The sequence below is a fragment of the Hoplias malabaricus genome, chromosome 11 (assembly GCF_029633855.1).
Source record: "Hoplias malabaricus isolate fHopMal1 chromosome 11, fHopMal1.hap1, whole genome shotgun sequence".
NCBI lineage: Eukaryota > Metazoa > Chordata > Actinopteri > Characiformes > Erythrinidae > Hoplias > Hoplias malabaricus.
The window spans coordinates 30,023,949-30,096,037 of NC_089810.1; the positions used below are offsets into that span (position 1 = coordinate 30,023,949).

General features: G+C 40.2%; 1 protein-coding gene across 1 annotated transcript; it reads left to right on the forward strand.

Moving 5' to 3' along the window:
* The first annotated feature begins 769 nt into the window (after positions 1 to 769).
* LOC136709778 (tyrosine-protein kinase CSK) lies at positions 770 to 46,244 on the forward strand. Its single transcript, XM_066685275.1, has 13 exons — positions 770 to 939; positions 27,405 to 27,493; positions 28,066 to 28,179; positions 28,603 to 28,715; positions 36,096 to 36,315; positions 39,666 to 39,759; positions 39,996 to 40,061; positions 40,326 to 40,425; positions 40,652 to 40,742; positions 41,816 to 41,889; positions 42,281 to 42,476; positions 43,026 to 43,112; positions 43,974 to 46,244. Exons 2-13 carry the CDS (start codon positions 27,479 to 27,481, stop codon positions 44,154 to 44,156), a joined length of 1,353 nt encoding a protein of 450 aa, XP_066541372.1. The 5' UTR covers positions 770 to 939; positions 27,405 to 27,478; the 3' UTR covers positions 44,157 to 46,244.
* The last annotated feature ends 25,845 nt before the right edge of the window (positions 46,245 to 72,089 follow it).

Below are 72,089 nucleotides of genomic sequence, written 5' to 3' on the forward strand. Positions count from 1 at the left end.
TTTATTGCTCCCTTTTATCCTGTTCTTCACTGTTCTTCACTGGACCCGCACAAGACCTCCACCACATAATAGGTATAATTTGGTATCTGGATCATTCACAACACTGTAGTGAAACTGATGTCGTGGTGGTAGTGTTTTTCATGTACTTTGCTAGTATGAGTGGATCAGACAGCAGCTACTGCTAGAGGTTTTAAAGTCCTTTGTGTCACGGCTGCACCAAACAAAAATATCCAGGCAATAGTGTCCTGGGTCTACTGATGAACGACTAGACAAATTGTGCAGAGACTTTACATCTGACTTTACATCTTCAAGGTGGATCAAAATGGTGGGTGTATCTAACAATGTGGACAGTGAGTGGACTCAGTTCTGGGTCCCCAATCATGGAACTGGGTGGATCCTCATTACACCAGAGAATATATAGTGATGGAAAACATTAGACCCCACCCCAGCGAACACATTGCATTGAGGTGGTGGTCACTTGTTTGGTGTTGCCTCAACAAAGTGGGTGTGTCTAAGAGAGTGGAAAGTGTCTAACAGTGTGGACAGTGAGTGGACTCATTTCTTGGCCCCAAATTATGGAATTGTGTGGAAACTCATTACACCAGAGAACACATTTCAAATGCTGAAATGTATTAGACCCCTCTAGCCAACGCTTCTTAATTGAGTTGGTGGCCTACTGGTGCTGCTTCAACTGCTTCAACTGCTCAAACTGAATATGCGCGATTGCGCATGCGCCAAAGAAATCCCACTGACATGTTGGAGGGTTTGCGCATGCGCGCTGAGCGCCGCAGCGGAGCGGAGACCATTTCCTCTGTGTGCGGGGCCTTTGCGGCGGAGTCAGTGCCTTGTTTCGGGTTCTTTAGTCTGTGGATGTTTCACTGGACGCGGAGCGGTGTTTTAAAACCATTTTAGAGGCTCTTCCCGACGACATTCCAAGCGGTGAGTTACGCGCGTTTGTTTTTTTTTTAGTTGAGAGAGAACGGGGTTCTCATTCGCCAGCGTCCTGCGGGAATTTTCCCTTCCACCTTAAATGGGAAGCAGTTATGTTCTTGCGCCTGAGGCTCCAGAATGTAGCTGCTGCCCATTTAAGGTGGAACCTTAATTTTCAATTAGAAGCCAACGCGACTCTTAATTACAGCTGTAGGTGTGCGTATTTTTTTTACATTGTATTTTACAGTTAATTAAAGAGAGCTTTATTAATGAACGGAGTTTATTTAATCACATAAGTTTAACTTTATCGTGTTTTTGTTTTATTAGCTTGCTATGGTTAACGTTGGCTAACATCCACATCCCTCCTCTTTCTGATAAAACATACTAAAATGGATATTCGTCTGCCGTTTAGAAAAATCCAGAAAAACTGCATTTCTTTGTCTTTATCTGTTTTTTAGCCACAGAAAAATCTTCACAATCCATTTTCTAATCTGATAAATACAAGTATGTGCAGATAATGCATTATTTTCCTTAGGTCTGAGCAACAAAGCTGATAAAGATGTGCATTAAACTTGATAGAACAGCACTACTTGCTTTGCTGGTGAATGGGTGAACGTGGTGTGCAGATTTGGACACACTCGAGGCGTGGCTGGCTTCACAGGATTCACAGCAGCATAATCTTATTTTGATCAATGCAAAAAAAGAAACCCCACAAAGCTGTTTTTTAGTTAGGTCTTCAGCACTTGTTTTGCATAAATGTATGTTTACAAGCATCACCACATTATGTACTGTAATGCATTTGTCAACTTTCCATCCCTAAATGTAAAGGAACGAGGTCATATGATTCTCTTTCAGGCATTGATTTGCATTCAACTGCTAATACCACAGCATGTTGCATGCTTAAGTTTAGTTCTGGTCATTGCTGAATTCTCACCAGATCAAAATCTTGGCTCAAGAACTTGTGGTGAGTCAACAGATGTGGTTTGTTTGCATTTGTGGCATTAAATCAGCCCATGACAATGCTTTTTGTATGCATATGATCAGGTTTAGCCATTGCAGATCTTTCTCCAGGTTGAAAATCATGTTTTTCCACCTGTTTTATGCCGTGACAAGTGGCTTGACTGCATTTATCACATCTCAGACTGACAGAAATACAAAGTGTTACCCAGAAATTGAGAAATGAAGTGAGAGAGAGGCGTAAGTTTAGCCATGTGTTGTAAGAGAGGGATCCTGATTTTTTTTAAATTTATTTATTTATTTTTGGCATTCTGGAATCCCAGAGGTAGCCGAGGAGCCAGACAGCAACATGCGAAGTGTCCGTATGTTGTGTCTGAGCCCTGCATGTCCTTATGCCAAGCCCCCAGGCCCCACCTGGTGCATGCAGACGAGGCCCAGGAAAGATCTGTTCAAGTGTTTGTTCCTCTCACGCCTAGTTAGTCTCAGTTCAAACTATTTTAAAGCATTTTGGTGAAATGCATATCCTTCATCAAAAAAGAAGTGTTTGGAATTTTTAATCTGAATCAGTATGAATTGGTATCTCTACAATTTCCTTCCATGCCATGACACATTTCTGAGTGAAAAACAGTATCAAGGATGTGTATCTGAGTTAATAGAGTGTTTTTAGTGGAGGTAGATATGCAACATTGTATTTATGGTTAATATTATTTTGCCTCATCCATTGGTACAGTGACATTATCAATACTAAGATCTTTTAAGGGTTGGAGTAAAGCTTTGCTTTTTGATAGAAGATTATTTATTATCAAGAAACTTTAAAATGTCTTTGAAATGATGAATTGTCCTTAACTGACAATGACTGAGCTAACAAGAAGTTTTAATATAAAAGCTGCACACTCTTTAATATAAACTTAGCACAAAAAGTAAGGAAATTTGTGTTTGGTAAATTAATTCTTTTTTGTAACAATGCTTCTTGGCAATAAATCTGATACCATTGGAAAGCCTGTTAATTTCCCTTTTAAATAGTGCCACATTTGTAAGGAACATGCATTTGTGGGATGAGCAGTAGAGCTGAGTATGTGGGTTGCGCCCATGAAAAATTTGCCAAACCTCTCTGCCAATGCCAAACAGCTTATTCTCTTATTGACTCATTTAGTGTTTGGTGGACTGGATAATTGAAATTTGAAGAAACAAGACATATTGGCAAATTAACAAACAGGAGCCTCAGTAGTGTGTGGAAGAACCATACACAGCCACAACAGCCTCCACCTCTTCCTCACGCTGGTCACCAGCCTGGTCACACACTGCTGTGGGATGGCATCTCATTCTTCAACCAGCATTTGTCACAAGTCAGCCAACGTGGTTGTGTTGGTCACTCTGCCACAAACAGCGCGCCCAAGCTGATCCCACAAGGGTTCAATAGGGTTGAGGTCACGAGCTGGCAGGCCATTATTTTCTCTCCATTCCCAAATTCTGGAGGTAGTCTCTGATTAAACCCCACTCTGTGGGGATGAGTGTTGTCATCTTGAAGGATAGAGATCGGTCCCAGACTGTGGAGATATGGATTTTTTAAATATATAAAGAAATACATTATTATAACTGGAATTAATTACAGGTTGGATTAGATTCTATAATTTTAAAATAAAATTGTAAATTTGTCAGTTCAGTAGATATGTCAGTATATATGTATTTATTTATTTAAACATGCATATTAATAATGTGTTAATTACATAGTTTTTAAAATAAAATCTAATGATTAAATCTGTTTTGACCCTTCAGGGTCAGTGGGCCAGACTAACTCAGATCTTACACAGCACAGGGTGTTGTGTAAGCCATGACACCATGCAAAAGCAGAATTAACCCCAACACAGAAGTGCAATCAGGAGTCAAATACATAGTTTTACTGAATGTAAGTGGCTATGTCTGCTCTTGTGTGATCAATGTGTCAATGTGCCTACTGTGCTGTTGAGCCAGTCAACATGTAAAGATTGGAATTGGGGTGAATCCTATTTAACCCTTTAGCCCTACCCCTCCTCTTTGCCTATTTGTAGGGGTGTCGCAATTCTTGCTGAAAAAGAGGGGTAGGGTTGAGTGGAAGTGCTATTTCCACTCGTTCTCACCAACACACAATGCTTGTTCTCTAACATATTCACTGGTTTCATATAAAGTACCAGATTCAGTTCAAAATACTCCTTGTTTCTTACATAGTTCTAAATAAACTTGCTCTTTTATTCATGTCTGCCCTTCTCCATCCCTACAAACCCACTTGCACTCTCAGGTCTTTTTCAGCTGGAATGCTTACTGTCCCTCCTTCCAGCCTTCACAGCTATGGTGATCGGGCTTTCTCTAGGTCTGCTCTGTGACTCTGGAATATTCTTCTCCTCTAGTCCATAATTTTCAACTCTCTCTATATTCAAATCAAACATCAAAAAATACCTTTTCTCCCCTGCTTATAATATTCCTCAAACCTAATCTATTCATGCTCGTGCAGTACTGTTTGTTAATGTTTTGTATAATGTATCTGTATGCAAATGTTTTCTCTGTCTTTCAATGTTTAAGTATTGATTATTGTATCTTTGACTTCTTGAAAAGCTTTATATAAATATAATTAATTATTATTATTAATTTTATTATATAACACTTTACTGAGATTTTACATGGGCGTACTTCAAATAAAGGGCTGTGAATGCATTGTGAATCATCAGCAAAGTGATGGTGCAATATTGGAATTCCTTACTACACTACGATAACCATTGTTTGATCTTGGTTTAATGTAGTCTTAATACATTGTCTTTTTGCTTTATAACAAGCATAAAACATTGCTAATATTTTGCGTATTTTGAATATCTAGTTCCACCTTAAATGGCAAATTACATTTTGGTACCTGTGGCAAAGCAATTACATTTTAGTACCTGTGGCTACTGTAAAATGTAAGGTGGAACTGGACATTTCTAACAAAAAGTGGGCAAATGAGCAGCTAAATTCAGTTTCATATGACAAAGAATTGTGTGTGGGTTAAAATAAATGATTGTGGAAGGCACTACAACTTGTAACTCAGTTTCAAGGGGCAAGATAACACTTCAAAACAAGGGGTAAAATTAAGACCCAATTCACCCATAGCACTGCACACGGACTTTGATTGGTCATGTTGATAGATTTAATTGTACATTTCATGGTACTTATTATCTGCAACAATGAAATAAAAAAATACATCATAATTGAGTAGTAATTCATTCATTTTAAAATATGAATAAAACGTTTATTCACATTTAATATATTACAAATATTCCTCTGTAAGCCTACTTATATAGCTACTTTAAATTACTATATTTTTCCTTGGTCCAAGAATATTATCAAAACAAAATTGTGGCTTTAGCCACAGCTTATGGCAGCTTACTTTCAAGGCTTTTAACCATAGTGACTCCTGGATTGCCTTAGTTGTTGAAATAGAAGCTGTTTTCACATTTTGGTATAACATTTTACTTGTACATCCTCAAAGTGTTGATCTGTCTGCGGTGATCATAAAGCCTGTTTTGTTATATTCTGATAGATTTTTGTTCTCCATTCACTTCTGTTTAACTTGTGTCCCTTATAGTGTGACATTATTAGATGCTGATTGTGATCTGCAGTGATGGCACATTTGAGTGCATATTTTTAAACCATTAATTGCTTCCTGCAGTTATAAAATATGCAACAATGACAAAAGGTTGTCTAAGAAACTCGAGTTGCGAGTGACCTATTCATGCAAATGTGCTCCACTTAAAGCTCATACTCCACGCACAGCAGTAGCCTGAGCTTGCTGTCAATATCTCGACTGTGGAGGCTGCTTGAGTGAAGTGTGGATAAGGCAGTGAAGTCCAGGCTGGAACCCCTGGAGGGAGCTCAAGTCTTGAGCCCTGGGGTCATTTTAAAGCTTCACATGGGCTAATTTCTTCTTTACTGAAACCCATGTAACTATAATTTGAACGCTGTCAGTATTGGATTATTCCAATTTATGTAATATGAGTTATTTAATGTTAAATTCAGTAACAATCGATATTTTCTAAAGTCTAGATTCTATTCACGATCATATATTAAGGAAAAAATTGACCATGACTAATTTTAGGAATATATTTGAGTGAAATTCACCCCCTTTAAAGATGATGTTTGCCAATTATAGCCTTTGAGTTTATGGTCGTCTTGCAGCTCTATGTAAAGCTTGGCCTGCTTTATATAGTTTATTTGCGGAATGAAACAAATGCACGTGTTCTGTAGATATAAAAAGAGTTTTCAGCTTTTTCTGATGAACTTAAGTGGATTGTAAGGCTAAAAGTGAACTTACCCCATCATCCGGTACATGTCATGGTCATTCCTTTCTTTTTATTGTGCTGAATAAAGGATTTCAGATGCATTTAAATTACATGCTGTGTGTCTCTGCCTGACATTTAATCCGATATGTGGTCACCCAGGCCAAAGTATTGATTGAAAAAGAGTGTAAATGCAGCAGATATCTTTTTTTTTTTTTTTTTGCAAGATATCTCTAGCTCCTCAAATGTCAGACATTATATTCTGAAGGAGCCGTCGACCTCTACCACAGGAATGGTTTGCACTTGTTTTAGGTTAGATATATAATTTGCAGTGTAGTAAGCAGCATCAAAAATAAAAAATGTTTAAGGACAGAATGCCTCTGAAATCCCAATTTCTCCATTAATACTAACCAGTAGTATAGTTATAGTTTACCAATGTAAAAGTTGATTATACAAAAATCCACAATGCATACTAAACTAATATGGTAATTATGGCAAAAATGTTTGCCTCTGTTCCAAATACTGCTCTACTTCCTACATAGGGCCATTCACAGATTATTAAACTAGTGCTACTACACAAAATTGCCCAAAATAGGCTATTAGAGTGTAAGAGTAGTGTTTCATTATCAGAAATTCTGTGTACTGCTTTTGTACAGAAAGCGTTACTTTATGAACTACACTGTGCACTACAACTGTAGGGAGATATTTAGCCTTTGAAAAGAAAAATGGCAAATGGCATTGTGATGGCAGCTTGGTATAGCATGTGCTGTCTTACTATCAGAGCACAGATATTTTTCCTCCAAACTGAGGTTCAAATCACACATATTTAGAAGATAAAGCCTCATACCTGTGAGCGCAAAGTTTAATGAAGTTTTAATAAAGTCTACTCCTCCTCTCTCATTTAACCAAAACTCACAACTGTGGTGGGCTACTGGGCTTGTGTTTTATTCCCCACCAATTTTTACAGTGTGATGTAACCAGTTTGTGAGCTTCCACAGCGTCTCCTCCCTGTGGCTCTCTTAAATGCACACGAATTATTTCACGCAATTCTTTGGCATGTGCTTAAATTAGTCAGAATCAGAACAGAAATTTGACACACAACACGTCAAAATTTAGATTCTGTACACAGTTTTAAATACTGCAGTGTACGGTATTAACATTATTAAATTAGGGCTCTTAAAGAACACTAACTGCTAGATCTTGTGGTTTATCACATAACCATAAAAACAACAGTAAAGTAAAATCCCCCCTCCCCCCTTTGTCCTGTACATTTAGCAACTGTTTGTACCTGAAGATGCTCTATAGGAGCAGTAATAAGGTTGCACTTCATTTTAGCACGGAGGCTCTTTAGTCTCCAAAGCTCTTAAACTCTTCGCATAAATCCCCTAGTGTCCTTTTTAGCTGCATATGATTATTGTTTTGAGACAACAGCATTCTGTCCCCAGTGAGACTGACAGTGGCACAAAGCCATAACCCCTTCTTCCTGCTCTTTCTCAATGTGTGCAGCTGCTGTGTGTGTGTGTGTGTGTGTGTGTGTGTGCGTGCGCACATTCAAACCCACTATCGTTTCTGTGTGCATGTCAGTGTGTGTATCCAGCAGAATGAGGGTATTGTGAGTTGACGTCGGGGGCAAGAAATCCAACGGATGCCTCCATCTGGCCAACGCCTGGTCAGCCATAATGCCACTTGAGTGTCCTGTTCACCAAATAGACAACAACAACACATTTAAAAATGGGCTATGCAGTAAACCTATAGTATCGGCAAAACCTGAAAGCGTTAAAAATATAGAACACAATAATGAGCTTTTTTCAGATGGAACAATCGTAACATCATAGGGTCAAATTGGTCAAAATAAAATCTGCCATCCTTCAAGTTTATAGAGTTATTTCATTGGGAGGATTTGATGGAATTCAGTAATGGGAGCACAAGGGATGTCAGCTGTTGATTTTGGAAGTGTTTTGGATCATAAATGCCACTTCAGCTCATCAAGGGGTTTTGATGGAGCTCCAATACCCTACAGAACACACTTCCACTGCATACTGCCCAATGTGTATGAGACCTATGGTTTGTAATGTTACCTCGCACAGGCATATAGGATAGTGGCGTGTGTGTGTGTGTGTGTATATATATATATATATATGTATGTATGTATGTGTCTGGGGATGTTGTTAGGCACTGTATCTTGACATTGTGTTGAAAGTGTGTCTGTAAATGATATTGTATAAAGTGTGTGACATGCAAGTGTGGTGATGTATGAAAGTGTTGCCCTTTTAAGGCTCTGTAATGTCAAATCAAATGTATTTGTATAGCGCTTTTTACAACTGATGTTCACAAAGCAGTTCTGGTAAGACAAAGACTTGACATGAAATGTAAAGAATGTAAAAGATGTAAAAATAATGGCAGTGTTTCCCTCTTAAACCTCTGTGGGCTGTGGTCAGGGAAACCTTTTTCTTCTTCTGTTGTTTCTTTGCAGTTTAAAAAGAAGCTGAAGTTTTGGACACTTATTACAATACAAGTGTGTGTGTGTGTATTGTGAGAGTGTAAATGGAACTTGAAGTGATGCACATTGCACCTGTATGAGAAACAAAATCTATGAACTATGAAACAGGCAAAAATAATATCAGAGTAAAACTGTAAAACTGTCTTCTGCTTGTTTAATGGCACCATTATTTGGGTGAGGTATTGTAAGTTTAGTAGTGCATTATATTCAGGACAGGGTGTGGTATACAAATTTTTGTCCCCTTTCTGAAACGGCTCATTTGAATTAGTCTAATAAGTTCTAGATAACTCTCCAACGACATGAAATAAAGGTTATTTCCTTCTCTGAGGACACAGCAATGGTCAGAGTCAGCTGTCCAATGATAGACGGATGTGAAAACAAATGCCGTAGCTACTGGAGCCACCATATCAATGCATATTTTTAGACAGGCCTTTATGGTAAATAAAGTAACCCAGTGGCAGAATACAATCATGCTCATTGTTCTTATAGTTGTTCAATAGTCAATCTCGTACACTAAAGCTATCCTGGGGGCCAAGGGGTGGTGGAATATCCAGACAAGCAGGTAGCCTTTAGATTTTGTCTCTCCCCCCACCTTGTTTGATGAATAGTTTGTGTAGTAAATATTTTTTTTTCCTCTTTAACAATGACTTTCTCTGATGCAGTGTAATGAATAGCCAAGTAGTGATGTCTATTCAAATACATGCATCTGTAACAGTTAAGAGTGCTTTGAACCGTTCTGCAAGTGTGCTCACATATGCAGTGTGTTTGCTTTGAGCCATTTTCACACGAGACCACCATCGTTTGAGTGAGAGGTTTTATCTCATTCTTGTTGTGTAGAAATAAGGCAGGCCATTTTGGGTGTGTGTTATTCCCCCTACATCAAACTCCCTCTGAAGAGAAGCGGATCAAACAGCATGAGTCAATAAAATGGAAATAAGAATGCAAAGCAAACAGTCGTAACTGCTGCTCTGACACTTTCAGACGTAAACACAATCATTAAAAAAACATACCCTGCAAAGCCGTTTACGATGGGAAAGCGCAGTTGGTGATGGAGAGTTTGCAGTGAGCTGTTTCAGGTGGGACGTCCGTATTTCCATTTCATCAAAGATGATCATATTTTCAAAGTATTAAGGTATAATTTAACAAAGCAAATACGTCATGAAGGTAAATTTGAATTTATTTGCTGGCTTCATTTGCAACATTTTCAGTTCCAGTTTACTGCAGTTACGTTCTGGTGCTCGGTTGAGGTGGATGGGGCTTAGTAAAAACACACTTAGAATCACAAGTAGGGGAAACTCTTACTCATACACTCGAAAATAAAAATTTACATTATAATATGTATTTTACACTGTGAGGTAACACTGATAGTAAAATCAGTATTATGATTAATTGACAATATACCTCAACTACAATTTTGTTGTTGTTTTTTGCTCTCATAGTTCACTGAAAGGCTTGTATTGTACATATGTTCATATTATATAGATTTTTTTTATCTCATGCTGCTTGGGAGCTTGTCAGCCTTCTTTGGTACTTGATTTACTTCAGTTGCTTGGTCAGCCTCAGTAGGGCTAGACAATAATTCAATATCAATATATATCACAATATAAAATATTTCAATAACAATATGATTAGATTTTTTTCAACACATTTTCAATATTTCATTATGCATTATTTATGATAAGGATCTTTCATTGATTGATGTACATTACAGGGCAGTTACATGTCATCAGTTCAGTGCAATCAATTTAAAACTTCATATTTACAAAGCTAAGGGGTGTCGTTTTGTCAATGATGTCATGTTTCTTATATGTTCTTTGACGTTTTTCAGTGGATTTAATGATCTGTATTTCGTGTTGATATCGGAATTATAATCATATCGACCAAAATCTAGAAATTTATCGCGATATAAATTTTGTCCATATGGTTCAGCCCTAAGCCCTAAGTGTTTAGTTTCTCCTCCATATTGCTTCCATGTCTAGATTGGATGGGACAGAATCATGTCTGCATCAAGAATACATGCACAGTAGTGTGGTTTTAAGGGCACATTACATGAACACACAATGGGGGGGGGGGCATCTTAACAGAATTAAAAGAAATTAAATGTAATTGATATAGGCAAAATTATTTGTTCGATTAGATGTTCTGAATATGAATATCATTTAATTTTCAATTAAATGTCCAGCCCTAGACTGAGACGAAACGATGATGCCGTAACATTCCTTCTCGCATTGCTATAAAAATAATCTGAATGTCCAGAGACACATTTTCAAAGGATGCTTTGGACATTCTGAAATGCTGAATCCAAAGCTGGTCTGAAAAGTGGCTGTACACCGTGCTCCACCAGAGCTGTCTGTTGCATTTGCGCACTCATGGGTATGGAGGTATATTGTTGGGGTGGTATGGACATCACTATGGGGTTCACTGCTCATCCTCATTACAAATCAACATTAGTGATTTTTTGTTTTTTTGGGATGGAAACAGCTTCTGTCAGATTTTGTTCACAGATTTAGACACAAACCAAGCTTAACTGTGAAAAAAAATACTAGAACTGTTAAAAGAAAAATACTGTAAGTTAAAATGTGTGTTCTGGATGAAATGGGTAGATGTGTGGTAATGAAATGTTTTAATTCTAACGAATCTGTAATTGGTTAAAAAAAATAAATTGAAAATTATATCATGCACTTGAGGCCAAATAGTTGTTAATGCTAATTAGAAATGCTATTCACTGAATATGATGAATGGTTTTCTCTGTACTGCTCTGCCTGAATTAAGCAGAAAATCCTCACATCTCTGCAACACTCAGCAGGCCTCCAGGGGCTATGACCGTCTCTTTTTACAACATTAACCTTGGAGCTGGAATGAAGCAGCTGCACTGCGAGATTTCATTTTGCTGAATGTGTGTGGGCATTGCACTGCACCTTTGTGTTGATTGTGGTCTCTTTCATTTTCATAGAATAATTCTCCTGTAAGTTAGAGTCTAAACCTGGTGTATATTATTTGATGCCATAAGTTAAAAAAAAATCACATTCCACTTTTATGCAAAATTGAGTTATGAAAGATGAGTGCTATCTGGAGTAGTTTGATTGGTTTTTGTTTCATAATTAGACTCCACATTTCTTCTCACATGTAAACTGCAAACATTCATAACTTTCTACTGTAGTGATGCACACTACTGCCATTTGAGGTCTAATAGCTCTATAACTATGATCAGTCATAACATAATGACCACCGCGTTTTCTGTCAGCTCTACTGACCACAGAAGAGCACTTTGTAATTTTGCACTTAGACTGTTCATATGTTGCACTGCATACTTTGCTCACACTTTTCACCCTGTTCTTCAGTGGTCAGGACCACAAAAAGCAGGTTTGATGCAGCGCTGCATTGATACTGATGTAGGCTTTTTCACAATAATTACATTGCCAGTTTATCATACAATATAGGGAATACAATATAGAGTTTTTTTATTATTTTTTTTTTAAATAACAATTATTTTTTATTATTAACATAATACATAATAATGCACATCCAGTATTTTAGCTGATAAAATTGTCCTACATTTTTTTCCAGTTTTTACTGGAACACTAGATTGATCACAAAAAAACGGTCATTATGACTGGCCTATACTGACATTGTTGTGGTAATCCTGTATGAGCTGTAAATGGCTGATTGGTTTGGCTTTAATTACGTATGTAGATATTTGCATATATCTGACAGCTCTACTTAGCAGCAGGGGTTTCAAATATTGCAAAGCTTATCACAATCGCAGTGTGCTACAGTTCGACCTCAATAATGTGGAGGGTTTTTATTTTTTTTCCCGCTCAGTGTTGTATTTAGGAATAACCTGTGTCTTGCTGTTGTCGTATGATTTGAAGATTTTAACTCTGAGCTCTCAGCTCAGACGTGGTTCATTTCTTTCTCTCTCTCCCTCTCTCTCTCTCCCTCTGTCTCTCTCTCTATCTTGTGAGTTTCTTTGTGTCTTCCTTCCTTTTTTGTTTTAATCTCCTGATTTCTGTTTTGAACCGCAGTTGCTGATAAACTGCAAAGCTGCAAAATGGTTTTGCACTAGCTCTGCAGAGATCTTTACCAAGCACAAAGCAAGAACTCTCATTCTCCTGCTTCTCTCTCTCTTGTGCTCTGAATAACGACTGCATCTCGGAAGAGTTCATGCTGATGACATTAATTCATCAGGGTCTGGTTGCCTGAGGCTCTTACTAACAAAGTTAGCTTGATAAGTTTGAAATAAGCTTGATGTGGATGATGCAGCTAGAGTTGGCACAGACATGAGCCAGATTTGAAATCCTGATGGGGCTGAGGAATGTCAGCAAAAATTCATTACGACCTTCATTTAATAAAAAAATATCATTGTCTTTTGTAGATCAGTTTTGAACAGATATAGTAGGCAAAATGTGGGAATTGTAATTTAATACATCCACCTCATGGAATCAGCTTGTAGCTAGCTCGCTCAGTCACACAGTCATTTGCCTGTTGCTAACAACCTGGATCATTTGATCCTCTGTTCAATCCTCACAAGGTATCAGTAGCTTTTTATTTATTTTTTAAAATTATTTTATCCATTTTATAACTCTAGCTCTGAATTATGGTTAAGCTGGTTGTAATGATATAAACCAGGGTTCATCTCGATTTCAAATTCATACAAATCATTTACTATGGAAAATGGCCTATACCCAAAAATGAGGATATTCATTAATAAACCGCAGAAAGTGATGTAAGACGAGGAGCTGCAGCTAGCATGACAAACCTGTTGTGCTACCATGCTGCCGCCGCACTATCTCAGTAATCCAAAACATAGGTGTTTTCACATATCTCCAGGTGTATGCAGGTGGATGTACACATGCAGAATTATGGCACAAAACATGCATCCCTTCAGGGTCCCACCGCAGTGGTGCGCCCCATTTAATCTCTGGGACTTGTATTATGTTCTTTTATTTTACACTGTGCTAAAATGAAAGATAATACAGTATTATGAAGAATGTTGCCACACCTCAAGTTTAAAACACGGAAGCAGCAGCAATGCTAACAAGGGCAGGAATGAGGTGTGGGGCATGCTAGTGTAAGTTAACAATTTCGATCTTGTATTTATGTCCATATCCTGGAGAATGAAAACACAGTTCATATTCAGTTTATTGCATTGTAAACATCTGTGAAAGCTCAAAACTCAACTCATATTGTAGTCAGTTCAGTAATTGTAATCGAACAATTGTTTACTAGATATGATGAGTTCAATTTGGATGAAGACCTGTCTGTTTGAGGCTGATGACCATTGCATCGCTAATAGGATATTAGAATCGAATCGGAATCATGCATTTGACCAGTAGGACTCAGCTGCTAAATAAACAAAGCTGGAGAATCTTATATAAATGTTCCACAAAGGTTCAATACAAAAAGGTTTGAATTGAAATGAACTGAACGGAATGGGGAATTAGCCTAATTGTTCATTCACACAATGAGGATCTGAATACATTTCCCTTATGATGAGTATTATTTAGCTCGGCCTACGCTTGTCTGCAGTGGTTATTATGGCTCCTTGCAACAGCATGTCTACATTTAAGTCATATATTAGTATGCCTGCCTTTTTTTGTTAAAGTCTTGTGCTTACAGAAACAGGGATTGCTGTGTTCATTTTTTGAAAACATTTTTATATTCTTAGTATTTAATTTACCCAGTTCATAAATTAATCAGCAGTATTCTTTCACATTAATAGCAGCAAGCCTTTCTTTTATGTTTCGGCCTTTTGTATTGGATGCTTCACATCCCCTCTCAGTGACAGCCCTGTTAATGACTAATGCTTCATACAGAGAATGTTTCTCTCTCACTTGCTATTTCTTGCTCTACCTCTCGCAATATCTTCCAGCCTTCTCTTTTATCGCTCTTTTTCTACTTCATCTGTCGCACTTCCTTATTTCTCTCTCTCTCTCTCTCTCATCCATTTTCATCTATTTATTTATTTATCAGTTGAGTCCATTTATGATGGTAATAGCAGCCTCTTCAGTTTCCTCTTCGTTGTTTTTTTTTTAGTTCTTTAGCAGTGAGAGGGGGAGAAGGAGAACGAGAGTGATTGAAACTGAAGCTAGGGTTGTGGGGAAGCATGAGTGAGAAAATGAATTAATTAGAGTATTAGGCAAGAATAAGCCTTTATGGCTAAGATACAACATCAATGAACTAGGAGACATTTTGTAATTGCATTTTTCTGAGGTTTGAAATTGACCATATGCACCACTTGTACACTAGCACAATGCTGAAATCCTCAAGGCTACATATCTACAGCAAGTTTAAAATCTTCTCAATAGAGTGGAAGTTGTTACTGCAGAAAATGTCTGAAACTTTGACGTAGAGTACATATAGAAACCCACATGTTTTGAATGTTATTATGCTAACATTAGCTGCGAGCCCACACTGCTGTGACAGCAGGCATGAATTATAGAGCTGCCATCCCTGAGGCACACTTCCACCAGTACTGTAACTCTGTGAATAATTAAAAAAGCTACTAAGGTCTTCCATTACCAAGCAGCACTGCATTTCTCGTAACTCAGTTAAGCTGATACATATCGTCTACTTTCCAGCAATGCCATTTGTGTTTTTGGCTTTAACCTCAGCCTCTGACCTAAGATTCCAAAGATCATATAAGGGCACAAAGGCTTCAAGGAACACTACGTACAATTTTAACTTATAATTACAGCTTGAGAATTGTTGTGATGATTAACTGACCTGTAAAAGGATAATAGTCTCTGTAGTTTCTACTCTGGACTCAGCACTGCTGAAAATGCACTTGAGGAGGGTAGGGAACCACCTGTTCCCTTCCACTCCTCACAGATTTCAGTACAGTGCTGTAAAAATGAATTATACTAGGAGGAGCACAAGGAGCAAAAACCCCAAATCTTACCTAGTGTTTCTATAAGCATCCAAGAATTTAGGAAAGTTTAGAACACTACCCAGTAAAATCACTCTAACATCAGATATGACATTTGTGCATTTTCAGTTATTATTATTTTTTAATCACTGTAATTTTAAGGTTATAAAGCTGTTTAATCTCTGGCTAGTGCAGCTGCTCATGAAGACAACCATTGGCTCAGGAGTTTTAAAATTCTTTTCTAATTTTTAACTTCTTTTCTGTTGAATTATTAGGGTATGTTTCATGGAAATTATATGTAAATGAGGTTTAACCAGGGACAGAATTTTCTCTTGGGGTGAAACTTCGAATCTGATTTGTTTTTATTGAAGTATGATTAATGAGGGCAAGTGTATCTCTCTCTTCATATGCTGCTCTAAAATGCATTTATAAAGAGAAAATTCCAGTATTTCTGAATGCAGGTGCAAGCTCAGAGCAACCTGTTGTATTAGAATGTGTTGATACTGGAAACTAAGCATCTCCCTGTTTTGTTTCGGGTTTGTATTACACTCTGTTAAAGGAATAGTCCAGCATTTTTCAGCCATGCCTGTATTTACTGTAATGTGTACCACCCGCAATGATTTCGACATGCCTACTTTTACCCGTAAAATACTTTTTATTTTGGCTATATTACCAAGTGAATATCTTCCATTTTACTTTGGATCTGTGTCATTCCTCTAATTTTCTCTCTCTCTCTCTCTCTCTCTCTCTCTCTCTCTCTCTCTCTCTCTCTCTCTCTCTCTCTTTCTCTCATACTCCAGTGTTGCATGTGGCCATTAATTCCCTAAAATCGCTTTTCACGGCTCGCGCACCTATTCTCACATATATTTGCAGAACTCCTTTGTCGCACATACTCTTAAACCCTACATTCTTCGTTTCTCCTTTGACACTTGGTATTCTATCATTCATTCCTCACTCCAGCCACAGCTCTCAGACTGTCTCCGCCTCTTTTCTTCTTGCCAGGAATTTCCGTTGTAGTGACTCCCTTTCTCTGTCCCCGTCATATCTCTTTCTCTCTCTCTCTCTCTCTCACACACACACACTTCTTTTTTAGCTGTCTGTGCTTTCACTTCTCCCACTGACTCTCTGTTCTGTCTCTCGTTCACTCTCATATTCGCTGTTTTGCTCCTTTCTCTTGCTTTTCTTAATCTATCATTCTTTCTCTCCCTGTCATTTTCTTTCTCTTTTATTTTGCAACACCTTTCTCTCTCTCTCTCTCTCTCTCTCATTTTATATATATATATATATATATATATATATATATATATATATATACGGACACGGAGCTAGTGCGCACATTAGAAGGATCAGTAATATATGACAGCATGGAAATTAACACTAGTGTGAATGCGTGTAAAATACACACACATCCACACACACTTGTCTGAAACATTCACGCGTTGTCACCTGGGAATGAGCTAGGTTCTCTATAGGGCTCAGTAATATGCACTAAATGATTGATTACACAGTTGTGATTGTCATTATTCCACTCACTGCATATTGTACTGATTAATCAGATATATTAATCATATTAATATTTTTTTGAGGAGTATATGTATTTAACCACAGTGGTAACAATGATTCCCAGAGTTTTTAGGATATTTCACTCTCTTTATTCTTCTCATTTCTCATTTATACACATTTCTTTTTTTCTGTTTGTTTTTCTCTCTATTACTTTATCTTCTGTCTCATTTTCCTGTCATTATCTGTTTTCACTGTCTCACTATTCCCTCCACTTTTACTGTTTCTGTTCTCATTTCTTCTTTCAAATGTTTATCTACTTGTCCTTTCTCCCACAATCGTGCCTCTCTCTCTCTCTCTCTCTCTCTCTCTCTCTCTCTCTCTCTCTCTCTCTCCTCTTGCTCTCCCTCCCTCTGTGTGTGCTGGATTACAGACAGATGGTAGTAGCCCTTTCAGAGGACGATGAAAAAGATCGGGGAGAACAAGTTCTTAGATAAAAAGCTGGCATGTAGCAGATGGCTGAGACAGGGCCCAGGATTTTTTATTTATTTTTATTGTTTTGAGGGTGGGTGGGATGGAGGCATTCCTTTCCCTCTATATCCCAACCCAGAGACCAACACACCTGCAAAAAAACTGAGAGATGTATGAGTGCAAATCTGTAACATCATATGAGCTTGACATTTTGATTGATACCTTCAGATTAAATGCACAATTCTGATATTAAATATATATTTTTAGCCACTCCTTGTTTTCACCATATTACAAAATGTATTATATAGACTGCTGAATTGTATTGAATCTGGCAGTTCTGTTAAACCTTGAGTTGTCGGAAAGCTGTTTTCACAGTGAATGAGGCTAACACTTCTTAAAGGGAATGTCTATGATTGTGGGGAAACACAGTTCTCTCTGGTAGTTTACAGAGAGAAGCTCCACATGTTTTATGATGGAACAATGTGTTTGAGGGGAAAAACAACTTGTTTGTACATGGCTGAAGTTTAACTGGTCTGTAAGTTTTTATTTATTTTATATATATTTATCACTGTTTGAACTACCACAGAAACTCATTTGTAACTCAAGTTGTTTAGTTTTGTAGCACTTTCAGTAATGCAATTAACCGTCTCCCAAGTTTGGAGACATTTACACTTTGAGTGCTCCAACACAGCAAAACGGGGGGTAGGTGGTGGTGTCCTACTGTACACTGAAAGCTACATAGTGCAGTTTCTACAGTGCTGAGTCCAGAGTAGTAATTAAAGAGGCTCTGTTCTCTCTATTACAGATCAGTGGAACATCACAATGATTTTGAAGCTGTTATTGTAAGTTAAAAATACTACCTTACAATTCCATATTTGGGACACTGTATAAAACTTAAATAAAACCCGAAAGCATGATGTGCAAATCATATCATAGTCACAATAGAACATAAAATACATGTTCAGAGACAGGAAAAAAACAGCCTTTCATCTGTTTCGCTGGTTATCAGTGGACATGCCTACTAGGGTTGGGTCGTTATATTGTGTACTGCCGCATTTAAAAATGTGCACGGTATCCCAAAATGAGAGCGTTATGTTTTGTGTCTGACTTAAGTACAAAGTCAGAGTTCATTTATCTGGGAGCTCATGTCACCTTCTGAAAACAGATGGGGAATAAAACACAAGCCAAGTATTCCACCACAGTTGATGGTGTTTAGCACTGAGTTTGTGTTAAATGAGAGAGGAAGGAAGCAGAAAAAAATAGACAAAAAAAGACCAAATACTCAGAAGACCCTTTACTTGACTTTGTGTGATTTGAGCCTCAGTTCACTGGAAAGATATCTGTGCTATGATGTGGTAAACCACAAGTGCCTGTTAGCTGGCCAGCTATGTTTCTAAACAGTGTAGAGCCGTCTTATTCTGATAAGTTTCTAACTCTAACTCTAAGTTTCTCCTCCAGAATCAGTTGTTGAAGTTTGCTCGCTTAAAAAATTGCTTTTTATTGTCAACCCTTGTCTGTGTGCACTACCGGGCTGTGGTGAGTTGAACTGCACAGCTCAAAAACTCCGAACTCCCTTCACTCGAGATATCCCTAGTGCCTACTGCTCTTCTTTTGGCCCAGTAAGAAAGGTTAAAAAAATGTTTAACATTATATATCATTCACATCCACACCGTGGATCCCTATAAAAAATGTTTCGCAAAGCACAGTGTTAAGTGATGCACATTCCGTCTAGAAACAGATTTTACATTTCTGTTATTTCTCAGGTTCCAGTGCAGTTGTGTTGAACTTCCACAGAATCAGCCTTGCCATTGTGAAAATGAAGAGTTGAGAATCGCTCTTCTGGAATCTGTGTTTGTCTCCGTCTCTGCGTGGAGTCCTGGAGCGCATCTCTTAGTGCTGTGTGAAAGATCAAAAACATCGCACTCATTAGCACTGAAACTTCTATCATCCCGAGTCACTGTTAAAGCTTCATTAGGGCATACTTCCTGCAGCTACTGAGATGTTCCCATCAATTAACTGCTGCAGTCTCCACCTTTCAGAAGTCATCAGTTTTCATATTTGTCCAAACTGTGCAGACACGCTAATTGTGAACATTAATTCCTCAGTGTCATTGTGAATAGGAATGTGTAATGTGTAGCAATTAGTTCAGGGTGGGTATTTTGACCATCCAATTAATGCTTTTATTGTTATTAATATTTTTGTAGTAGAATCTCCCTAAGCTCTTAAGGGTCCCCAATGTCTTAGCCCCATTTGGATTGAATTAGATTTTCAGAGGGATGTCTATAATAAAATTATTACATGTCGCCTCTGTAATACAGCTCTTATTTGGATGGCATTAGAAAACTTGAATACATCAGAGTTCTAGTTACCACATTGTCTGGTCACATGATCACAAATGACGTCCTAGTTGAATTTTATGACATGAACATATAAGAAACACTGTATACCTTCAGCTGCCATTAAAATAATTCCTTTTATTAGCCTGCATGATCTCGCTATTCTTATCAATTTTATTTGAATTTTTTCTTTTCTTTTTTCTGATAACGTCTGGAGAACTTTTAATACATTTACCAAGTAACTTCTTTAGCAATTCTTCCATATTTATATTGTTTCACTACTCAGAAAATATTTTGTGGGAGTATCTATGGAAAAAGATGCTCAGAGGCTAAATACGGTGCACAGCAGTGCCCAGACTCCTAGTGATTTGTATCTGGACTGGATTGAAATGATCAGACAGCTGCTGAGTTCAGAGAAAAACAGTAGGTAATTCAGGCTGTAATTTTCTCTGAGAACGCCGGAGCTGACGTGGTTCATTCGGACAGAAATAAAACCAGAGAGGCCCCCCGTAAAAAAGAGAGAATTACCACAGGACCACATGGAAATTTTATCTCATCCAGATAGGGTTTTATTTGATGATATAATTTCCTATTCCAGTCATCAATGCATCTCCTAAAACCCAACTTTTACTAAAAAATATATAATTAGATTAAAAAAAAGTCCTTAAAAGTGTCTTGGATTGAACTCTTCTCTTGCATTCGTTATGCACCGTAGATCTATTTATGTGCAAATAGTCCCTCAATCTGCATGTGCACCTCCTGTTCGCCTGCAGCTTGGGATTTCCAGCTCACCTACGTGTCTCTCTCTCTCTCTCTCTCTCTCTCTCTCTCTCTCTCTCTCTCTCTCACACACACAGACCTCTGCCTGTGTACTGCTTTACTAGTAGAAATAGAAGGCTATACAACAGTGGGAGTTTCACAAATTTCCACTAAAACTCCCAACAAATTCCCTACTAAGTCCAAGCAAATATCAGGCAAGTCCCACATCCCACAATATCCCCTCCAGTCTTTATGCTTCCTGCCCGTCTCAGAGCCCTGCAATGCCACTGCTGCCGCCGGCGTTATTCATGCCTCTGGAGCTTCTGTTACTGCTAGCTCTGTCCCTAGAGCTGGGGCCTGCAGCTAAGTGCTGTACATGTCCCAGCAGTAAAAGTTTAAAAACTCATGAAGCCTCACCACCTCTCCTTTAGCAAATTTGCAACTGGAAACACTGTGTACTCCAACACACATCTACACCTGACCACTCATCTAGCGTCTCCTCTGCTGCCTTCTTCATAGCATTATGCTAATGATTTGAAAATTGCCCCCACCGAGCAATCTGATCAGCTTGGTTCAAAATTTCACTCGAGGGGTGGCACAGTGGCGCAGCAGGTTGTGTCACAGTCACACAACTCGAGGGACCTGGAGGTTGTGGGTTTGAGTCCTGCTCTGGGTGACTGTGGGGTGTTTGGTGTGTTCTCCATGTGTCCGGGTGGGTTTCCGCCGGGTGCTCTGGTTTCCTCCCATGGTCCAAAACCTCACGTTAATAGGTGGATTGGCAAATCAAATGTGTCCATAGGTGTGAGTGTGTGAGTTGCCTGTGTTGTGCCCAGTGAATCCGGGTAGGCTCCAGACCCACTGCGACCCTGAACTGGATAAGCGGTTACAGACAATGAATGAATAAATGAATGAATGAATCTCACTCAATGCATTTTCTAGCATATAAACAACACGTCACGGACATTTCAACATAATTAATCACTTGATTTCCGCTGGAAGGAGATTAAGGCAGTAAAGAGGGAACATTTTAAGTTCATATAAGTTCTTATCCTCTTTCCCAATTTGGATAACTTCATAAACATTTCAGAACCTCTGGCCCCTACCTGTAGCTATGGCCAGTGCTTGTAGCAATAACAGTGTCTATAGCTGTGAATGTTATATTTAAGCTTAAAATTAAAGACATGCTTGTAATGTAGCCACAGGAAACTCAAAGTTAATAATGTAAAAAATGTACTGCCCCTGCCCAGTAATCAATGACTCATTTATACTGACCACTGTTTACTGGACCGTTGCAAAATTCAGCTTGTGCCCCTCCAGACTGGCCTCTTGCTGCAGCATAAACATGTGCACAGTCAGTGCCAGGATTTGCATAGTCATTAAGGACATATTTCCATATTTTTTTGGCTTTTTATTTTTTGCATTCCACAAACAGTGAACTATGCTACCTGTGTTTTCCCTGTTTTGCTATGCTAAGCACTAACTCAGCATGTCTCTGAAAGTGTAGGGGATAGAAATATGAATGCAAAAGGCATTTAAAAATGTATTCATTTTTTGTTTTTATTTGTAGAAATATGTGAAATGCGCTGCAAACTGTGCTGGGAGTAAGTGCCAGTTGCAGCTTCACAAAATGTCATTTGTTAATCATTGGCCTTTGCAAATAATGCCACATTTTAACCAGTCCCTGTTTTTTTGTGGTCTGAGCCTCCCCACCCAAAATAGTTGCAGATGAGCTTCCAAAGTTCTTAATAAATCTATGTTTTCAGGGAATTTAACAGAAGTTAAATATTTTGTTCAGAGTAATTCTAGCTCCTTTTTTAGCAATGTCATGTTGGCAGCTTGTCAGTGTGTTTCAATATATGGCAAATACATATGCATTTTATTAAGCACATATGTTCTGATGTGAATAAGTATAATATTGACATTAAATGGTTATTAATAACGTTTCAATTTAAATGACTGTAATTACTGCAGTTTGAAAAACTTACAGCATCAACCAAAGTTAGGAACAGTTTCCCAGTGGCTCTAGCACTTTGTCTCACATAACGTTGGTTTGATTTGTTTCAGAGGAAATGTGGCACAGTGACAGCCACAGTGTGGTGCCCAATTTTACCATCCTCTCAAGATTTCACTGCTTAAGGACTTTTGAGGTGAGATTGGGCACCACACCAGAGCTCCTGAAGCCTGAAGAAAAAGCTTTGTAAAGCTGTTCTGAGATGCTTTCTACCTTAAACAGAGTTCAGTAACATTCTGCTGCCAGAAGTTCCTCCTTAAATGGTTTAATGTTAATTTCAAATGCATTCTGCTTTATGTTTTAGAAGCTTTTTAATATAAACATGCGTCTTTAAAAGGGGCCTTAATTTTGTCTATGCAGCAAATATTTCCACAAAAACAACAAAATTGAGTTTTAAAGCTATACTGTTAATGTCACATGACTTTTACATCTTTACTGGTCTAAAAATGGACTGCAGAATTGTTGTTAATTTAGGTCTACAGTAATCCCTCGCTACTTCGCGGTTCATCTTTCATGGATTTGCTACTTAGCGGGTTTTTTCAAGGGGTCTTATGACCGCGATATTGCCTAAAAATATCATTTACAAGTATTTCTTGCGTATTGTTCATGTCCACGTGTGTGTGTGTGTGTATATATATATATATATATATATATATAATTTTTTTTTTAACTATTCATTTAGGTCTATTTTTATTTAAATAAAATCAGTGCTGCTTTTATGTTGATGATAAATCCCTGAAATGATTTGTGTATCATCAGTAGGTTTTGAAGTTTTAGGAACATTTTAAAAATATGGTGATAATACTTATAACCATTATAAATTTGGCCTGAAAACATTCTGAAAACATTGTCCATTCCTAGTGTGTCTATTTCACACTATGTATCCATATTATCACAAAACTGGTATATTGTGTATATAGTGCAATCCTAGGTCAACTTATAAGGTATTGTCCCGTCTACTCTGCTTCTGTCTTAGTGCTCCAAGCTGGGCTTTTAGTGGGCAGATCCTAAAAGGGCATTTTCTACTGGAAGTTGGGCCTCGATTTTCAGGCGGCACAGGAAGGAAGTGAGGTCATGAGCTTGGCACTAGACTTAACGCTGCTGGGGTCCTGTTTAAGCCCTGAGACCTGTTTAAGAAACTGCAGCTTTCGGGGTCGACCTGCTTAGATATGCTGGTTCTCGGATTAGTACTTCCTGGAAATGTATATATGTCAGCACTGAACAATGAACTACTGTTTTTTAGAATTGAAGTATTGCAACTTTCCACATTCAGTTATGTCATTATTTTTGTCACTAACTGATTGTGTTGGTGTGATTATAGTTTGTATATATTACAGTGTGTATATATTGTTACACAGCATTTCAAAGGTGTTTTTATAATAATTTTTTAAATTTAAAAGTTTGAAACCCTTGAAATATTTAATGTAGGAAAACAAAAACATTTTAATTATATATATGTTTATGACAATATTCAAAAGAGATTTCAGTTTTAGCCCAAAAATAAGTGTGGGTTTTATGGAATGTTGTTAGTAACATCCCAAAATGGATTCGGTTCAGTCTCCACCATCGGTTCAAGTCATTTTATCTTCTTTTTTACATCTGATGGCATGCATTTTATGTGGTTGTGTTGTGTGTGTATGTGAGAGATGTTAGAAAGGCTAGGGGAAGATATGGTTGTAATGACTGTCATTTAGAAACGCTGGATGGCACTGAAAGGTGATGGGCGTAAGATTTCAACGCAGCTGTTGCTATGGCATCGGCAGCAGGCGGTGAGGTGCTGATGATGCACTGATGATGATGACTCTTGTGGGATGGAAAAGTGGGGGCATGTGTTTTGAGAGAAAGGCGGTTGCATCTTTGGTACTTCACCAAATTGCTATTTTCACATACATTCATACACACAGGTTCAATCCTTATATACAAATACAGGACACTGAGAACATGGGCTCCTTTGAAGCTGGCCTAGAGAAGCGTTTTTTGATGTATATTGTCTTTTTGTGTATATATATTTTATATATATATATATATGTATGTGTGTGTGTATGTGTGTATGTATGTGTGTATGTATGTATGTGTGTGTGTGTATGTATGTGTGTGTGTGTGTATGTATGTGTGTGTGTGTGTGTGTGTGTGTGTGTGTGTGTGTGTATATATAAGAAATAAGCATCCGGTCTGGACTGGAGATCTTATGTGCCTCAGCTGGTTGGTCTTATTTTTGTTGATCACCCATTTTTGGCTGATGGCTTTAGTTGCTGCCACTATTTGAGAATGTTTAACCATCACCACACACACACACATTGGTTAGGGTTTTGTTCTATATTTGTCTTTGTCCGTTTGCAGCAGTCTGCAATTAGAATGCTTCCTGTTTCAGTGCCGGATGCCAGTAAGAAACACACACACACACTCTCCCTCTCATGTGCTTGACATGACATTAGAATGCAGTGTGCTGGGTGTTAGATGATGCACTGTAGTGTTTACTCCAGTTATGATGTAGTTACTTATATGTAGAGGTGGAAATTATTGGCATAACACAATATTTCATCAAATGGATGCAATCCACTTATATAAACAACATCAAAAACCCTGTGAACTCTTCCTGTTTATTCAGCATTTAGTCTTAAATACTTTATTTTATATAATACACACATACCTATTAAATCTAATTAAAACAGCTCTCTTTGTAATGAAGCAGGCTGCTGGTCAGGGTTTCTTAGGATTATATTATATCCAATATTGTTTATAATCAAAAAGTATAATGATGCACAGAAACGTTAATTCCCCCCACCCCTTGAGGTCTGAGGGAGAAACATTCTATCATTTTTTGGTGGAATTCATTTAATGTTCCAACAGGTTTGACCGAAAATAATATATTTATCTTTTTTTCCTGGCTTGATCTCAGTTAGCTGAACTGTATATAAAGTGTTAAGATTAATTTATCATTTTGTTAATAATATTCACCAGGTTATGGTTGACCCTCAGTCTTGGTTTCCATAGTGTCCATGGTTTAGGGCTAAATATAACTCACACTTTATGATATTTTTCGGTCAGCTTCTGGGGGGGATGTGGTTGTTACGTGGTCTAAAATGTGCCATTGCCACCCCCTCCTGCTTACACTCTGGTGGAAAAACTGCGTCAGCTTCTTCACAAGCCCTCTCAAGGGGGTTCGGTTCACTCTCCCACTTTCACTTCCTATATTCTCAGCAGGAACAGGCCCAACTCTGTTCCCATAATGCACTGGAGCATGGCACAGAGGTCCAGGCTGAGGCACAGAGGGCCCTTTTTTCTGTTCATTTTCAGCATCATATTTAAATCGTTCATGCAGTAACAGGCCACATATTCAGCTTTTCAGTCAAACCAGAGACAGCCTTTCAAAGTCTTGACAGTACATGATTGGAAAGTTACCTAAAAACCATTTATAAAGAAATTAAATTAAAGACTTCTCTCGAGGGGTTTAAAATTTGTCAGAAAGTACATTTTGGTTTTATTTATTTATTTATACATTTATTTACTTACTTAATTTAATAAAATATTGAATAGTGACACAAATTTATGTACAGATATTTTAATGCTTAATCTGACTTTTTTGTAATTTTATGGCAATTTTTGCTTAGTATTACAAATAATATTTGTCATGTTATTCTACAATAAACAAACTAATCTTAAATTTAAATTAAATGGCAAGAAAGAAGAATTTATTAATCTCTGTTCAGGGTTCCATCAGAAAAAAGTGCTGCAATGTTGTGCATGTTGTGCATTGGTCCAAGTCGGTTAAATTGTGTATTGTGCATGGTGGCACATCAGGTAGTGTCGCAGTCACAGCTCCAGGGACCTGGAGGTTGTGGGTTCAAGTCCCGCTCCAGGTCACTGTCTGTGAGGAGTGTGGTGTGTTCTCCCTTTGTCCGTGTGGGTTTCCACCAGGTTCTCCGGTTACCTCCCACAGTCCAAAAACACACGTTGGTAGGTGAATTGACGACTCAAGTGTCCGTAGGTGTGAGTGAATGTGTGGGTGTATGTCGCCCTGTGAGGGCCTGGAGCCCCCTCCGGGGTGTGTTCCCGCCTTGCGCCCAGTGATTCCAGGTAGGCTCCGGACCAACGCGACCCAGAATTGGATAAGCGGTTTCAGACAATAAATGAATGAATAATCACAACGACATAATGTGATTAATCATGATTAATCGCAAGTAAATATGCTAGTATTTTATTGTTTTGATTTCTAATTTTATTTATTTAATTTAATGGCAATAAAACAAATGTGTAGTGTTATGCATGACAAAATGTTTAGAGGAAACCGTTCTTTTTACTTTTAATATAATATTTGAGTATTTATGATATTTGAATTTAAATCTCTTTTTTTTGCGGGGTAAAATATCAGGGAGAGAGTCAACATCAAACACAACGAAGCTCTGACACAAGCTTTAATTCTGAAAACTGCAGCACACAGCTTAGATGTGAGTGACTATATAATTATGTACCTTCTGAACTCAACGGTAGTGATGCTGTATTTACATCGCTAAATATAACAACTGTCACTAGGCTCTGTAAAATGATTGATTAATTCATATATACATTTAAAAAAAAAGCATTTTCAGATTAATTTCATGCTTTAACGTGTTAACACTGACAGCTCCTTTTGTGAATCATATTTGTTTCTTTGAAATGAGAAGTTCAAACCTAAGGATTTCCACACATCTCTGGGTCTCTAACTTTTGCACAATTCTGTGTGGCTCTACTCAAAATCCTGGCGTTTGATTTAAAAAAAAAAAATCTTGTTTGTGTTTTGTCTTCTCAGAGCTCTGATGCTACCTGCTACTGTGTGATACCTGCAAGAGGAAACCACATCCCCTCCCCACTCCCACACTCACAATGTCTGGTCTACAGGTAAACTCATACATACACACACTTTCAGACCTTGTTTACACCTAACGTCTTAAGATAGAGCTGTTCGTGCTTTAGCAGATGTGCCGAAACCCAGTCATCCACACATCCCTCACCACTGAAAGGAATCAAGGCTCATCTGTTTTATCTCTTTCATCTCATTGCACAGCTCAGCAGAAGCTGATCGACAGCTTTGCAGCAAGCAACACTGCAGTGCTTTCAGGAAATGCTTTTAAGTCAGGTTTCCTATGATTCTTAATTTCATTCTGTTTCTTTCTAGTGGTAATTATCTTTTGATTCATGCTTTTACAGTTCTGGAGAATATTATTTTGACATGTGCTTGCAATCTGTCCTTTTTAAAACCAGGCTAATTTAATTACAGGGAAATAATAAGCTGAGTGTATGTCAGGTGTTCTCCCTTTCTGGGCAAATTGTGTGAAATAATGGAAGCTCATTTCTGGCTTATCTAGTAGCCTTTCCTAATAAAGAAGTGTCATGGTAAGAGAGGGAACATTTTAGAATAACACACTGTTCTAAACATAATTGTTCTCCTATTTTCACTCTTTCTGTTACAGACAGCATGGCCAGCAGGCACGGAGTGTGTGGCTAAGTATAACTTCCAGGGTGCAACAGAACAGGACCTGCCCTTCTCTAAAGGAGACGTCCTTACAATCATTGGAGTCACCAAGGTGGGAATGGGACACGTGTAGGGCTGTCAATTAATAAAAAAAAAATTATAAACCCTTGGAATTCATTATGTCTGTCACGCTTGCATCAAGAACATAAATTAGATTATGATTTTTGAAGAAATGACTCAATGTGAGGTTGTCTGTATTTGTATTTGGCTGAATAATTTAAGAAATAGATTCCTCAGATTGAAAGAATTGGCTGGTCATAGCCCGTAGCCATTAGTGTTTCACCACCAGAACTCAGTAAAAAACCTAACAACACACAGAGCTATCATACTCATATAATCCATGAGTATCCCCCTGAAAACCCCAACTCCCATAATGCTCCTCTCATACCATTTCAGGTTTTATGGTCATGATAATTGAAATTGAATATAAAAATGGATTATTTATACTTATGTGCATACCTTTATGCATCTGCAGGACCCTAACTGGTACAAAGCCAAGAACACTGTAGGCAGAGAAGGCACAATCCCCGCAAACTATGTTCAGAAACGAGAAGGCGTGAAATCTGGAGGAAAACTGAGCCTGATGCCGTAAGTCCAGTGCATCCACCCATCTCTCTCTCTCTGTTCCAGGCTTTTGTGGAGACCCGTCTGAGGGTGGAGTCTCTGTTTTATCAGAGCACCCATGACATGGCTCACTCTTCCATTAATGGAAGATTTGTATCTGTTGATGACACAAACGTGCTAAACTTTCACCGGTGAAATGCTGTGTGTGTGTGTGTGTAAACACATTTATCTTTTCTTGTTATTTCTCTTTTTTTGGCTTTTGAATTTTTGAGTGTCAGATTGCTCTCTCACGTTCTATTTTTTTCTCTTATTTTCTTTTATTTTATTTATAATTATTATCTCCCCCTGAATTTGTCCAGGTGATTCATCACTTATATGTACTTGATATTCATCCAGAGATGTGTGGGCTCACTGTGGTAGGCTTTTTTTTTTAGATGTTGGCCAACGCAGAAAAGGTAATCTAATAAGGGAAAGCCCAGTCCCACAGACCACGATTAATGTCTTTATATTAATGACCTCATGAGCAGTCATGATTTATTTCCACTCTCCTTTAGCTCTGTCTTTCCATCTCTGTTATCCCTTTTTCTCTCTCTATCACTTTGAGAGGCTCACCATTATGCCACTGTCCTAGGACCAATTTAGTATAATATTGTATACTATAATGTGTTATGTATCATTCTGTAAGTCCAAATGTAGACACTGGAGCACTATGCAGTTAACGATGTACTGCAATTAAACCCTATTATTGTTATTTTAAGAAAATTTCAAGTCACTGATACAAAGATGATAATATAGCATGACAATGCATTTACACCCCTTTAAAGAACAGTTAACTTTTTGGCAAATTGCATATTTATTTAGACAGTGGACTTTAAATATTAAAAATGTTTAAATATACTAAATAAATAAAACAAAAATAAAAACAGTTTTTTAACAAATCCACATAAAAACTCCACAATAGAGAGACCAGAGGAGAAACAGCAAACAGAACAGAGTGACTGGCTAAAATATCGGACATTCATTCTTATGTAAACAAATTTATTTTATGATTTATATATATTGTAATTATTGTAGCTGCTGCCCATAAGTCACCATGCCTATATCAGACTAGATTAGGGGTATAACACTCCCCAGCATTGTCAAAAAGTGTTCTCTGGAGTGATGGAGTGCCATTAATTTCACACATTATGTAGTCATTTTACATTACTAAATTCAGATTAATTGATCACGTTACATTTTTATGCTCCTGATGGAGAGAATTCTGTCCTCTTTCTCCTTGGTCAACTTTAATCTCGTGTAGCGCACTGTGGAGGAAGGCAGAGTCCTGAGATGGCTGGACACATACGGAGAGGAAAACTGAAGGACATGGTTAGTGATGATGCAGCTGTAAAGTAATGTCCTGTTGAGATAATGCCCCTCTCTTAGCTCTCCACAGGAGTGGTTTTTAAACCTGTGGGCAGATGGGTTTAGAATATAAATGTGTCCAAAAATCATGGCGCAATATGACTCCAGCTTATCACTAATTCATGTGAGCGACCAAAATTAGACCAGTTCCTCCCTTCTCCAGCATTAGTTTGCTTTAGGTTTTAATGAGCCTTAATACATTATGAATCTCTAATCTGTGACATTTTTACAGACTGACATTAAAGAATTAAATCCATTAAAGGAGTAATTCCTTATCAACATGTAATGTGTAGGTTTTACTGTGATTTTGATCCAGACTGAATATGCATTGTCTGATAAAAGTAACTGCGTTGACAGTAATCCAGTATGGATCTGCAGTTGTAAATGTTTTTGAGTTTGATACTAGTAAATGTGGAGTGATTTTAATCCAGTGTTTGTGTGTGTCTGTGTGTAGTGTTTACACTCCCGCAGTAGTTACTGTAGTGGTATATTAATGGATCTGGTGTGTGTGAGTAAGTGTATTTAAAGTAACTGAGGACTGATTTAATCCAGTGTTCTTGAGTCTGACAGTAATAACTGTGGAGGAATTCTAATTCAGTATGAATCTTGGGGGCGCGTGTTTGTGTGATTGTAATAGTAGTAACTAGAGATGTCTGTTACAAGTATTTTTGCGATCTCGATCCGAGTTTTTTTAATATTGAGTATCTGCCATTACAGAGTCTCGATCTGATCCTTAGATTTTCCTATAGTACTGTTACACATTACATGCTCAAAGTACATTAGTTATTAAAATCAGCCCAGTGCATCTGCCCAATACCTCGTATTAAGAAAAAACATTGCCTGCATCCAAGTTGCTGCTTTTTTTTTCTATAACAAAGTAAACAAATGGTCTTCACAAACAGCTCGTATGAATAAATGATTATTATTGTTACCTTGTATGAAATCATCTAATGTTTTTTTTTTTTTTTTTTTTTTTTATATAAAGAATTACTTTAATTCTAAAAGTCAGTCAGCTTTATTGTCATCACAGGTGTATTGAGGAGAAATGAAATGTTATTTCTTCAAGACACGGTGCTAAAATAAGTTATATATATTTTCAGCACTGACCTGTTTCTCTCAGCTCAGCCGCAAAGCAAACTGTGACTTCAGCACTAAATGATGACAGCTAACTCTGGCTGCTGATTGGCTAAATAAAAGTGACCAATGAGAAGTGCGTTCTGTTTAGGAGCCGTGGAGTATCTGCCCCTCCCTCCTCCGGCTGAGGGAGACGAGCATGTCTCAAACAAATCATGGTCTTAACAGTCTCACCTTAAATGTACAGGATAAAACACATCCCGCATGGGTCCAAAACACAACACTGCATTTAGTGTCCAAATACTTTGCTCCAGCTCTGAATCAGACTTGCGGCAATGTGTGTCTGTGTGGAACAGTCCGAAAGAAGTGTGTCCACTACGGTGGCCAGCAGAGTCATATCACAACATTTACAAAGCGTGCAACAGAAGGAAGAAGGAAGTGTGAATTTGCCACCTAGAGGAAACAGAGGATCAGAATTAAGATCGAGGGAGCAGCAGTCCTTCACAGGGCGGAGCACACACGTTCACTCACACCTATGGACACTTCTGAGTCGTCAATCCACCTACCAATGTGTGTTTTTGGACTGTGGGAGGAAACCGGAGCATCTGGAGGAAACCCACGCAGACACAGGGAGAACACACCAACCCCTCACAGACAGTCACCTGGCGCAGGACTTGAATCCATGACCTGCTGCGTGCACCGTGCCGCCCAAGCCGATACACATCAGTAAAATAATGCTGTGATCTGCCCCAATACCGATCTTTGAGATTGGATCGGGCCATCCCTACTAGTTATATAGAAGTGATTTTAATCCTGTATGAATCTGCTCTGTGTGTAAACCTTTAAATTAAAGGGCCAGCTCACAATTTTTCAGGCTTTCAGGGTGCCATGACTGCAGACAGCAGAGAAAACGGCTAAAAAACGTGTTCCATGTGATAAAGTCAAAATATTGAAATAAAATTTTTATGTATTGAAAAAGTAAGATCACAGTGGAGTACGGGATGGCATTGGGTTTTACAGTACACGTGTGTGAGTTCACAGGGAAAGCTTCTTGCTGAAAAGTGCTGATATTGAATCTCCAAAAAATGGATTGAAGTGGACCTGAAATCTGTGCCTTAATCAATAGGAGACGCAATGGTGAGCAATGTGTTTTATTCAGCCACCTGTTCACAGAACTTAACTCTCTGTACTACATGGATTAGACACTGACGGATTGTTGTACTGTAATTTGCATCCAAAACGATTTATGGGACAATTCAGAAGTTGCTGGATTGATATAGAGACATGTCCGTAACGTCTCTACCCAACTCTGTGCCCTGGGCCATACAGCATGCTTTGCTGCTGTAGTTAAAGAAGCAGATCAAATGAAAGCAGCCAGCCGTATATGGCCCATGGGCTGTATTTTGAAGACCTCTGCTGAACAGTGATTTTAATCCAGTTTGAATCTGCTGTTAGTTTTGAGTTTACAGTTTGACAGTATAAAATGTTGAGTGATTTAAATCCAATATGAATCTGCTGTATGTGGGTGTGGGTATGTGCGCAGTGGTAGAACGTGAGGGGTGATATTAATTCAGTGTGAATCTGCTGCGTGTGTGGTGTTTACAGTGTGACAATATCTGTAGAGTGATTTTAATCCACTGAGTCTGCGGTATGCATTATTTAATCTGAGAGTAATAACTATGGAGAAATTCTAATCCATTATGAATCCAGGGTGTGTGAGTTGGGTGTGTAACAGTATGAATCTGCAGTGTGTGTTGTGTTTACAGTGTGGCAGTAGTAATAATTGAGTGGTTTTAATGCACTGTGCAAGGTTCTGAAGGTTCTTCAAACTCAAATATCGTCGCTGTCCAAAGAAAATATGAATATCCAAAAATAGTACCTTTTGTATAGGGGAAGGAAAAAACCTTCTCTTTTCTGTGGAAATCAGTGTAAAAGTATTTTTCTTCCAAGCAAGTTTGGATCATTTCTATTGGACCGTTCATCATTAAATTTTCGCACAATGTGAAAGATAGCAACTGTGTTGATAGCAACAGAGCCATTCACTGAAAAGGTAGCGCCATGGCTTTGCTCCAAATAATTCTCTTTGGCATCTTTGTTTATGGCATAAACCAGCTTCCATATCCATATGTTTATATCCCTCTTACAATAAACTGCAGGTAAGATCTGAAATTCTCCCTCCTACTGGACAGATAAGAGCTAAACAATAACGTGTTTATCAGCGTTCAGTATCAGGAGATCATCAGGAAGAGATGTTGATTTCCTGCTAGTGGTTCCCCTTTGTTATTGTGTTTTTGTTCTGTCTATGAAACTGTTTCACACACACTCCATCTCTCCATCTTTTGTTCCCTCTAGTCTCTCATGCTTTATTCTTTAAGCCACTGTTCTGTAGTCGCTTCCACAGTAACAACAAAAGCTACATTCTGTCATTTACAAGTTTGCTCTGTGGGGGGTTTTGGAATTTCAATTTTTTTTATTTTTTTTTTTACACTTAATGCTTCTTTTCCACCTTTTTACTCTTTTTTTCGCTGTCCCTGTCTCTCCACGCCTTCCTTTTCTCTTTTCCTCTACATCTCTCATTCTCATGTGTTGTATATGCTCTGCCTCTCTCACTGTCTCCCCAGTTGGTGCCCCCCTTCTTTGTTTTCCTCCTCCTGCTTTGTCTCTACATTTTGTTTCTAACTTTACTCCTCTCTCTCTCTCTCTGTCACACTCTCTCTCTCTGTGTTTGTATGTGTTATGGTTCTCGGATGGCTCTGGCTCGGAGATTAGTGCGACTTTGCAAACTGCAGCCGCACTGATCTAATCAAGTCGAGCTCACAGTAAGCAGCTTTTCCACAGAGCCCCCAGTGTCTGAGCAACTCGCACACAAACACACTCCACACAGTCGATCTCCAGCTTTAATTACCTTACACTGAGCAGCATTGTGACTGAGAGAGGGGTCATTCTAACGGCCACATTCAGAAACTCAGCTTTCTATTAATTCCAGAGCAGCTCAACATCTTTGTTTGGCTCCAGCAGAAGCCCTCTGTGCCTTGGTGACACTGCTGCATTTTCCAGCATTTTTCCACCCTGTTTCTTCAAGACCCTCACTCATACAGAAAAAGCCTCTGTGATCTGCTGAGAGCTGAAATGGAATTTTTCTCCCAAGCGGATTTCAGCGCGTTATGGAATGATATTAATCCCCAAACCTGTAAACGGAAACAATATCCCCCAAACCTGTACACAACAACTGTATTCCCAAACCTGTACACAACAACAATAGACAGTATGCATTGACATCAGTTTTTGGCTAGAGCATGCCCCCTCAGTCAGACTGAGTGGCAAAACAATTAGCTGTGTTTAATATACTCTTAAAGATGACTTTCACGATTGAATGTATCGCTAACAATATCCTCACCCCTAAAACCAGTATACGCTAACAATACAGACTCCTGAAACCAGTACACGCTAACAATATCCTGACCCCTAAAACCAGTATACGCTAACAATACCCACCCCTGAAACCAGTATACGCTAACAATATCCTGACCCCTAAAACCAGTATACGCACACAACAACCCCCACCCCCCAAAACCTGGACATGCCCAAAATACCCCTATACATTTGCATACTAACTTTGTTTTTTAGCCATGCACTTTAGGACAAGCTGTAGAATTTGTACCACTACTGAGGACCCAGGCAGGCCACCATGCTGCGATACACTCATTTCAGGCTGTTACAGGTCCCTTTTGCTTTTTGCTGCTGAAGGATTGACACTAACTAAATCTGTCATTTTCAGCACTCTGCAGTGCAAACTGCTTTGAGCCTTGCTCTGTTCCATTTAAAACCTGATCAGAGAAAGAGAAGGGGAGAAATGATGAGGCTGTGTGAGAAAGTGTTGGTTGTTTGATGCTTTGAAGTAAGCATCACATTTTGATTTTCTTTTGAAGAGCACTTTATAGCGAACAAGTTCCTCATTTGTTGCATCTGTCTTTCTCTATCTTTAGAATTTGCTTAGCGCTGTAGCGGGAAGGTTTCTAGAGCAGAATGTAAGTGAAGAGGAAAATGATGTCATCTTAAGGCTCTTGAGAATTTGCAAAAAGGCACCTAATCTAGGTTTCCCTGCCAATAATATAACCAGCTAACTTCCTGTTAGAAAGGAGTGTGGGGGTGTGTGTGTGAAAAGTGCTACTTCCTGTTGTTTCTGGGCATTAGCCTGGCACGTCTGATTTGAAAAACCATTATTAAATCAGAGAACCCCCCCCCCCCCCCCCAATTAGCCTGGTTTCTATTGGTTTCTGGATTCTTGATACAGGCTCAAGAGAGGAACTGGAGCGTTCAGATTTGCTGTTACTTTGTTTGTTTGCTGCTCATTTATTTAACACACTCTGCCCAGTGTTGTCTGCAGAAGATGTTGTGGATACTGCTTTAAAAGCATTTTAAAACTTGAATTAGAAAGCCAATACAAAACATTAAATGGCTAATTATAATGAAGCCTGTCACATTTATTGCATAATCTTCATAATCTTGTATCACTTTTTTTTAACTATATATAATCGATACACTGTTGCAAAATATTTATATTTTTATTGAAACATACAGGTGCTTTAAAAAGACCCCCTGCCCTCTAGTTACCACAGTAACTACTTCATGACTCCACCTGGTGGTGCACAACTATACAGAATACAGAACTGTTCTGCTTCCTGGTAGTTTATGGCTAATATACACTGGAAAAATGATTTCCAATCAGATTGATTTCAAGGATTTATGGGGAAAAACATTATGTATGCAAACATGAATTATTTGTGTGATTATATTATGACGTACCTCTAGACCTACTTCTAGTCTAAATGATGTTATTTTTATAGCAACTACTCATCATGTCATGATTATGAGAAATACAGAAGCTTCTTCTGTGACAGTCTCGCCATCCTTTTCTCTGTGTAGATGGTTTCATGGAAAGATAACGCGAGACCAGGCGGAGAGGCTGCTCTATCCTCCAGAGACGGGGTTGTTTCTGGTGCGAGAGAGTACTAACTACCCCGGAGACTACACGCTGTGTGTGAGCTGCGAGGGCAAGGTGGAGCACTACCGTATCATCTACCACAACGGCAAACTCTCTATCGATGAGGAAGAGTACTTTGAGAACCTCATGCAGCTGGTGGAGGTAAGGGTCGATACAATCGGTAAATTCAGCTGCTTGCTTTACCCACCAGGGACACAGATGTTGAAATGCTCACACACTGCTTATTTATAGCTTTCTTTAAAGGCGATGTACTAGTGGTGGGCAATTATGGCCAAAACAATACTATCATATATTATATTATATATTATATATCATATATAAATATATATATAATATATTTCAGGTTATTTTAGTAGTTACAATATTGGTTTATAATTGATTTATAAAACACAGAGAAATACTTTTTGTTTCAAGAACACACTACTGCAGCTAATTATATATATATATATATATATATATATATATATATATATATATATATGTATATATATATATATATATGTATGTATATATATATATGTATATGTATATATATATATATATATATATATATATATATATGTATATATATATATATATGTATGTATATATATATATGTATATGTATATATATATATATATATATATATATATATATATATATATATATGTATATATATATATATATGTATGTATATATATATATGTATATATATATATATATATATATATATAGGGCGGCACGGTGGTGGTGGTATATATATATATATATATATATAGGGCGGCACGGTGGCGCAGCAGGTAGTGTCGCAGTCACACAGCTCCAGGGACCTGGAGGTTGTGGGTTCGATTCCCGCTCCGGGTGACTGTCTGTGAGGAGTTTGGTGTGTTCTCCCTGTGTCCACGTGGGTTTCCTCCGGGTGCTCCGGTTTCCTCCCACAGTCCAAAAACACGCGTTGGTAGGTGGATTGGCGACTCAAAAGTGTCTGTGTGTGTGTGTCTCTGTTGCCCTGTGAAGGACTGGTGCCCCCTCCAGGGTGTATTCCTGCGTATTCCTTGCGCCCATTGATTCCAGGTAGGCTCTGGACCCCCGCAACCCTGAATTGGATAAACGGTTACAGATAATGAATGAATGAATATATATATATACATTTTTCCTTACTTTTATTTCAGTACAATGTAACATTTGCAGTCATTCAGAAGTAAGCGTTTGCTTATTTTGTTAACAGTCCTAAATTACCAAGTTTAAGATCATTTTACCACAGAAAACTGTTTGCATATAAACAGCAAACGTAAACAATTATCCAGAAATATCCTTTAAGCTCCACAGTAAATAACAAACAAATACTGAACAGTCAATGTTGTCTTTCTGTTTGGGTTAGAGTTCACATTCTGTTCTCATGGCATTTTTTTTTTTCTCCTCGTACACAATTGGGTGCTTCTGCTTGAGGTGGTGAAACAGATTAGTTGTATTTCCTTGTTTTATTGTTACAGGCTTCTTTCATATCTTACAATTACAATGGGTTGTTGTGCATCTGATATTTTGTAACAAAACCATCTCCACACAACTGAAGTCGCTCACCTTTTGGAGCAAATTCTTCCACCGCAGAGCAACTTTCCACTGTACTTGTCGCTGTGCCTAAATGACTCATGTAATGAACGTATGCCACATTACATGTAATTGCCTTGTTATTATGTAAACAAGTCAGAATATCACTGTCAAGATGCTGCTTTTTTATTGTTTTAAAAACTAAAGATACGATATGACGCAGCCCTACCATGTGTACCATTTTAATAAAAAAACTTTTCTAATATTCTGAGGATGTTTCCTCACTATTTGCTAGCTCTCCTGTCTGTTTGTTTGCTGGCAACTGGTCTAATGTGTTAACAAAACCCCAGTGTCTGAAAAGGGGTTAAAATGATTCGGTATTGATTCGGTGTTGTATGCTTTCTCTCACTCTGCTCACGGTAGAGAAATTGTATCTGGAGGAAATTAGACAGCGAAGAGACCTAGCGTATAAAGCATGAACAGAGATGAGGATTTTTCTCCATAAGTGGGTAATATCGATTTATTTTTGCTGTTTCAGATTACTTATGGAGGAACTGACTCTAAATACGGGAATGAAAGTAACCAGAAAGCGAAAGTGCTACAAAACAACTGAAGTTACAAATGAGTTTCTGTGGGAATTCAAACAGTGAATAAAAACTTACAAGTAAAGCTTAGGCTATGTACAAATGACCGTTGTTTTTTTTCTCTCAAACATATTCTTCCACATCATAAGACACAGAGCTTCTGAACATAAACCAAAGAGAGCAGCAGGGAGCACATGAGGCGCATTTATTGTTTATTTGATGAAATTGACACATGAGCAGCCTGTTCAAACCACTCATTTCCACTGTGCTAAATAAGGAGAATCATTTGCAGGAAATGGCCTTATTTAGCTGTGTTCTTTATAGCATGCGTTCACTTAACTTAGGAAATGAACACGTAATTTGACCAGGGCTTATATAACTTCCTAAGCTTCAGAGTGAAGTAGATGACTGTGTGTCAATTCATTATGCGGTTTCAGGTCTCTGCAGCGTTACTGATACATTTATTACATCTTAGCTTGTTCAGAAACCTAAGGAGAACTAACTATGAGATATGATGTGAAAGTGGCTTCAAGTAAAGAGATATTTTTATATGTAACAATATATATATATATCCTGCTTAGCGCTCTATATATGGGTCATGCTCCTCTGAGATTGTGTATGCTGACGGAACAGATACACACTTTATAAGCATTAATTTAGTGCAATTAGGCCAGTTCGTCCCTACTTCGAAATGCTGTTTACTTGTGTTGTGCTGTCTCTGCCTCAGAATGTTGTCCACGCTTGTTCTTTGTCCATCTCCCTTGAGATAGTGTGTGTGTGTGTATGTGAGACAGAGAGATAGTGTTTTCCCCATGCCCTGTCTGCATTTCAGCCTTCTACAAAATTCCACATACTTTTTTTTTTTTTTTCCCTGTTTCGTTCTTGTCATTTCTCCCTCCCTCTTCCGCTCTGCTGCCTGTCACAGCAGGCCATTCTCATGTTCTCCTAATTGCCATCACAGTAAACAATACAGAACCAGCTGCCTCCCTTGTCTGTCCAGAACCGTATATTTAGGATGTTAGGCTTATATACACAGCAAGAGTGATTCTGAGCTTATAAAAATGCCTCTTGCACGCTTCACCATGCAGATATTTGTATGTGAATTGCATGCACTCCAAAACATGTCTTCTCGTAATATTGCGTAAAGATAGCACAGATGGAATGCTGTTCCATGCATGTGTAAGCATGCATGTTTATCAGTCACTGAGCACTGTTGCTCTGCTTCCGCCTGCTGGCAGACTTAAAAATGACTAGATCATTGACATGGGAAAAAGTCTTTAATTTGAGTCAGGTATGGCAGTACATGGAACCATATTGTGTATGTCTTGATGTGTTACACTTAACTGGTCTAAACGTACACTTTATTTGTGTGGTTTTAGCATTACACCAAAGATGCGGACGGACTGTGTACTCGACTGATCAAGCCAAAGCTGATGGAGGGGACCGTAGCAGCGCAGGATGAATTCTCCAGAAGTGAGTCTACTTAAACATGATGTATAAGATGAATCAAAGAACACTCATGTTTAATCAACAATGGAAATTTTAAAAATGAATACAGAAATTACTGTTGGGTAACTACAATAATGTTTTCATCATTTAAAGTACAATTTTATCCACAATGTGTGTATAGCTTGAGTTGAAGTAGTGAGTGTATTAAACCAATTTAACCCAGCTGTTTTAACGCTTCCCCTCTAACCTATTGTGTGTAGGTGGCTGGGCTCTGAACAGGAAAGACTTAAAGCTCATACAGACCATCGGCAAAGGAGAATTTGGAGGTTTGAACAAAACCATATTCAGTTTAAACTTTAAAGAACTGTACCTTGTTTTGGATAGTTTTATGGCTGTATTTCTAACCTAAATGCCTACTGCTTTTATGGCAGAAAGGTTTGCTTGTATTAAAACATGTTTCATATAATATTTTTGGCTCCTTTCCTCTGTCTTACAATACATTATTGGCAACAGCATCGATCAGCATTAAACTGATTTATAGCCAACTATTCCTGAAGTAGTAATGTACACAAATGTTATTTTTCATCCAGATGTGATGGTGGGAGACTACAGAGGGACCAAAGTGGCGGTGAAGTGCATCAAACATGATGCTACGGCACAGGCTTTCATCGCTGAGGCTTCAGTTATGACGTGAGTGTATTCCTCTGACACTCACCTGCCTCCAACCTATATCTCCACACATTTTCCAGTTATACATATCTTTTCTTACACTTTCCTACAGTTTCAGCAGCTGTGAAGTAGGTTATCTTAATAAAACTGCTCTATAAGTTTTTAATGCCAACAGATCATTGCCCTGACCTTTCTGTCTTTCTGTCTGATGTGTGTGTGTGTGCGCGCGCACGCATGCTCCCTGCAGGCAGCTGAGGCACAATAACCTAGTACAGCTGCTGGGAGTGATCGTGGAAGAGAGAGGAAGTCTTTTCATCGTCACAGAATACATGGCCAAGGTCAGCACAATGCCACCTGCTGCTTTATAATTAATAAATGTGTTAACAATTTCCTTTAGAGGTTTTTTTTTATGTAAATCAATCTAATTTCTAGTTAAAGTGTATTTTGCTTCAGGGCCCTCCTACAGTTCATTCATCCATCCATTATCTGTAACCGCTTATCCAATTTAGGGTTGCGGGGGGTCCAGAGCCTACCTGGAATCATTGGGCGCAAGGCGGGAATACACCCTGTAGGGGACGCCAGTCCTTCACAGGGCAACACAGACACACACATTCACTCACACACTCACACCTACGGACACTTTCGAGTCGCCAATCCACCTGCAACGTGTGTTTTTGGACTGTGGGAGGAAACCGGAGCACCCGGAGGAAACCCACGCAGACACGGGGAGAACACACCAACTCCTCACAGACAGTCACCCGGAGCGGGAATCGAACCCACAACCTCCAGGCCCCTGGAGCTGTGTGACTGCGACACTACCTGCTGCGCCACCGTGCCGCCCCCTCCTACAGTTGCAGAGTGCAATTCACATTTGCAGCACTGTACTGAAATTGATGAGGAGGGGGAGGGAGTAGGGGCTGTTTCTTTTCTACACCACTCCACAAGTTATAGTGTAGTTTCTGTAGTGCTGAGCCCAGAGCTGCAACAACAGAGGCTCTATTCTCACTATTAAAGGACATTAAAACCTCACAATGATATTGAAGCTGTTTAAAGATAGAAATACTACCTAGTGTTCCTTTAAGATGTCTACCAAATCTTAGTATCTCTTACAATGTAATTTTAAAAACTGAGGAAGAGGAATGGTGCATGAAGGAAGGGTGCATCTTACATTTTGAAATATTAGTAAATTAATTCCCCTTTAAGTCTGGCTATAGGATTCGCTTTGCTATTCTATTTCTGTAAAGCTTAGCTTTTTTGTACAGAAGCAGAATGCATCACCACACTTATAATACACTTATGATAATCCAGCTTATAAGACACTAAATCATATTAAAACCAAACAAGCATATTTGCCATTGTGATTGAAGTGATGTGTGTTTTTCTGTCTGTGTGTGTCTTGTGTGTAAAACAGGGCAGTTTAGTGGACTACCTGCGATCTCGAGGGCGCACTGTGCTTGGGGGAGACTGCTTGCTAAAATTTTCACTGTGAGTTCAGCTGCCTTCCAACGGCAGCTTTGATGTTGACTTCTCATTTTTATTCTGTTCATGTGTGAATTCATAAACGGTCAAACTGCTGTCGAGAGCAATTTTAAAGCCTTGAGAATCTTGTACCTCCTAATCCACTGTTTGATATTGTGTTTTTTATCCTGTCTCTCATTTTCATTCATTCCTTTGCTCCTTGATCTCTCTCGCTTCTCTTTCTATATCGCTATCTCCACCCTTTTCTGTTTTCCTTTTTATCTCCACCTTCTCTCACTCTCACACACACAAACTCACACATACTCATGCACACTCATGTTATGTCTAACCCTGCCGTTCTCTACCTTGCTCTCTCACGTGTGCACTTTGTCTTTTTTCCCCTGTTTCCTTCTTTCAGTGATGTTTGCGAGGCAATGGAGTACCTTGAGGCCAATAACTTTGTGCACAGGGACCTCGCCGCACGAAACGTCCTAGTATCGGAGGACAACATCGCAAAAGTCAGCGACTTTGGTCTGACCAAGGAAGCCTCGTCCACTCAGGACACGGCCAAGCTGCCCGTCAAGTGGACGTCACCAGAGGCACTCAGAGAGAAGGTTCAGTACAAGAACAGATCGACTGCTAATAAATGCTAAAAATAACTTTTATCTCTAGAGCTTTTTTCAAATGTGTAGTCACATGGATTAACCACCACTCTGTGGGAGATCTGTTACCAGCAGGCTTTAGTTCCAGCCTCAGTGGAACACAGCTGGTCCTGGCATCCGAGTGTGTTATCTCCAACAGCAGAAACGGCCACCTAAGTGTTAGAGGGTTAGAGTTTTTAGTTCAGAAGAGAACCACGGGAAGCTCAAGGGTGTAGTTTTGCACCAGAGTTGTGTGGGATTGGCTTTTCATCTTTCAGATGAACGTCTTCACCATAATTTTACAGTTATTTATCGGTGTCTTCTTAGCTTATGCATTGCTCTAGTTTTTATAGTAGTGCAGAAGTTACTACAAATTAAGAAATTAACAGGACACAGTTACACAACATCTAGCTTAATAAATAAACAAAATTAAATAAATAAAAGACCCAGCCATTTATATAACCAGTGATTCCAATCTGATAGTCATCACCAGCCTTATTTGTTGTTGCTTTCTTCTCACAGAGGTTTTCCACCAAGTCTGACGTGTGGAGTTACGGGGTCCTGCTTTGGGAAATCTACTCTTTTGGCCGCGTGCCTTACCCCAGAATTGTAAGATACTTTTTTTTCTGTCTGCTAGATTGTGTGACATAATTCAGTTCTTAATTATGGTGCTTTCACACAGGCCTTGTTTAGTTTGGTCAGGTTATAAAACATACTGCATCATTCCAAGAAGGGTGTTCAGTAGTAGAGAAGGTAAAGTGCAACCATGTAAACTGTCAGCACAACAAGTTCAAAAATATCCAGCCTCATTTCTCCATGTTCTTCAATGGTGAGGATCACCACAGAGCATCTTTGATTTAGCTAGTGGATCATTCTCAGCACTGCAGTGACACTGATGGTGTGGTGGTGTGTAAGAGTGGATCACCCACAGCAGTGCTGCGGGAGTTTTTAAACACCTTGTCCATAATACTTTACCCCATATGTCCACAGGTAAAATTAAACCTGTCCAAATGGGGCTTAAATCTTGCTCTGAAATGACCAAACAAACAAGTTTGTGTTTAGTGTCCACTAGAGGGCAGTCAAAGCCCTTGCTGGTTAATACAGCCCTGCTACTGTTGAAACTAGGATAGATTGACCAAAAAATAGTTATGTAATTTGTTTGACTTTACTAATACTCATAAGCGCATTGAAAAGAGTGGGGGGGACTCTATGGGGTGGTTTCCCAGATATAGATTAAGCCTAGTCCTGTACTATATCCTCCTTTCAATGGGAAATCACAATTCAAAATGATTTTGTAGTCCAGGACAAGGCTTAATCAATGTTTGGGAACCCACAGTGACAATCTAAAGCATGTCTCGGCATGTCCAGAAACTCGATTGATAGATAACTAAGTACAGTGCATGCCAGGGCAGTATTGCCTGTCGTTTTGGGTATTTACACTTCATAATTATACCCTATCTATGTGTGCAGCCGCTAAAGGAGGTGGTCCCGCGGGTGGAGAAGGGCTATAAGATGGACGCTCCGGACGGCTGCCCAGTTGTGGTGTACGATCTGATGAAACAGTGTTGGACCCTGGACGCTGCCTTAAGGCCCTCGTTCCGGATGCTGCGCGAGAAGCTGCAGCACATCAGAGCTAAAGAACTATACCTGTGAGCTCACTTAAACCGGGAGGAAAGACGAAGGACAGGGAGAGAGAGCGTCCTCTGGAACACAAAGTCCAGAAACGTCCGGCTGCAAAAAGCTTGAAAAGAAGCTCCGGGTTTTTCCTTTCGTTCTTTTCAGATTTTTATTCGGACTGTGATCTGGACACATTCTCAATGTGCTTCTGTAGACAGAGGGGGGTCCTGACTAGACCACCTCCTCCTTTGTCTTCGTATGTGTGTGTGAGAGTGTGTGCGTGCACGCGTGTGTGTGTTAAAATGTGTCATGTCCTGATGTCTGTCTCTCAAGCCTTTAATTTTTTTTTCCGTGCCATTATCTTTCCTGCTGTGTCTCCCTCTCCCCAGTGTTTGCATCTCTCTCTCACTCTCTAACCCCTCCCACACACATTCTCTCTCTTCTCTTATTTCTTTTTCTCCCTGTCTTTCACACTTTTTCATTGTGACATTAATGGAAGAAAGGCAGGTCTTTTCTCCCATTGTTTTGTCAGGTGCTTTTCTTTATCTGTCTCAGTGAGAGTCTAGTCAATCTATTTTTTACTCTCTCTCTTTATCTCTCTATCTGTCTATATATTTCTACATTTTGCTCTCTCTCACTCACTAACTCTAACTCTGACATCCAGTCAGTCTCTCTCTCTCTCTTTCACACTTTCTCTCTCTCTCACACTCTCGCTCACACACACACACACTCACTCTCACTCTCTCTCTCTCTCTCAATTTACATGTACCTCAGATTTCTTACTGTGTGGTGGATCCTCGCTGCATGCTTCTCCCCTGTGTGTGAGAGAGGCGTTTGCTCTGTGCCAAAGTGCCTCCAGATGGCAGAGCTGATTCGTCTCGTCCCCCCTCCCCTGCCACACAGACTTGTTTTGTTTATGTTTATTTTTTGTTAATATTTTGATTTCATAATTTTTTTTTATCAAGCTTCTTTTTTTCGTTTTGTTTTGTTTGTTGATTCGTCTGTTTGCTTGTTTGCTGTCTCTCTCCACAACGTGGTCTAAACAAATGTGTCCGTCAATAACGTACCAATTGGGAGAAGCGCAAAGACCTGGAACAGTGCACACATTCAAACACACACACACACTTTCTTACATAGACACACAAACACAACACACACAGTTACACAAGCACTGTCCAGCTGAGCTCAACTTCTCCAGCCAAAATGGGACACACATCTATCCACAAACATTTTGATGGGACGGGTCTGAACACGGTAGACTCTTTGTGCGTGAGCTTGTTTTATATTAAAATATATTTTAAGGACTCAAAAAAAATAACGAATAACAGGACAAGAAAACAAATGAGACTTTGGAGCGAGAGGCAGAAATATGTGGAGACGAAACAAAGCGGGGTGATTCTGCATGTTATGGGCAAATGAGCAGGAGTGAGAGAGAGAGAGAAGCCTTGGGTTAACTTGTCAGTGCTTTCAATGTTCATTGTTTTATTATGCTACCATGATTATGAATAAATCATTCCATCAGATCAGAGCTGTGAGCGTGTGGGTGCGCATGCGTGTGTTTGTGCACATTTGTGTGTGTGTGTGGTTAGAGGGGAAGCATCACACTCAGAAACTGACCTTATTGAAATGTCAGCTCTTGATGACACATTGAGCTCGTAGATGGACTGGTTTAATGTCAAATGAGTGTGTGTTAATGAGCTGTTTGGCTTAAAAATAAATATACAATGTATGTCCAAATGTTTGTAGACATCTGCTCCTCCAGCAGTGCCTCTGAAGGGGGGGAGGGGGGTGTCTATTAGTTTATACTTTAAGCAGGGGTGTCTGTTTACATTTGGATAGCTATAAATGTTAGTGCGGTCAATATTAACATCTTAAGGCACTTGGAAATTTAATGCGTTACTTTTTTTTTTTACGCTAATTAATAATTTTGCCAAATTTAGCCACAACTTCCTCCAGTAATTTGCTCTTTTTACAGAGCCTAGTGACACATTAGTGGTTTTATTCTGCGTTGTAAACACAGCATCACTACTTTTGAGTTCAGAATGTAGATTATACATTATTTATGCTGAAATATGTATTAAATATCATAACTAACTCACTCGTACTCTTCCTCCTCTCCCTGTCTCTCTCACTCTCGCGTGCACACACACACGGAGCTCCTGTTTCATCTTCTACCTCATTTAATCCCTCTTTTTCTTTTAAAAGTTAAGGTTGAAGTGGAAACTTTTACAAAATTAGGAGATTTCTAATAAAAAAATATATTACTACTCTGAGATATTATAATAAAGTCAAGAAAGAAAGGTTTCCTCTCAACAGTTTTTCATGGTCACTACACATTTATCTCCCTCCCAAAAATGTAAGAAAGTACTAAGCCTTTTAAAGCCTTTTAAAGCCTTTTAAATTCATGCTTCTGATACCTTTTTTTTTTAAATCGATAGATTCTAATCTAATACAAATTCTGTTGTGTTGAACTTATTTTACATTTGAATATTCATTAGTAAAAGGTTCAATCTTAAGAAGGGACAATGCGATTACTCAAGATTAATCACAGCTAATTGTGTGATTGATTTTTTTTTTTAATCTGAAGCCCATAAATAAATATTTAATCACAATGCCGTATTAGGACTGGAATGACTTGACCATGCTCCACCTGCAAATGAGGTCTTGTGTAGCTGCTGCTGATCATTCTTTGTCGTGGACAGTGCTGTCAACTCCCCTGTGATCATCTTCCTCCTGTCCAGCCTTCTGTGAACAGTCTGGTAATTGTAGGTGTTCATTTCTGACGATTTCCAGATCTGTAACGTCTAAAGTTTTGAGCAAAGAGCGACGGAAGTGTCCATGTTATCACAGTCAACTGCAATATCAACTCTTTCCTGAATAATCGCAGATGTCCTTTTTGTTCTTACGCACTGTGTGGTGGGTGGTGGAAGTGTGGAAATGCGTTTGTGTAGCTGTAGGAGGTGGGGAGGGAAGCAGCAGGCAGTTGGCAAGCTACTCCGAGTTTTCTGCCTTTGCTAAAAACAGATGATTGACAGAAAAATTAGGTCATGCTTTATTTCGATGGTCCCCTAAAGCTTGTCTGCAAATGCTCAAAATGTTCAGACTTGTCTGGTGAAACCCAGTTGATTAGAAGGCCACCACAACCTACTTTTTTTTAGGGTTTAATCAGGAAAAAAAATCCCTCACCAAAAATGACTTAAGTAAATGTAGCTTAACTTGTTCCCTTATTTTCTTAATCCTTTGCCTTCGAATTTTTCACCTTTCCATTCCACATCTCACTCTTGATGACTTGAATCACCTTTGCTCAGAGAGACACCATTTGAAGACCGGCTGTGTTTTTTATTTTTTCCCTTCGAACCCAAAATCAGGGCGACACAAACTGGGGCACAGAGCTGTCAATCAGAAACCCTTCCTAATATTAGAACTTATTGTAGCCAATCAGATTCTAAACACTTTCATGGGGATAAGTTTCTTGGGGATTTTCAAGGAGGTGACACCCACAGGCTATTCAGACTCTCTGGGAGCAGGAGGCTTTGGGAGAGACTGACAGGTGCAGAGCCTTTGTCTCGTCTGGCGGTGGGTTATTTTTGGGATTTTGCACAGAACAGTTCTCACACTGTGCTTGATTTTCTGGTGTGAGGTGTGATGAAACTGTGATGTGATACACTTATAGCAGAGGTGCCAAATAGCCGCTGCGACTCTATATAAGCCAAACAACGTGTGAGAATCTGCTTCCTGCTTTGAAGTAACATACAGAAAGCATAAACCAGCAATCTCAAAATCTACGGCAGTGGCTAATTGTTTTGAAACCTTCCTCATACCTGAACATTGCTCACCTTTGTGCTCATCATAATGTCTTTGAATGTAGTGGCTGTGATTCTGAGGTTCCTGGGGAGTATTTAATAAAGGAGTTGGCCAGAAAACTGAGGATTGTCCTGGAGGTGTGTCCCTCAGCACTTTTCCAATTGGACATTCCTTAGGCTTCAGCCATGTAGAGAGAGCAGCTAGTGATCTGGTCAGTATGGCTACCAAACTATAAACTTCACAATGCTCTTTTATTCTGGATCTTGATTGAAGATTGAAGAAGATCTGAAGATTGAAGAGTGAAAAATATATAGATTATTATGAGTATTGATAAATCTGGTGCTCCGGTTTCCTCCCACGGTCCAAAAAACACACGTTGGTAGGTGGATTGGTGACTCATAGATGAGTGAATGTGAGTGTGTGTGTTGCCCTGTGAAGGACTGGCACCCCCTCCAGGGTGTATTCCCGCTTGCACCCAATGATTCCAGGTAGGCTCTGGACCCACTGTGACCCTGAACTTGATAAGGGTTACAGATAATGAATGAAAGCTGGTCTCTCTTCAAAATATTTCTGAGGGCGACTTAATTTCAATGTATTTGTTAATGACCATAGTTGATGGTTTGGTCAACGAGGCAAAGTAACTTTTTATATATATATATATATATATATATATAGTATAGTATGAGGATATAGAGAATGATTTATATTTTAAGCTTTATGAATCTATTTGTTACTGGTAGCATTTCTACCTAAAGTTACCACAGAAATAAAACTTCATTGTTAATTTCCTGAGTAATTTGTACAATGCAATGTGCTTGTTGCCTAGATGGCTAACACTACCCATTGAACAAGTCATCATCCAAACCATTTTAACCAGTGCTATTATATCTCCATGCTTATTTTGTTTTGCTCTGTTTGACCCCATCTTTGTGCTCTCAGATAAACACCAGTTCAATGCTGTAATTGGAGAAACACAAATAAGGCAGGATCTAAAATAAATGCACTCTACAAAAGAAGCAGTTCAAAATCAGCACGGCTTATTTTATCCAGGTTTCTGACTTGGGCAGCTCACAAAATAATAACGGGTGTTCTTATTTAACAGTATGTGGGTTATGTTATTTTATAATTTTCATAAAATCTGGCTGTAGCGTACACTTGTTTATACCTCATGTTAAAATGTGGCCTTGTGTCTTTTAAAATGGTGGACAGTCACCCCACAAAACTCTGAAGCTAAAAGAGTACATTTTAGTCCCAGCTATTCCCATCAAGCCCCATGAATATTCCCAAAGCAGAAATGCCTAGCAGCTGTCAGTGTCCACCTTGGGTATTTTAGTAGAGATGTTGTCTTGACTGTTAAGCCTCTATTGTTGCAGTGAATGAGTGAGTGTCCTGCAATTTCCTACTCCAGGGACCTTCCTGATGGACCCCTGGTGGTTTAAAGCCCCAGTTTTGACTGTCTAGAGAGCCGGAAGCGTGACAGCGTCACACTGATTGCTCTCTTCTCTTCTACAGCGCTGTTAAATCAGATATTTTGGAAGCAGTATGTGTGAAATCTCTATTGCATACTTGCTTGTGTTTAATCCTCTCTTGCAATTCTTGATTATCTGGACCTGTGAACCTTAGCTCTAGGTTTTTAACAACGGTGTCTGGAAGAGAGCATAGATTGCCTATTTGCATCTAAGAGTAGTTTCATACAAATCCCTGTCTGCAGCTCCCCCCCCCCCCGTGTAATGTTTTGGGCTGTCTCGGCTTGTAGAGGATTGACACGAGAAGGATGACTCACCCTCCTCGAGATGGAAGGCAACGAGGCAGAACAGGAGTGCATTTGGCTCCAGGGACCTCCTCCTGATCCTTAAAGCTTATTTGTCTTTAATTATCACTCGTCTCTTGGCTCATTTTCTCGCCCGCTGTAGGATTTGGATTCGCCCGTTGACTCCTTTTTTCGCCTCGTTACAAGCCTGCGACAGTTGTCCATGCTCATGTTCGGTTATTTGCTCACGAGGATGGTAACGACCATGGCACGCTGCTAACAAAGGCACAGTTACATAAGAGAGGCAGCACAGCCGACAGGCTTTCACCCAGGCCAGGGTTTAGTCATACAGGCAGGCCGTAGCCGACGAGACTCTGTTCAACGTAGTTTCAGTGACCAATCAGACGGGAGGGTATGAATCCCAGCGTGACCCCAGTGCACTTCGCTTCTGCTTAATTTCTGCCAATCAGAAGCATTCATCTTTGCATCGTTTTGGCCCATCATTTTGCTCTTGCCAATCGTCGCCGCAATGACCCTTACCTAATAAAGGTATATGTTCGGATGGTGGCTGATCTGTTTGCCTCGCAGTATCTTGGGTCTAGATCTTGTCTGGCTTTTTTCCGCTTTCCTCTGTCCTCATTCCATGTCTGATTCATGCTGTCTGATCTAGAACTTAAATGGCTTGTGGCAACCTTGACTTGTCTTGTCTGCTCCCATACTGTTGAGTCCCTTCCTGATTTTCATGGCTGTGCAAAAAACACAGAACTTTAAAGATTTCTCAAACCCAAAGACATAATCTGTCTGCTCTTGCCTTCAGATGCATTGCGACAATGACCTCTTCTAAATTGTGATTTTATTCATTCAGTGAATGGTGGGGTACTCAACCTCTCAGTACATGGAGTCAAGGTACTTTCCGACCCAGAGGAATTTCATAGCTTATCCCAACCCATATACGTCTGTCATGCAGTCTGACCTAGAATGTAAGGTCTTGTGGCACTGCTGATGTCCATGCAGGCTTATCCCTCTTAATAAAGAAATGTGTAGTATCTGTCACTGCTGTAAGGTCTTCTGTGGTTGTAGACGTAAAAACGTGACCTGTAGGTTTGTTCCTGCCTTTGAAGAAATCTAAGTAACGAATGGATTTATTTGCTCAGGGATTGTCAGACTTTTCCAGCAAGAATGCTTTTTGACCTTAATAAGCTGCATGATATTTTCCTTTCTCGCTTTCCAAGTCTGATTCATGCAGTCTTATCTAGAACTAGTGCCTTGCCGCAACCTTGATGTCCATTTCAATGTCCTTAAGGGCATCCTTTCCTGCCCTCATATGGAGGGATTCATTCCTCAAGGAAGGAAACATCAGACATCAGGCAAAGCAGGAGAGATTGGTATGACCATCAGCTCCTAAGATTTAGCAAGCTGGAAAGCCCAAATAAAGTGAGAGGAAGCATCCTCAAACAGATGGGACTAGGCCAGGCCTCTGGCTTTGATTGGAAGTTCCCTCAAGGTGCAGTCTTTCACAGCTGTGAAGATTAAACAGGAATCCTTGCTTATCACCAGGGATTGGTTTGGGGAAGTAAAGGTGCCATGCTGCTTTAATTGGCTGGATGTTGATATAGTCAGATCCTGCTCACTGACTTGCTTAAGCCAGGCTTCTGGAAGTTGCTGTGAAGGTTTGGAGAGAAATGAAGAACGAACACACTGGGACTAAATGTTCAGTTCCAAATATCTAGTGTTGGTTTAACACTGTCGCCTATGCCATAGAAAACAAGTGGTTATGGTTATTTGTAAAATGGATTTGCGTTTCACTCTTATAAGACGGTATAATCCTGACAGCCACCTAAATCTTCATTAACTTGAGCAGCTGCTTCTAATCAGCTTTGAACTACTGGAGGATCTGAGGCGCCTGCATGTGTCAAAAAGAAATCAGCAGAGAAGTACTGACTCGGGATCAGCTTCCCTTCTTGACAGGGTGTTTGTATTCTTCAAGACACGGAAAGTTCAGCCTGAACCTAGATCAGTGTTCCTTCTCTGAGTTTGATGGCCTGCGAGCACACCCCCAGATCTCTAATCCAGCTAGTGTTGCAGTAGGTGTTTTAAAAATTTGTCCAGTTTTTGTAAACGTGTCTTACAAATGTACTTTAGGGACACTGACCTTACCTTCCACCAAGTTAACTGGTGGGTCCAAACTTGACATTTATTAAAATCATTTTAAAACATTGTTTGATTCTGCATGGACCCTAGAGTTGATGATAGTACAGAACTGTCAGGAAATTAAAGGGAAGGAATGTTGTGCTTTCCTACCCACCTCCAAAAGTTACATAGTGCAGTGTGTGCAGTGCCGATCCTAGAGAAGCAAGAAAAGAAGCTCTCTTCTACTTATTTCAGGTCAGTAAAGCATGCCAATGATGTAATTGTAAGGTAAAAATATACAGTGTTGGTTTAATATTTCATCCAACAGATAAGGTTAGATACTGATTTTTGGGTCACATGCTAGTTTTCTCTGTCGCTGCCTGGATATTAGCTGTTTGCTATCTCTGATGCTAACCACTGGCCCTGCGGACAGGTGGTAACTGTTCCCATCACCGAAGTTTGGGAGGTACCTGGCTGTCTTCGCTGATTTGTGCACTGGGGCTATGGACCAAAGAGCCTGCTGCCGCCGCCTGTGCTTAGCTTCCTGCTGTGACTGTTGCCGCTGTCGCTGATGTGGGCCAAGTGAGTGTTTGCTAACACCAGTGCTAGCTGCTGTTGAATCGGCTGAGAAGTGTGTAACCTTGCCGGTTCTCTGGGGCTGCTCCTGGTGATGGCCGGGGGAAGTAAATCCTCAATACGCTAGCTGTGGCTGATGATATGCAAACTCTGCTGCTAGCTGCCAGCCACTAAAACTGTTACAGCTTACACTGACTGTCAATCTTGAAACCTGATTTAAACCTGTAGTTCTGTGCTGGTCACTGGCCTCTATGTACCCTTGTTTTGTTTGACTTTTTGTGTGTAAGCTGTTTTGTACATTTTTGTATTGCCTGCTGTAACGTCTGTTTGTCCTTTGATATTAGTTGTTTTTTTTTTTTTTGTTTTTTTTTTTTCTGTCTTAATAAAAAAAAGTGCATCATAAGTAAAATGTATTTATAAAAATCTATTATTATTATAATTATTATTGATTGGCTCCATCACTCCATCTGCCCAAATAAAATGGGTGCTGGGAATGTTAAATGCATACTACTGTGAGGAGTTGTAAACTATAGCTATTTGCTCAGTTCTATTCTTTACCCTATTGTTTTATATTTCCACACTCTACCTGTGCACATTTTGCCAAGTGCCCTTTCTTTGCCTTTAGAGTGTGTGCTGTGCCTTGACTGTAAACCAACAAGCACTCAGGACCCAGAAAATCTCTCGCTTGAGTCACCTCTGCTTATTTATTCAATCCCTGAGAAGCCAGAGAGCGCTGAAGAAGTGACACTGTTGTCGTGATGTGTGGCTGCCTCAGGTGGACTCCTTGTTTTGCACAAATCTCTCTCCCTGGTCTTTACTTTTTCTATCTGTCTGTCTCTCTGTCTGTCTGCCTCTCGGTCTCTCTCTGTACCTCTTGCTTTCTCTCTCTCTTTTTGTCTCACTCTGTTTAATTTCTCTCATGTCTTTCTCTTTCTTTCTGCTCTCTCTCTCTCTCTCTCTCTCCCTCCCTCCTCTCTTTTTCTGTTTTTCTAATACACACCCTACCATTCTCTCTTGCTTGACAGACACACGTGCCTCACCCCTCCCACTCCACACACACACACACATATAGAGGCCTCACACTTCAGTAAGCAGCCCTAAAAATAAGCCAGCATTTCAGCTGATGCCTCCACAATTATCATGCGCCGGGGCCCGCATGCAGACAGACGAATTTGCATTTCCGACATGGACGTCAGCCCTAACCGCATCATCCCTGAGCCTTCTGCTCTTAATGCGGGCTGGCCCTTTATACCCTGTGCTTGTATTTGCATTAGCAGTGTTGAATTAACGGAGTCCTCTGGAATTTTCAGCCTAATCTCTCAGTTCTATGTAGAAAGAGATAAACGATGCAGAAAAGAAGGTGCAGTATAGGTACACTGCATCATGAAAATGGCCCATGATTCCGTCTTTCAAGGCGAAGGTATGGAATTGATGAAGCATGATACACTCTGAGAGAATAGGCTGCTTTTCCACTCTATATTCATAAATTTTAAGAGAGCAATCTATAAGATATTTACTGTACTTAGTCATAAAATGTGTCATCATAGATTAAGGAAACAGTGAAAGCTAAAACACTGCTGCCTCTCATAGCATTGCTGAAGCAGTATGTACTCTGAGAAGTGCCCAATCCAGAGCGGAGCTCCTGTGATCCCACCCTCTGAGGTTGCCGCCCTCTGTCCAATCATTTTACAGTTGAAACCCACCGCTGCCAGGTCTACGAACATAGTGCCTTGCAGCCATGAAATGACCAAGTGAACAGAGTTAATGTTATATTTTAACGGACACAAAAAGCCACATTTCCCTTCTAAAAATATCCATGACCAGAGAGTGAGTAAAATGAGAGGAAATATTGGCCTTATGTTTGAAAGATGGAGGCAGTTTAGAAACAGCAGTACGACTGAAGAGAGTCAGAGCTGGCTAATTCTCTCCTGAACAGGTAACAGCACGTCATTTCTGAAAAAATATAGAAGTACAGATGTCTATGTAAAGATTAAATGGAGTAAACAACATGGGCTCTGTCATTTATATAAAGTGAGGCATAGCGACGTTTGAAAGATGTCAGTTTTATACAAAGAACGTAAATAATAACATGATTGAATATTGTAAACACCATTGTTTGTTTTAAAGAAATTGATGCAGATTCATGTTTGATCCTCCAAGGTCTTTATGTGTTTTAAACAAATTAAGGAGTAAGATTTGTGTTTGAAAGCCCTCGCATATTCAGCTGTTTTTAAGCGTTTCTCTAGTAGGTAGATGTTTTAGTGACATGATGTACACTTGGTTGTGTATTTGAAATGGATAAAATTCAAAATGTGTTTCAAAACAAGTTTTGTTTATTAAACCTAGCGCTAGCTTTAGCTTTGCATAGCTGTTTAAGGTGGAAATAAGTATTCAATAAGAAATATTGATAATGCATATGAGACTCTTAAACTGACCCATTTAATTTTGAATGAGAGGCAAAACGTTCTGCCTCTTAAATGACATTTATGGTGGAAGAGAAAAATCAATAAGTAACACCAGCCTTGTCTAGTCAAAATATTTAATGTGGATTTGGACAGTAAAGGCTTGTAAATGCAGAGAAATGGTGGATGCTCGTTCACGTTTTTTTTTTTTTTTCTTGGATAGGTAGATGTTTTATTCATTCATTCATTATCTGTAACCGATTTTTCAGTTCAGGGTCGCGGTGGGTCCAGGCCCTACCTGGAATCATTGGGCGCAAGGCGGGAATACACCCTGGAGGGGGTGCCAGTCCTTCACAGGGCAACACACACAGTCACACATTCACACCTACGGACACTTTTGAGTCACCAATCCACCTACCAATGTGTGTTTTTGGACTATGGGAGGAAACCGGAGCACCCGGAGGAAACCCTCGCAGACACAGGGAGAACACAACAAACTCCACACAGCCAGCCACCCGGAGTGGGACTTGAACCCACAACCTCCAGGTCGCTGGAGCTGTGTGACTGTGACACTACCTGCTGCACCAAAGTGCCACCAGCTTGTACATCCATATGACTAAAATATTTAATAGTTGTATATATAAAGAAGTGCATGCCTCCTTAAATTTGACTACATTATTATTAAAGCCATGGTATTTATACACATTTTGTATGTTGCTTATTAGCAAAAATATTGGTGTCTACAGAACTTATAAAAGAAGTTATAAAAGGATGCATTATAAGGCATTCTTCTTGCCAGGAAATGCACCCCTTCTTAAATCATGAGCATTTTATTAAATTTAGCATGTTACTGTAGATCTGTAAATTAATAGAGCTTCTAGGAGGTTTGTAATCTGTGAAAAGGTAACATTCTTTAATTCATTTGTTTTCTGAAACTGCCTATCCAGGTCATGGTCGCAGTGAGTCCGGACACACCCTGGAACACACCCTATGGACACTTTTGTGGAGCCAATCCACAAAATCTTTTGGACTGTGGGAGGAAACCCACGCAGACAGGGGGAGAACACACCAAACTCCTCACAGACAGTTAAACAGAGTGGGGCTGTGTGACAGCGGCACTACCTGTGCCGCCTTATGAATGCAATATTTTACATGTAATTTTCGTAGATATTGCAATGGTAAAACATGGATTAACCTCACTGGAGCAAAAGGAGAGTGCACACTCCAGATAGGGGATACATCTCATAGCGGAGTGATAAATTCTGTACAACATGCTATTGACCAGGAGCAAGTTCCAGTGTGAGCATCCCTCCAAAGCAGCATTTGATAAATGTGGCATCTCAGGTAATGCTATTGTGTCCTAGCATCTGTACAGCTGTCCTCACGTTTCTATTTGCAGTGCAATCTCCCATAATGCTGTTGTGTTCTCTGCTTTTGTTTGCTTTGTAAATGATGTTGTAATGTCCCTAAGCAGGCCACCGTCATGCCTGACCTAGATTAAGCTGAATGCAATCCAATCCCCACAGCTATGTTCCAACATCTAGTGTAAGTTTTTCAACCATTTTAGACTTGTAAACTGCCCTTAAGAATGTGTATTGCACATGAATGGAATTTAGCAACTTGCTTTTTTTTTCTTTTCTTTTTTTGGAGTTGTTTCAGGTCGGTTGCATCCCTATGTTTTTCTAATACTATATGCCATGCATAAATATTACTGTCCATGGTAATCAGGCAGATGCTGCAGATGCAGAAAACTGAATTTTAAATATGCTGGCTTTGCCCCTTTAACCCTTCCAGTGCTGCAGTAGAGGACAATAAAGAAGCAGCTCCACAGCATTTCATTTCCTCAAACAGCGTATGGGATTTAGCTGCAATTACTTGACCTCTGTTTGGCCTCGGTGTCTGTGTTTAACCACATGGTCATTTTGTCCAGATGAGGCCAGTTATTCAGTCTAATCTCGTCCTTGTGTATGTGTGAGAGTGGGTGTGTGTGTTTTTTCTGCTTGAGTTCAGCTCCAGTTTGCCCTGAGAGGGGTTAGGGGTTGAGACGGAGGCTGGAGCTGTGTTCATGTTCATGTTGATGTTGTTGATGTTGGAATAATTAAACCCAGGGCTGTGTTTCCTCCCTCTGGAAATCAGTCAACACTCTCCTCTCTCTCTCTCTCTCTCTCTCTCTCTCTCTCTCTCTCTCTCTCTCATCTTTCTATCTGTCAGTCTTTTTTTATATATTCTAAGTTAGTTTCTCTTTTCTGTCTTTCTCTCTCTCTCTCTCTCTTACTTTCTCACTCTTTTGTATATTTCTATTTTATCTCTCGTCTCTGCTGTCCTCTGTCTTCTGTTCTCAGTTTCTCTTTTCCCACTCTCTTCACTCTCTTCCTCCTGTTCCTCCTGTATAGACTCTCTCTCTCTCTCTCTCTCTCTCTCTCTCTCTCTCTGTGCTCTTTTCATTTCGCACTATTCACATCTTTCCAACACTCCCTCTCTTCTTATTACTCATACATGCTCTGTCTCCCTCACCCTCACATTCTCTCCCCCTCATGCTCTTTCTCCCTTCCCCACCCTCCAACCATCACTCTCTTTAGCTCTCTGCCCACCTCACCCCCCGCACCCCACCCCCTCCACCCCCACCCCTTAGATGGTAGTGGACTCTCTGCCCTCGTGCTTTGTGTTTTGTTCAGCTGAGTGTCATTGGATTATATAATGCTGTTGTGGACTGCCCTTGCTGTAAAACGAGAGCTCATTTCCCTTCATTCTTCTGTCTCTCTCGGGGGTGAAACAGGGGGCTCTCCAAGCCCTTGCATAAAAGCACAGATTCAGATTGGTTCTAATATTCTACCATTAATGCTATTAAAATGATGGGGTATTTATTGAACACCACTTTTAAGCAATGAAACTCAAACTCAAATAACACAAGACACAGAACTGACATTATATATGTTAATGTTCTGTTCCATTCTATTCTCCACTCATCCATTCATTCCTTTCCTCTGGAGTGGTGTATGTAGTGTATCCCTCTTCCACTCTTTTTCATCCATACATGTTTGTGATTGACCTTGCAGAAGATGCTTTTCATCCCTCCAGGGGCCCCACACACACAAACATAAAGTGGTCCCATGACAGTTATATCTCCGTGCTCACGTCACCGCTGCCTGGTGTGTGTTACTCCCATACGTCACGCACTGATAGATATACGCCACACAAACTCTGAGTCACTAAAAACCTGAGCCGGCGTCACGTTTGCCTTTAAAGGAGCTGCTCGCTTGGATTTCTGTGAGGATTAAGAAAAGTCTGATAACTCCGCTGTGACCACTGAGCCAAAACATTACTGCAAGAGACAGTTGCATTGGCACTGCACACAAAATTATTTCATATTCTTCAGAGCTATAGTTTTCATATTTCATTATATTTTTTGTCTCATTTGTGCATTAACCAAACAGTCTTGGCACTGACCTCTGAGGATGAGGACCGCTGACATGTTAATGAGCCTACCTTTATTACTTTGACAAATTCTGTGAGGGAGGGTAAATAAACCAGTAAATGACCTTTGTTTTTGCTACTCTGACCTCAGCACTGCAGAAACTGAACATTGTAACATTTAGAGGAGGGTAGGAAACCACCCGCTCCTTCCACCTCTCCCTTCCTCATCTTTCCTTTTATTTTAGGACAGTGTTGAAAAAGTGATTTACATGGTTCAACTGTAGGTGTAGCTGTGGAGCGACAATACCAAATCTTATCTAGTGTTACTTTAAAATATAGCAGTGACATTCATTCATTCTCTGTAACCCTTATCCAGTTCAGGGTCACGGTGGGTCCAGAGCCTATCTGGAATCATTGGGCGCAAGGCAGGAATACACCCTGGAGGGGGCGCCAGTCCTTCACACACTCACACATTCACTCACTCCTATGGACACTTTTGAGTTGCCAATCCACCTACCAATGTGTGTTTTTGGAACGTGGCAGGAAACCGGAGCACCCAGAGGAAACCCACGTGGACACAGGGAGAACACACCAAACTCCTCACAGACAGTCACCCGGAGCGGGAATCGAACCCACAACCTCCAGGTCCCTGGAGCTGTGTGACTGCAACACTACCTGCTGCACCACCGTGCCGCCCTCTATCTATATATATAAAATAGTTGCAGTAGTGTGTTCGTGAAACAAAAAGTATTATTGCATATTGTAACTACTAAAATAACCTGAAATATTGTGATATTATTGGTTTGGCCATAATTGCCCACCACTAGTACATCGCCTTTAAAGAAAGCTATAAATAAGCAGTGTGTGAGCATTTCAACATCCGTGTCCCTGGTGGATAAAGCAAGCAGCTGAATTTACTGATTGTATCGACCCTTACCTCCACCAGCTGCATGAGGTTCTCAAAGAACTCTTCCTCATCGATAGATAGTTTGCCGTTGTGGTAGATGATACGGTAGTGCTCCACCTTGCCCTCGCAGCTCACACACAGCATGTAGTCTCCGGGGTAGTTAGTACTCTCTCGCACCAGAAACAACCCCGTCTCCGGAGGATAGAGCAGCCTCTCCGCCTGGTCTCGCGTTATCTTTCCATGAAACCTTCTACACAGAGAAAAGGATGGTGAGACTGTCACAGAAGAAGCTTCTGTATTTCTCATAATCATGACATGATGAGTAGAAGAACACACCACACTCCTCACTGACGGTCACCCGGAGGAAACCCACGCAGACACAGGGAGAACACACCACACTCCTCACAGACAGTCACCCGGAGGAAACCCACGCAGACACAGAGAGAACACTCCACACTCCTCACAGACAGTCACCCGGAGAAAACCCACGCAGACACAGGGAGAACACACCACACTCCTCACAGACAGTCACCCGGAGGAAACCCACGCAGACACAGGGAGAACACACCACACTCCTCACAGACAGTCACCCGGAGGAAACCCACGCAGACACAGGGAGAACACACCACACTCCTCACAGACAGTCACCCGTAGGAAACCCACGCAGACACAGGGAGAACACACCACAATCCTCACAGACAGTCACCCGGAGGAAACCCACGCAGACACAGGGAGAACACACCACACTCCTCACAGACAGTCACCCGGAGGAAACCCACACAGACACAGGGAGAACACACCACACTCCTCACAGACAGTCACCCGGAGGAAACCCACGCAGACACAGGGAGAACACACCACACTCCTCACAGACAGTCACTCGGAGGAAACCCACACAGACACAGGCAGTTTCATGCAAGAGAAAAATATTTACAAGATACAGCATAGTGACACTTTTGAAAATCTGCATTCATTTTTCCCATATACAAAAGCAATCTGTGATTTCCTCTAGGATAATTTTTCAGCAATAGTGGCAGCTCAACACTCACATCACCACCAGCCCCAACATATGTGTAAATATAGGGAGAGCCCATAAAAGTCAACTTTAGGTTTTAATTAAAATGAAATGCAAATAACTGTCTCTTCACAAACTTCACAAAAAAATATATGAGGTGCACAAGGCTAGAATAGCACCATTAACTGATGTAACGTAGCCTTAGCATTTGTTTACCAAAAAACTGACTGCTTTCTGTGTGTAAATTTCCAGTCACATGTCGTCTGCTGTGGCTTTCTGTAGTCACATTTTCTGTCGTAATTGCTTTCTATTCATTATTCCCTACATTACTCACTACATAGTGCATTATTATATGGAACTGAATTCAGGAGTGTAGTGAACACCACTCTCTAGAACTCAGACACTACTTCATTCAGGATTTTTTTTTTTAGCAAACTGTCCTATGGCAATCGGGTATCTGCTAACATGGTTTGTACACTTGGGATTGTTTGAGTGCACTGAAAATTGTCCTCTATGTTTTCGGACACTATTACAAATGGTGGAACCCCAAAATAGTGCACTATAGAGTGAATAGGACACAGTTTCAGCCACAGTACACATTCCTCCCTTCTCTCTTCTTGTAGCTATTGTTTCAAATTAAAAGCCTTTGGCAGAGGTTTGTAATTGTGATTTCATTACATTTAATAAAATACTGAAACAACAGCAGACTATAGCTGCATAATGTATATAGCAGAAACAATGTCATATTTCCATATATGTATTGATCACACTATGACACACAGCTCCAGAACTCTATTAACTGAACACAAACCTTGACCTACAGCCTAGGCACATGGGCTTCTAATGTAACAAGTAACAAGTAATGTAACAGCAGAATATAAGCAATTTAACTGTGTATGAAATATGACCTGCTGGAGACCTGCCTCAAGGACACAAGTGCTTACGCACACACACACACACACACACACACACACACACACAGTGCACCCAATTTTCAAAATGACTATTTTTTTAACAGTCAGGCATCATAGTGGCAAGTTATTTCTTCCAGGCCACTCCGTGATATTGCTTCCATTGTCTTGTGTGTGTGTGTGTGTGTGTTTGTCTATATAGCTGAGCTTCTGGCACTATTCTGTTGTCCCACTGCAGATGGCTAATTCTCTTTTCCCAGCAGGAGGTGGTCAGAGGTGTGTGACCCAGTGAGAGGTGAAGCAAGGCCTAGTTTGGGAAAACATGGCAACACACAGGGCGGGCAGTATGGCACAAACACAACGTCATAGCACCTCAAAGCAAAGCAAACGATATGAGAGGCATTGTTCTTTTTTTTCTTTTCTTATTGGGCTCCCAGCCTAATTTTCTTTCCTAGTAAACTGTTTGATAAATACACCTTAACAAATGCCTGCAGACTGAGTGTGACCCCCTAACTGTATTTAAAGGTAAAATAAATCACATCTTACACAAGGACTTTTATGTTAACATGCATTTAAGAAATCAATAGCAGACCAAATAACAGCCTACTGACGCAATGCTGAGGTCATTACTGAGTCATGGTTAGGCCTGAGGGTAGTGTCACTGCCACAGATACAGGATCTCGGGGCGCTGGGTTTAATCCCCATTTTGAGTTGCTGTCTGTGAGGAGTCTGTGGTGTGTTCTCTCTGTGTTTGTGTGGGTTTACTCCGGGTGCTTCAGTGACGTCCCACAATTCAAGGACACATGTTGGTAGGTGGGTTGGTGATTGAGTGAGCAAGTCCCCTGTCCAGGGTGAGTGCCTGCCTTAGACCCTTGGCTCCTATTCCACCAAGACCTTGATCTGGATGAAGTAGGGGTTAGAGAAGGTGAATAAGGTTCATTCAGGTGATCCATTCAAAGGCCGTGAGCCCAGGGAAAGCCATTACATGTTAATACGATAATAAAAATGTTTATTATTGTTGTTGTTGGTATTAATTAATAATAAACAAATACAGTTCATTTTTTTCCCGTATGATCCATGCAGTTGATCAGTGCTCTAGATCTAGTAAATAAAAAATCATTCACCTGATGCATTCAGGAAAGTGTATCATGATGTAACACGTAATAATAATCATAAAAGAATTATCATATCTCACATCCCCGAGAAGAACAATGAGGGGTCCTTGGCCCAAACCCGCCCAATGATGTAACAGCGAGGCTGTGTAATTTGCATTTGGGTGTGTGTGTTTGTGTGCTTATCCTGGACCTCTTTAAATAACCTAATCCAAACACTCCCCTAAGGCAGTGCTGCCATGTTCCGTTTGACTTTGTGAGAAATCAGGGGTCCTGCAGTCAGGGAGAACATGCTTTCTGCACCACTTGTCAAGGCTTATTTGCAATTTCCCTGCTGACATTTCACCCTTCTGCACCCTTCCCTTTCGCCTTCCCTCTCTTCTCCCCCCACCCACCCCACTTCTTAGTGCAAGCCTTGGGGGTTCACTCAGTGCCAACAGTGATTTCTCTCTGAGCCGTGTGAGGCGGCCGGGGGACCCTGAATACAATGTGAAATCCATCGTAGTTGTCCATTTTTTCTCCTCATATTCCCATTCAGATGCCCTGCCGCATCCTTGTTTCTAAATCCATTGTCCATTTTATCAGCTCCACTGACCATAGAGGTGCTCTTTGCGGTTGTTCTACAACATTTGTTAGCCCCCTTTCACCCCTATAAGACCATCAGAGAGCAGGTATGATTTAGGTTGTGGATCTTGTGCTGGTGTGTGTTGTGCTGGTGTGAGTGGATCAGACACAGCAGTGTTGTTCGAGTTTTAAACCCTTCAGTGCTGTGCTGAGAATGGTCCACCAACACAAAATTTGTGAGTCCTGTGTTTGTGAATGAAGGACTAGAGAACGAACAATACAAACTGTGCAGCAACAGATGCGCTACGGTCTCTGACTATACATTTACAAGTGGGACAAACAAGATGTGTTTGTAATAGTGGACAGTGAGTGGACAATGTTTGGATCCACTTGTCCCAGAGCAAAAATCCTGGATGTGAGTGTCTGCCAATTTTTGTCTCTGTAAAACCTGCAAAAGTGAGAAAATAGATATTTTACTTTTCTGAAGAACTCAGACTCACTGTTCCACAGTGCTGAGGGCCTTTATACCACTCAATTTCAGGTTTGGCATTGGACAAGGTGACCTTATGCTCATGCCAAGCTGCATCAGAACAACACTTTTATTGCATTCTTTTCTGTGAAGATGATTCAAGCTGTGTACACAACTGAATGACAGAGTTCACAAGGAGTGCACTTAAAAATAACTGAATTCACTCAATTTCAAGTGAGTTTGCAGCCCACAGTGTAGGACTGCTGCATATTTGAAAAAAGCCAAAGTCCTGTATTGCCAGTATATTGTTTCTAGATAATTATGACCATGCTGAAACAGAACACGTTCAAGAGTTCAGATTTATTCGCTCAGTTTCATTCTGGCTCACATAGCGTTTAGGTGTGTAGCTAATGAACCCTAAGCTGAAACTCTTTCCAATTTGACATCATGAGAACAATACTGGTTTTTATTTTTCTTCTTTTTTCTTTTTCTTTGCTTGTCACTGTCAGTGGAGCTGTTCTGCTGTTCTACCAATGAAGCCTGACCAGGCCAGCCTGAAAACTGGCACTGCACTAAAAAGGTCACTACTCTAGCAATGCCAGTCTGATACGGCAGGAAGTGGCCATCTGTATATTTTGGGATCATTATATGACTCTCAGACTCAGACAGCACACTTGTAATGTCATAATGACTTTACTTATTGGCCACTGTATCCAAAACCCCTCTGACCACAGAGGGAGACTGATATTGTCTGGCTATTTTTAAAGTAAAAATAGAAAATAAAATAGACGTAGAGTGGGGGTGTTTCTAATAAAGTGGCCAGTGAGTGAACGTAGAATGGGGGTGTTTCTAATAAAGCGGCCAGTGAGTGGACGTGGAATGGGGGGTGTTTCTAATAAAGCGACCAGTGAGTGGACGTAGAGTGGGGGTGTTTCTAATAAAGCGGCCAGTGAGTGGACGTAGAGTGGGGTGTTTCTAATAAAGCGGCCAGTGAGTGGACGTGGAATGGGGGGTATTTCTAATAAAGCGGCCAGTGAGTGGACGTAGAGTGGGGGTGTTTCTAATAAAGCGGCCAGTGAGTGGACGTAGAGTGGGGTGTTTCTAATAAAGCGGCCAGTGAGTAGACGTAGAGTGGGGGTGTTTCTAATAAAGCGGCCAGTGAGTGGACGTAGAATGGGGGTGTTTCTAATAAAGCGGCCAGTGAGTGAACGGAGATAGGTGGGTGTTTCTAATAAACTTTGAAGTTAATGGTAGCATGAAGAACAGTGCTGTGTGTTTCAGTGGACCATTTCCTGCTGGAGGTCAGTTGTGCTGTGTTGCTGGGGGCACTCTGCAGGGACGTGTAAACGAAGTTGTCCTTTCCATATGTCGTCTCAGAGCTGTGCAAAAACTGATGGCATATGTTCATTAATTCTGAGTTGCATAAGATTCATTAGATTCTGTAATATGTCTATTTGTTCATGTTTGCGTAACCACACTATGTTGACAGCACAGTCTGTGGTCAAATTAAAACAACTTCCTGTTCTCCGTGTGTTCCTTTCCCTTCAGGTGTTGAATATTTCCCTAAGATGGAGGCGTGAGATGTGACAAATCCGGGTATTTGAACTGTACTTGGCTAGATGTGGACTTTTAAATGGAACAGTACTTGTCTTGAGACTGATGTTGTTTCCCAAGAACACAAGGACACAAGTACAGACAAGAACACGTTTTGAGAAACGGCTTCTCTCTTGCCCAGTGTTTGTCTCTATGTTGTGCTGAGGGTGAGTAAAGGCCCTCTAGAGTAAAGGTCTCTATTCTTCCCATAAGCACTAAGGCACACTGCTCATTCACTCATTCATTTTCAATTGGATCAAGGTCACATGGGCTCAGAATCAGGGAGCACACGTATTGAAAACACTCTGGACAGGGCAGCAGTACATCGCTGGGCATCACACATTCACCCTGTTGATGATTTAATTCCTCACCCAGTCATGAACACCTGTTGTAAATTTCACACACTCACCTAGTCACTTGTCAAAGGTTCCACACACTCACACCAGTGGACAGTTTTACACACACTCTGTCACTCACTCACTCACCTCATCACTCACTCAGATTTTCCATTTTAACTCACTACACACACACACACACACACACACACACACACAAACAGACACACAAAAACAAACAGAATAACATATATACACACACACATAGTCACTCCCTCACACTTGTGGACAATTTCACACACTCACACAGTCATTCACTCACTCACAACTGTGGACAGTTTAATGCACTCACCCAGTCACTCACTCACAGGCAGAAAACCAACACAGGCACATGGGGGAACACACCACTAGGGAAAAGATCATATTAAATACTTCTAGTGGTCACAAAGAAAGAAGACACCCTACAGCCACACACACTGCGAGTGTGAGTAATGGGCCTGGGCCCAAGACCTAGACCTTTTGACCTTAACCACCCCATATGAGTTAGGTCAATAGTGTCTTTGAAACTGAGCTGATGTGTGATGTGTGTGTGAGACCATCAGTCATCTAAGCTCTCAAGGAGACAAATCATCACAGATCTGTCCTTGGGCTGATCGCCTGGAAGACACTGTGAAATGCTCTTTAAAGGAATTCTCCAGTGTTCTTCAACCTAATCCCCCATCTGCTGCAACTATAGCATATGGCCATTTACCGCAGACTATAGTTTTGATGTGTCTCTCTGTGCAGAAAACCCCTTGACTTAAAGCCAGTAGACAGGTGCTGAAGGAACTGAGCAGACTGAGATGAAAGGAGAACTCCACATTTTTTTTATTTCTGCATCATTAAGAGATTTAAGGTGTAAATAAATTTGTTTATAGAGAAGTTTGATATCAAAATACTCTGCACTAGAGAAACTTAGAGTCAGGATTCTTCACTGTGATGCTTATGTGAACCAGACGTACAAATGCTTATAATCCAGTAGAATTACACTGTTACAATAGTTACACTACCCACACTGTAGGGCTGAATCTTACATGTCTTCCTCCACCCTATGTAGTGCACAGTATGGGTCATAAAATAATGTTTTCTGCACTCAAAATGAATTGTATTTTTGATAATACAAACATTTTTATAGACTTTAAGCTTCAGCTCTCCCTGTCTAACATTTAGTGCAGTGTCACTGTGTAATATTAAACACAGATCCTGGATTCACTGTTGATTCGTTCAGTAGCAGGGCATTCACTCAGAGCAGTGCAGCTGGTTGTTTCTGAAAACAGTGATTGTGATCTGAGATGCTGTTTTTGTGCCTATGTGCCGTGGGGCTAATAAAGGCTAATCACGTGTTCTGGTGGCCTGTGTTATTATATTATACAGCTATAGGGTTGTGTACTGTGTGTGTGATAAATATATGCTCTTTTTATGTCTTTATTTTTGCACATTTTCAGGATGAAAATAGCCTCGCTTTCTAAAATGAGCTAAGAACATGGAGCTAATCCACAGGAGTAACTGAATATGGGACTGCGTTATTCTTATGTAGAATGAGAATATATACAGCGAAGGTTATACCTTCTCAACAAATTGAGAGTTTCCAATTAAAATATCACAAAAACAAATTTAACATATTATAATAAATAAAAAGAATGGTTTCCTCTAACCTTTTCTACCTGCAGTCCACTCTACACATTATATATTTTATACCCCTTCCAAAAAACTTCAACTTGCGATTAATCATGATTAATTACACAATGTTGTGGTAATTAACTCAATTAAGTTTATTAATCCATTAATTATACATATAGTTAAATAAGCACACCTAATGATTCTGCATGCAAATAAACATTGACAGACTACAAAAATGTGTGTGTGTGTGTGTGTGTGTGTGTGTGTGTGAGGTTGTTTTATGGCTATGTCTGAACTCTGTAAAGGTTGTCTGCAGATGATGATGACCTCACTGTGGTTGACCCCGCTGGCCATTTTACTCACAGCAACATTCGTACACACAGACAGAAACACAACTGGAAAGAGCACAGTCCCCCCCCCCCCCCCCCCCTCTCTCTCTCTCTCTCTCTCTCTCTCTCTCTCTCTTTCTCACTCTCTCTCTCTCTCTCTTTCTCTCTCTCTCTCACTCTCTCTCTCTCTCTCTTTCTCTCTCTCTCTCTCTCTCTCACTCTCTCTCTCTCTCTCTCACTCACTCTCTTTCTCTCTCTCTCTCTCTCACTCTCTCTCTCTCACTCTTACTCTCTCTCTCTCTTTCTCTCTCTCTCTCTCTCTCTCTCTCTTTTCACTCCTGTTTTTTTTCCAATCTACCCGTCCCCCCATGTCTGCCCACTGCCCACTGTGATATGTATGATATGTTTTCTACCCTTTTCAGAACACAGGGAAATTGTACTGAAATGATCACGCGTGCTAATGAACCACATGCCGTAGATGCAGAAAAATAGAGGCTCTTGCATCTGTGCGTAAATGGGGACTGTATGGAGCTCTCTTATGATGCATCTCTGTGGAATTGTTCCCTCCACAATATGCCTCATTCTCTCATGATGGAAAGTGTAGGGTGGTGTGGGGGAGGGGGGGAGGTGGTATGAAGTGACAAGATTGGTCCTGAAAGCTGTCAATCAGTTCCATTCTAGAGACTGCAGCTGCCACTGTGGTGTTGGAACACATCCCAAGGCCACACACACACACTCATACACACACACACATTGACAGCACATCACTGATGGCTATTGCTACATTCCAGCAGACTTGCAGGGCAATCATGCCCCTGTTTCCATTGTCTGAACTCAAATCCAGCTGTTCCAGGTGTATTCTTCACATCACTTTCCCAAAACTGTGAACATCTGGCTTTTCCAAATTTCCATTAAACTGTGCTTCATTTGTGGTTGGGATTTTATGTGTGTGGAAATGCAGTTAATACCAAAACCCAGTCATTGTAAGGATGTGTGACCCATCTGTTGAGAATGAGTAGATTCAAATGCTTTTTGCATCAGGAATGGAAAAAAAAGCAGGAAAGAACAGGAAAGTGTGTCGGTCCTACACTCATTCAAGGGGCAGGGACGATTGATGACATGACTGCTGTCTAACTACAGCTGTCTCAATGAGAAGTTTCATGAGGGCCCATTTTAGGGAAAGTGTAGCCTACAAGACAGCTGCCTATTTAGGCAGTGGGCAGCAAACCCAGAATCAGTGTTTCTGAACGAGCCAAATCTGAAAGCAGTGTGTTAACAGTTTTCTGGAGAAATGCAAATGTGCTGGATTTCAGTGCTTGTAAAAAGCAGATACAGGAACTACACATGGAGCTTGAGGTGACATTTTCTTAAACCTGGGAATATCCCAAGGCAATGAATTTCATATGTGGAGAAATTACGCTGTATCTCCCTGAAACATGGAATTAGCTGCAGCATGTTTGAAGGTGAATTGTGGAAGATTTAGGGCTCATATCAATTCAAAGTCTTCATCGTAGCCCTACAGCGGTGTTACCATTTATTACCTCTGTGTTTGTGTGTCTGTGTCAGTCTGCAATTACACAGACAAAGTACTAGGGCTGAAGCTCAGACATTCGGCCACCCTATGTAATGCACAGTGTAGGTCATATAACAATTTCTGCACTCCATTTGTGCATTGCATGTTGTATAATCAAAACATTTAGTGTGGTGAAGAGGTGTTCTGGACTTCCTTATCTCTTCAACTTGATCCATGTTGATCCAAATATGGACCCATCTCATTGCCAGGGTGCTGATGTGAGTGTAAGATCAGTGATGATTTATTACACTACATTTGTACAAAGGCTTGTACAGAAGCGGCCACCACATTACATGGATCTTACCTGTGAAAATCTGATATTTTGCAAATCAGATTTGAGTTTATTTCCTATTTGCTCCTCGATCGGATATGTCTCCAACTCATGGGCATGTAACATCAGAATGAACTGTCAGATCAGATTTCATCCCCCTGGGGGTGTCGTCTCAGCCAGCACCAATTCAACAATGGAGGAGAGTCTGAAGTTGCATCCCAAATGTCACAATATGCTCCCTACACGTACTCCCTAAAACTACTATACTAGGGCACTAGCTCCACAGCAAGATATGAAGCTTATACCAGAATATGGTGTTTTAATTCAACAATTAATGCACTACAAGGATGTATTTACTGTTATGTTTGGACCTACACTGTGAACTACATGGGGTGGGTGGAGGGAGACGTTTGAGATTCAATCTCTTGGAGCAGCAGTAAAAGCAAGCCAGCGTTCTTCTTCCACCTTTTTGCCTTAATCATGTACAGTCGAGGAGCCATATGCTGTCTTCCTGAGGAAAATGCAGTTTAAGAGTGGTCTCATAAATTTGATGTATTTGTTGTTGGTTGTGGAGGAGCACAGCTGTATTTTCAAATCTGAGGGAAAACATTAATTTTTTTAAACATCTGGACATTGGTGGAAGTGGACCCTGATTAATTTCCATGATGCTGCTTCTCTTCTCTGCCATTCTGTTGTTCCAGGCGTATCTGCATCAGCATTTCCTGACTGCTTTCCTGAACGTCTAGTGTCCAGTCTCCTGTGTCCAGGGTCTGAGCTGAGCTTGCGTAACCACTCGGCTGTGTCACATTGTGCCCTCCTCGCTCTCGGCTCAGTTGTGTATTCTCTGAGCGGAGAAGGCGGGAAGGGAGCAGGGCCTATGACGTGGGTCACGTAGCTGCGCAAGGCACTTGGACGTGACCCTCCTGCCCCGACACTAACACCTTAGGGCGGCCTGTCACATAAATCCGTTCGTCTGTCAGTCTGCACCCCCCAAATACTGGACCACCGTTCTCCTGGCTGCCGCACTCGGCCGCGACAGCAGCTTCCCCATCACTGGCCTGTTTACAGCCTGCCTTCCGCCACCTCTCACCCTCAAAGCCACCAGGGGATGAGACTGAGTTATGCAAACAATGAGAAATACCTGCCAGCAAAACCCCAGAGCCAGGAGCAGATGGGAATCCTCATAGATCAACTCTGTTGCAATGAAGAGAGGAACATCATCATTCCATATGACACTCTGGAGAGTGCTGGAGGTCACTGCCGTGTGTGGTGAGGAAATAGCATGTCAGAGACGCTTGGTTCCATTCACCACCACTGTACAGGAACCACAAATTCAATACCTATTCAACCTATGCTTAGAAACTCTAGCTCTCTCCTTGGTCAGGTTCATAGTCTCAGTTCCACTGATATGAAGGTGACACTGCTTTTCTATCATCTCTGAGATGTTGGAAAGTTGAGCGGTAATGTGAAGAGACACCCTGCACCCAAACGCTGACAGTGTCTGGCGCTCTCGTTCCTCTGCGTGCGGATGTTTGGGTCAGTGCAATGAAGCATTATTGCATTGGGGAGAATCGAGAAACACTGGGTTTAAAAATGGTCAACTGGGGGGCTGATGGTCTCTCCTCCAGCTCATAAACATTTCCATGCTCCAGTTATCCTTAATATTGCCCTCTGCACTCCATCAGATGTTTATAAATAAATGCTTTAGAGTCAAAATTTATTTACAGCAGAACCAGCCAGTGGTTCTGTTGTGAGGAACCCTTGAGCATGTGGAACTTCCCATTTTAAACTGGTTCTTTAGATCCATATTTTCAGGATCCATAATGGAGAGGTACATGTAGGGGGTTTTAGGGCAAAAAATTCCTCAAAAGAATGTGATTTTCCATAATGTTATCCTACTGAAACATTAAGATACTTGGAGGTCCACACACATCTTCATGTTTGCAATAAAAATCCAGCAAGTTACATCCTCTGAACCACTAGCAGTGACCTCTAATTCTCTTCTTTTGTTTGATTATTTTTTGTTTGATCATTCCACACCAAAGTCTCCACCACTGAATACTGTAGAAACTTCATTGGAAGGTCGTTAAGTCCAAAGAACATTCAGAAAATATTTCTGGGGCTCCCAAGTGGTGCAGAGGTCTATCACCATTAGATTGCTGGTGTGTTCTCCCTGTGTCTGTGTTGTTTCCTCCAGGTGACTGTCTGTGAGGAGTGTGGTGTATTCTCCCTGTATCTGCATGGGTTTCCTTTGGGTGACTGTCTGTGAGGAGTGTGGTGTATTCTCCCTGCATCTGCATGGGTTTCCTCTGGGTCACTGTCTGTGAGGAGTGTGGCGTGTTCTCCCTGTGTCTGTGTGGGTTTCCTCTGGGTCACTGTCTGTGAGGAGTGTGGCGTGTTCTCCCTGTGTCTGTGTGGGTTTCCTCCGGGTGACTGTCTGTGAGGAGTGTGGTGTGTTCTCCCTGTATCTGCATGGGTGAGTGTGTGTCATCCTGTGAAATACTGGCGCCTCCTCCAGGGTGTGATCCCACCTTGCACCCAATGTCAAGGGGAAAAGCCTAGAGAGGAAAAACTGTAAAGTCTACCACAAATACAAGACAAGTCATTTGGCACTATATTTTAATAATAAGCAAATTTATTTCAAAAGCATTGCTTGGACACGCCCACTCAGGGAGGGTTTCCTTGGTTTTGGGCCATTTTTCACATATTGTGAATGTACAGTACCAGTCAAATATTTGGACATATCTTTTCATTCAATGGGTTTTCTTTGTTTATCATTATTTTCTACATTGTAAATGAATGTGGAAGAGAATAAAACTATGAAGGAACACGTATGGAATTATGTAGTAAATGAAAACGTGTTAAACGAACCAGAAAATGTTTTATACTTTAGATTCTTCAAAGTAGCCACCTTTTGCTTTGATGACAGTGATGTATATTGATGCTATTCTTTTGTGAAATGAAAATGTGTTTAAAACTCTAGACAGTGTCTGGTGGAGATTCTTCTCCATCCCCCACACCACAATACCCCAGAGGGAACACAACAACAGTTTTGCACACTCTCTGCGTTCTCTCAGTCAGCTTCATGAGGTCGTCACCTGGAATGGTTTTCAGTGAACAGCTGTGGCCTCGTCAAGAGTTAATTTGTGGAACTG

Coding starts and splice junctions, on each gene's coding strand:
- LOC136709778 (XM_066685275.1), top strand. Junction 28,716..36,095: donor GGAAAACTGAGCCTGATGCC/GTAAGTCCAGTG, acceptor TTCTCTGTGTAG/ATGGTTTCATGGAAAGATAA. Junction 42,477..43,025: donor CAGAGGCACTCAGAGAGAAG/GTTCAGTACAAG, acceptor TTCTTCTCACAG/AGGTTTTCCACCAAGTCTGA.